This window comes from Impatiens glandulifera, chromosome 6 (genome assembly GCF_907164915.1).
Source record: "Impatiens glandulifera chromosome 6, dImpGla2.1, whole genome shotgun sequence".
Taxonomy (NCBI): Eukaryota; Viridiplantae; Streptophyta; class Magnoliopsida; order Ericales; family Balsaminaceae; genus Impatiens; species Impatiens glandulifera.
Window position 1 is genome coordinate 30923205 of NC_061867.1, and position 72089 is coordinate 30995293.

Below are 72089 nucleotides of genomic sequence, written 5' to 3' on the forward strand. Positions count from 1 at the left end.
AAGTTAAATTTATATGGTTAAAATCTTATGCGTTCATTAAATTTTTCATTAAATTTGATGTTAAATTAAAAATATATAATTTTATTAGCCTAATTGGTTAAAGGACGGTACTTATTTTGTTATTTTGTAAGTTCGAAACATACCTATAACCTTACACCTTTTTCTTTAAAATAAATTTTGATAGCAATATGAGAAGATTATGAAACATAACCTTACATCTTTTTATTTTTATTTATAAAAGATTTATTTTATTTTATTATAAAAAATGTACAATTATGAGTGAGTATTATGCAAACATAATTAATAAATTTCAAGCAAACATTCATTCGATTTTATAAAAAAAAACATTATAAAGCAAAAATATATATTTTTTCAAACTCAAAGATGATTGTATATATTTTGTAACAATATTTATAACAACTTGTTTTCTACTTTTTTTTTTTCAATTATTAAAAGAAATTTGATAGTCATTTTGACTAACTGAGTTTCAAAGAGATACAAGCGGGTAGTGCATGGATCGAGAGTAAAAATAATTGAGTTTTTGTTAGTGAGGTTCTTTTGCGTGTATGATATTTAGTTTAATCTTCGTGACAAGAGTTGTGATCCAAGTTTTCGATTTCATCTCTAGAGGAAGGTTAAGGGTTGATCGATGTTTTTTGTTTAGCTATTTTTGTTTTTTCTTTATTTTTGTGAAAATTGAATTTTTTTAAACTTGTTTAGAATTAAATTATTAAAATATTTTTTATTTTAAATTTTAACGTTATAAAACTAAATAAAAGATATTATAATATTTTGTAATTAATAAATTAACTAATGGTTGAAACATAGATGATGTGATGATATTTTTATAAAAAAATCTTAAAATATTATAAATAATTAATATATAATTAACCCATATATAAATTCAGTCAATATTCATCCTAAGAATTTACACAAAAAAAAAAAACCTCTAACAACTCAAGGAAAAAAAATGAGCATCAATGACAATTCTCCCGCCGGAATCAGGGCATGCGGAGCCTACAAATTCTTGCGGAAGAAATGCCTTGAGGACTACATATTTGCACCTTACTTTAATTTCGGTTAAGGAACCGTCAATTTTGCGGTTGTTCATAAGATTTTCGGAGCGAGCAACGTTACAAAGCTTTTAACAATTATTCCAATCCACAAACGACTCGACACCGTTTCTACTTTAAACTACGAGGCTCATGCTCGTCTCCGAGATCATATTTATGGTGGCGTATCTCAGATCCGTGATCTCCAAAATCAGGTACTTATGGATTTAGATATCAATCCTAACATGATTTAACATGAATTAATTAATCATGTCAATTAGAACAATAATTAGTTCAAATAATAAATTATGGTGTAATTATATAGTGATGTTATATGTATATTTAGTCTCGTGAAATAATACATTTCCTTAATGATTTTAAAAAAATTAATTTAAATCACTTAACTTCTTATCATCGTCAAAATTAATATTATAACATTTTGATTTTATTTGATTATTTTATCTTATAGACGTCACTTTCATAAATACATTATTAATTAAATTAATAATGAACAACTTTTTATATTAAAATACACATTACACGACAAAATAAAAATATATATATTATATTTAGATTATGGTAATATTTAAATTCAAAAATGAAGTCATCTACTTTTAAAATATATTTACTTCTCTCACAAATATTTTATTTTAATTTTAAAATTATAATTTATTTTTTGAAATAAACTAATACAGTATTATTGTTATTTAGACATTAACAAAATGTTTTTAACTTTCACTTATATGTATATATTTTAGTACTATTAGCTTGCCTCTTCTCTTAATTAACCAGCAATGATATTTGTATAAATTCTTGTTAATTAGTATGCTTTTTATTTGATTTTAATTTTAAAATTTTTAATACATTTTGGTGGACATGAATTCTATATATAGGTGATCAATCTACAATGGGAGATTTCGTGCTTGCAAGCCCATGTATCCAGCCAGCCGCCACCTCAGCAACAACCGCCATCTTCTCTGTCCATGTCGGACTTCCCTTTTGCTGAAGCTGGCACCAATGACATGTCTGTACCTCTCTATGAGTTTGATCCAAATATTGGATCATCTCATCAGCAGGCCAATTCATGGGCAGAAAATCTGCAGCAATTCGATGAGTTGGGGAAGAGTTTGCCAGGGAATTATTGCTGGTCAGCCCGAAGCATGCCACCTGACCCCAATTCGTAATATTAAGCAAACTCATTGATTTATATTATAATATTTTTTTAAGCATATATTATAATATTAAGCATGCCACCTGCCCGAAGCATGCCCGAAGCATACTTGAATGATAATATTTTTTTTTCGGACTTTTAGTACTTTCTTCATTAAATAAGCAAACTCAGTACTTTATTTATTTATTTTATTTTAAAATTTTCATATATTCTGTTTGTTACATGTCATTCTACATTTGGGTTTTAAAAATATGTATATATATGTTTGTATATTAGGGAACATATAGGGAACGTATTGTTCGATATGAAAACTCATTCATTAGGAATATGGGTTATAAATTAAAATTTAGTGGTTTGAAAAGTTGTATATGTATTTTTTGAAGCAATGTAACTTCCTTTGGAATTGAGAAATTATTATTTTTCTATTTAAAAATTTAAATTTATAAAATAAAATATAAGATATAATTATATTCTTTTAATTAATAAATTATTTAATTGTTAAAATATAGATGATTTGATAATATATTTTAATGAATCACTCCAAAGAAAAATATAAATAATATTATTTTATTTCCTATTACTCCACTTTACAAAAATAAGAACTTTACCCACCCTCGTCAATCTAAATAAAACACACTTATAAATTCAATTATTGTTATCTGAAGTTTTTACCAAAAAATACCTCGTCTCAAAGAAAAAAAATCAATAATGAGCATCAATGTCATTTCTTGTGACGAAATCATTATCGGCCTGAAAAAAATCATTAATGAGCATCAAGGCCAATTCCTTGCAAAAACAGATGACTAGATGACTACATATTCACATATTCACACTGTACTTTGATTCCGATCAAATAATCTCAATTTCGCGTCTGTTTATAAGATTTTTGGAGCGAGTAATATTTCAGAGCTTCTAACTAATATCTTGATAAAGAACGAATTGATACCATTTTCACTTTATACTTGAAGGCTCATATCTTTCATATCCTATATATGGTTGTACTCCAAAATGGTATGTATATAATTTATTATGAATTAATTAATCACTAAAACTAGGAAAAAAATCAAAAATATAATTATATAAAATCTTCTAAAAATATATTTTGGTGTAATTAAGGAGTATAAAATTAAGGAGGAACTATTAAAAAAAAGAATTTGTGGCCACAAAATTAAAATATATTAATACTAATCATAATTTTAACAAAATATAAAATAAATTTATAATTAAGATATCTACTTATAAAAAATTCATAATATACATAAAAATATTAATATAATTATGATAAAAATATATTAATTGATTTATAATATATATATTTATTATTTAATTAAATGTTTTTGATGAATTTAAAAATTTAGATTCTTTATAAGTGGGGTTATGAAATGCCTTACCTTTGTATTGATTACATATTGATATTCTTTATATGTATGTTTGGTGTAGGAAAAATGGTTTTAAAATTTGTATGAATTCATGTTGGTTTGGTTTATTTTGTGAAATAATGTTTTGTCTGCTTAGATTATTGGTTATCTTCGTTTCTTGATAATAATGTAGTGTACAAATGTCGTATATAAATATCTTGATATTATCTTTAACGTTAATATTTTTCTTTAACTTAACTTTTAGTTAATATAATAATATTTTGATTTTATTTATTTTTTTATTTATGATGAGATAATCATATTATTAATTAAAGAATATTTTTTATAAGAAAATAGTTTAAAATTTAAAATTCAGATGAAGACAAAATAAAAAATATTATATTAAATTATGGTAATATTTGAATTAAAAAAAAATGAAGTCATCCCACTTTAAGAAAGCTTCTCTATTGTATATTTTATATTTTATTTTAAAATTATAATTAATTTTTTTTTAAAATAAACTAACACAATATTGATATTATTCAACATTAATAAACCCTTTTTATCTTTCATATATTTATATTATTATATATAAACAAGCAATTATATTATTAAAACTTTTGGTTAAATAGTATGATTTTGAGTTGATTTAAATTTTTAATACATTTTTATGGACATGATATTTTTTCTCTTCCACTCAAGACATGTCACCTCTTAGAGTTTGATCGATCATATGTGGAATTTGGTAGAAAAAAAACAATTTCATGACTATGCTAATTTGTTTTCTTTTCCCTAATTTGTTTATTGAATAAAGTTGTTAAGCAAATTCAATACTTCATTTGAATAAAGCTGTTAATTAAGCTGTTTATCTTAGTTTGAAAATTTCATTTATTTTGATTGTATTGTGCCATTATACTTGTAGTGTATCACTCTAATAAAATTAGTTAGGGTTTTGAAAAGTAATATCGACATGTTTAGAAGTTTTGTGCCTTGTTCTTGCAATGGCAGTTCTAATCATTTCCTTATAAATTCTAATTTATTGGTAATATCAGCCTATTTTGAATGATCTCGTGTTTTCTGAATTAGTGTCTTTAGTACAGGATGAGTTTAAGAGTGAAATTTTGAATTAATTCGAACAATAAAACATTTATATAGACCATTATGAATTAAAAAAAAAACATTTGATCTATGTTAGAGGTATGATATAAGATATATATTCAAATAATTAAATTAATATGATTTATATTCGAAATATATTAATTAATCTTATGATTAATATATGTTTTTTCAAATTTATCAACTTAATTTTTACATTTATTATTTAATAAAAATATTAGTTTGGAATTGGTATTATATTTCTATTATTTTATTTGATTTTGTTTAATTAATTATTTTAAAATTAATTTAAAAAATGTTAGAATATGAATTATTAGATATATAAAATTATGCACCGATCTAAGGTTTAAAGGTTTAAAATAAAATAAATTCCTAACAATAATTCCTATTATTTCTTTCTTCTTTTCCTATGCACCTTAATCCATTTATAAAATATTATAATCAATTATAAGTATTTAGTTGCATATAAATGTAGGATTTCTTCTCTTTTTCACTATTACTAAATTCTTAAATTTAATTTTATAATAAAAGGATAATAACTTTATTTTGAAGATGACTATTTAACTAAAAATCATTTTATAAACATAAATTATATTACTATAAAAATTATTAAAATTTTACGATTTTATAAGTATTTTCTGATTTAAACAAACTCTTAAACTAGTCACATTCTTATGATTTTAAATTAAAAAAAAATATTTATTGAAATAAATGAATTAATCTAATTAATTTTATAAATATAATTTCTTTATAATTTCATTACTTATTATTATTTTAATTAATTTTACTTAATTATGTAAAATTTTAAATTATCAAGGTATAAAACTTATTAATTATATAATAATAATATATAACTAATATTTGTTTTAAAGTAAACTTTCACAATTTGAAGTAACTTTCAATTTTACTAATTTATCATTTATCAACTATTTTAAAATTTTACGATTTTACGAGTTTATAAATAATTTCGATTTAACGATTTTATATAATTTTACGTTTAAAAAAAATTATATTTAATAATTAAAAAAAAATTTATTATTTATTCAAATAAATAAATGAATATAATTAATTTTGTAAGTATAAATTTTTATAATGTTATTTATTTTTTATTATTTTTTAATTTGTTTTATATTTAAATATATAATTTTTTTAAGTTGGTTAAGTATAAAATACTTTATTATATATATAAATAATAATAATATATAACATTAGTTTATATCCTCTCAATTTAATTTAATTGTAACAACTTAACATTAGTTTATTACCTCTCAATTTAATTTAATTTAGTGTGATAGTAAATTATAAGAGTAATGCCTTGTTTCATTTTAAGTTTAGTTCTAAACAAAATCATATTTCTATTATCATTTTATTTGTTTATTTTTTGTTAATATATTAGTATTGAAATTATTTACAATAGTTATTAAATTTTACATAACGATTAGAGAAATTTTTGAGCTAATTAATTATAATTTTTTATTTTTTTTTATTTTGAATCATGTTTTCATGTTATTTTTTGTCGTTATGTTATGGTTATACGGTTTTATATTTTAAATTGTATATAATACTCAATTTTTACCCTGATTTATAATTTTAAAATAATCTTGAGTCAATATAATTTTTAATTTTAAAACATCTCATTGCACGCGATTAAAATTAAATAATTAATTCGAAAATGATTTGGTATCGGTCGAATTATAAAATAATTAAAATTCAAAAATATTTTCAAATAAAACAAAAACTTCACAATAAATCAATATATACATAAATAGGTTAAATTAAATATATGATTATTAGGATTGTTTTGCATGTTGACTGAACCATGACTGGCGACCATTGTATCTGGAGAACGGTCGCGTTCCACCCAAACCTGGGTCCAACCTCCATACGGAAAGCCACGCCACAAGCCAATACTCATGAATTAGACCCAAGCACGTTGTGTGTGAAGGGTCAACAGGCATAGAGAAAACCAATCATCACTCATCGTCGTCGCACATTTGCATTGGAGGAAGGCCTAAAAAGACAAAATTAGCGTCATTTTAGCCCTAGTTGCATGGACTCATTTGAAAATCTACATAAATAATATCTCAATGGTTAGTGAACCAAATGAGTTTATTCAAATGGGGAAATGACCCATGATCATGATTTTTTCCCTACGATGAATGCCATCTACTAAAAATTGAAACCGACACTCGACGTGTTCGAGGTCGTGCTGCCTATAAAAGCTTCATATGACTTTTATAAAGGGGAGGAAAACAGAGAAGAAAGACAACTCAAAAAAAAATTGGCAATTAAAGCACCTCGAAAGCTCTATTCGATAGTAGGGGTCATTGAAGATTATTCCTAAGCCTACTTAGAAACAATGTAAGTAATTGAATCATCTCCAATAAGCTTGTAGCATTCGAATTTTGGAAAAAAACAATTTCAACACAATATGTGATTCTCGTGTTCTAACTTATCATAGTCCGATTATACTTTCTTTAAATTCTACATAACTAATGTAACTTATTTGAGTTGGTTTGATTGATTAAAACAAAATAAAAACGCTCAAATTCTATTTAATTTTTTTTGGAAGTTTCAGTTTCAAGTTGTGTTCTCAACCTCGGTGTAGCTGTGTTCCTTATAAATCTTAATGTTCCTACAATTATTAATTAATCTTATTATTATTTTATGTTTTTATTCAAAATTTTCAACTTTATTTTTAAGGTTTGTAATAAAACGATTTCTTTGAAATTGGCATTATATTGGTGTGTTTGTAATTGATTTTGTATAATTAATTGTTTTAGATTACTTTAAACATTTTGAATATGAATTATTAGATATATAGAATAAGATATCCAAACAATTATTTAACCGACATATTGTATTATACATTCAATCTGTTGGATATAAGGTCAAGTTCAGATTTAGAAATTTGATTAAACAAAGAGAAAGAGAAGTGCTTGTACAAGTATACTCTAGAATAAACCTAACCAATAATATTCTTATAATACTAAATAATATACCCAAAATAATATAAAGTTCATCCCAGTCTCCAATAATCATTTATCATTTTTTTCTTTAACACCTTGATTAGATAAACTCTTAAATTAGTCAAATTCTTAAAATTTTATATTTACGATATTAAAATTTTACGAATAAATTATATTTATAAATTAAATAAATTATTATTTATTAAAATAAATTATTATTTATTTAAATAAATAAATTGATGTAAATTTAAAAAATATAATTTCTTTATAACGTTATTTACTTATTATTATTTTAAATTATTTTATACTTAATTATATATAAATTTTTAAATGATTAACATATAAAATTATTAATTATATACATATAAAAATAATAATAATATATAACTAATTTTTTAAATTAAATTTATAAGATTTGAAGTATCTCTCAATTCTACTAATTTACCATTAACCAACTATTTTAAAAATAAATTCTCAATTCTTAAGTTACTTGAATAGGACAATCCAAAATATAACTTTATTTAAATTATAACTTTTTAATTAGCTAATATCTAGATAATTAGTTCAATTATTTGCTTGGCAGGATTGAGTTTATGCCTTTATAGATTAAATCATCTCATGGGCTTTTAAGAACATAAGGCACATTGTTATTTGAGAAGTTAAATTCTTCATTTTGCCTCCAATTTAACAACTTAGCAATAATTTATTTACCTCTCAATTTTTTTAAATAAATTATCTTTAATTTAGTTAAAAAATTATAATTTTATAAAAAAAAAGAAGTTTTTCCAGTAATGCTGGAACATACAAGAAAAACGATAACGAAAAATAAAATTCTCAACATTGTTTTGCTACTCAATTTTCGGGTTTATCAGCACTGCGACAAATGAACTAAACTTTAAAGTGATGGTGACAAAACATAATTTATTTAATATCTTATATAACAGGTGTGCAGCTCCAATGACTTTTTTTGTACATCAAGAATGAGAGAGACTACATTTTTGGCATTTGAATCGAAAATGACATTGTGCCATTGATTGTCCACAACACACCACATCGCTTGATGAATTTCTATGGCCTCACCACAATAGAATTAAGGCATTTGAAATTATGGCCAACTATGACAAGTTTCCCTATATGCTCCTCAATAATGATTTCGGAAGATGCCTTGGATCTGCCTTCATGTAATAAGCATCAAAGTTGATATTTATCTAGTTAGTGTCCGACAGTATCCAACACACAACAACTTTTGGGAAGTTTCAATTGATAAACACCTTCATCATTTCTGTAATTAAAATAGTCTCAAATATCATTCATAATAGGAGAAACTAAATAGTGACCATGTAGCAAGATTTTCTTAGCACAATAACAATGAGTGTTCAACCGTTTAACAAAATAGAAGAACACCTATGATAATAGGGGATGACGAGATTTATTGTCAAAAATAATTCTCAAGAGTAGGATGAGCATTATAGCAAGTTTTCTGAAATTCCTAATTTTTGGTGGACATTCTAAACTCCAAATAAACTTCCAAAGTCTAGGGTGCACTTGAGATGAGGATGAAGATGGGGTATTGATCTAGAAGATTTATGACTTTGAGTGCAAATCTAAATCCATAACTCACTTAATACATTTAATTGGAATTGTCATTCCATATGTTTGAAGATCCAACACACTAATTTGGAGCTTAAGAATACAATCTATGAGTGTTTTACCAAATATTTCATGTAAAATAATTGTATCCCGATGTTTTGAGTGATTAATAACACGACTAAAAAATAAAGGTTCATATGTTATACTTGGGATAAGGTTCCTAAAACTTTTACAATTAAAACACACTACAATTATCATTCCAAAAAGAAATAGATAATCCATCAATGATTTGTCAATGTTTATTGTCTATGGAAAGTCTCTTCCTAGGAGGATACTAGACAAACACCAAGAGCTACCAATTTTTTTCAATATGTCAATGAACATATTTTTTCCTGGTTAGATTTACACCAAAATGCAGTGATTTGTGAATGAATCAATTGATTAATTGCTTAGGAAGCTTAAAGAAGTGTTCAAAGTCTTAATGAGAATATCTTTCCCAACTTGACTAAGAAGGTAACTTTCTAGACTACTAATTTTGAAATAACCATATTTTAGTTTTCCTAACAATTCATGTTTTAAAACACCCAATACAAATGAATACTAAGATACTGACTGTTAGATAAAATAAGACCGGTTCAAATAAACCTAACTTAAATAAACTTTCCATGCAGGAACAAGGAACCGAACCGGAACCGGCTAAAGAAAACTAACCGGTCAAGCTACCAAACCGATCAAGAATACTTGGAACGTGACCGCACAAAGAAAGGATCGGCCAAAGCTTAAAACCGGAATCATCAAATAGCCGTTCATCCAAAAGACAGAGGAATAACCGGAAGAAGTCCGGTTACATCACTCATACCAAAAGCCTTTCGGCTAAGTCAAGCGGCCGACCAGTACAAGAAGACAATTTGGGTATCTGTTGAGAATGATACCAAAGGAACAGACTGAATACTTCCATATCCATGCAAGTCTGAGGAAAGACTGTAGGCTGCAGAAAAACAGTACTACCGGATCCTTCCACTTCGGGATAAGCCAGAAAGGAAATCTTCCAAGTACAGACAACTGTCCAACAGACAGTGCCTACATCAAGTAAAAGACAAACCCGACAGGTTTGTCTTACTCACCGGAAGAAACAGACCGACAGGTCTGAGACAGAACACCAGGTCTGAGGTTGACCATCAGGTCTGAGGAAGCGACCGCAGGTCTGAACCTCTGAAACACTAAATCACTGCACCTCTGCTCAGCCAATCAGATTCAAGGAAGTGAAATATGACCGTTGGCATATTTCACCTATAAAATGAGGCAGTTGCAGAAGAGTAAATGTGGGACAACAGTGTGATATTGAGATATTAAGAGACACATTATTGAGATAACGAGCGCTAAGAGCATTTACTACAAGTGATAAGAGTGTGCTGTTTTAGAAAGCCTAAGTGTTGAAAGTTAAAGTGTGTTTTACAATTTCGGTGTAAATTGTAAGAGTGTTATCGAGCAGGAAATAAGTCTCGATCGGCTTGTACTTGTATTCCTTAGTGAATATCCTTCTCGCCGTTTCGAGAGGAAGGGGTGACGTAGGAGTTTTATCTCCGAACATCCATAAAATCTGTCTTGTTATTTACTTTCTGCCGGCTTCATTATCTAACCGACTAACTTAACCACACCGCTCTAAACCGACTCTATACTAACCATACCGAATATCCAGATTACCGAAACCGACCCACCATTTCCAAATCTCTATCATCCGAAACCGGCCTTGTCTATCAAACAAGTGTGCTGCTTCAACCTGAAAGCAAACCTCTTCCGCGCTTGAACCTAGTTCAAGGGTTTGTGACAGGTTGTGTAGTATTGAAACCCCGGTGTTAATCTTTAACCATATTAATCACCACCCTACGAGTGAGAACCGCTAACCGGTCCAACCCCCGGTTCACCAGCGGCGATCTAGATCCTAACAATTGGTATCAGAGCAGGTAATTTTAATACTCAAGCAAGCATGTATCAAGATAGGCCTCCAATGCTAGAAGGTGATGACTTTGCCAACTGGAAGGCACGCATGCACCTGCACCTAGTCACCTTGGATGATGAAATGGAATCCATTCTAACCGAAGGACCGATATTCATTGATAAAGATAGAAAGGAATGGACGGCTGAAGATAGGAGAAGAAACAATATGGACAACCATGCAAGAAACCGGATCTCCAACAGCGTGGACAGAAACACATACTGCAAGATCAGAGACTGCAAAACTGCGAAGGAGACATGGAACACGGTTATCCAGATCTTCGAAGGAAATGAAAGAACAAGGGAGAACAAAATAATGATGGCCACACAGAAATTCGAAAGCATCAAAATGAAACCAGGAGAATCTATGAAGGAATACAGTGACCGGTTCACTGGTGTGTTAGATGAACTAGCAACTCTGGGCAAGAAGTATGAGAACAAAGAGGTAGTTATGAAGGCTTTGAGATCTCTTCCAAGTGCCTGGGACATAAAGACAATAGTAATGAGGGAATCAAAGAGCCTACGTAAGATGAAACTATACGATGTATTTGAAGATCTGAAGGCATATGAGTTCGAGATGAGATCTAGGACTGAAGAGGAAGTCTCGGCCTCAACATCAACCAGAGCACTAATCACATCTACAGAACCGGCTGCACCCACTCCTGCACCTGCACCGGCACCGGCCCCTGCACCCGTACCGATCAGAACCGCCGAACAGTTCATTGAAGATGCCATGGCAATGCTTGCACAGAAATTTGGAAGATCATGAAAAGAAGCCAACCGACAAACAACTACTATGGTGACAAATCCAATGTAAGATGCTACAACTGTAACTGTTTGGGACACTTTAAGTGGGAATGCAGGAAACCGAGGAGGGATACCCAGAAACCGGACTATCAAAATGACAGAAACAATTACCAACAAACTGGTGAAGGAAGTGAGGTACCGAAAGCACTGATAGCCGACGATGGAGGAAGTCTATGGGCTCACAGTGACAGTGATGATGAACTCACGTGCCTCATGGCAAATGAAGAACAGGTATTTGACTCTCCTTGTGAGGAATTTACTAAAGATGAGTTATACAATGCATTGAATGACATGGTAGAAGAATATAAGAACCTACTGACCATGCTACCTAAGCACCTCAACATCAGAACCGATCCCACAATACCCATTCCGACAGAACCAGAGGTACTCATCATAACCGAACCGGAGGTCATACAATCTGATGATACCCATACTCTAGAAACCGAGTTAGATCCTAAGACCGAACAATCTAGTGAACCGACTAAAGAACTAACCAAGGAAGAAAATGCCCGACTTCAATATAAGATGGCCGCCTATAAGAGATCTAGCGATATAGTAAAGAACATGAATAAACACTACAAGCATCCTCGTTGTAAGCGTGGCCTGGGATACACAGAGAATAGCTCTAAAGACCGAAAAACCATAGAGAAAACAAGACTTACAAGAGGAAACCTTCCCTTTATAAAATTCCTTAAGAGCTCCTGGACCGCTGAAGAAGAGGAGACCGCATATTATAGGGAAGAAAAGCTAAAATACGACTATGTTGGTCCAACCGATTCATGGCTTGACCCTGTGAAAAGAAAAGCCGAAATCCTCAGACATAAGAAAGCCTTTCCTGAACCGCGTAGGTCAAACCATAGATCACCGAACCAAAGACCACCACTATTTAGGACATTTAAAGGAAAACCGAAATACACGAGATCGAGTGCCAAAAGGACAGTTAAGACCCTAGCAAAGAAGACTGTCCGGTTCATCAAGGTTTGGATACCTAAGGGACTAATCGCATGTGGACCCAAGTGAACGTGGGTACCAAATAGTTGTAAATATGTACATTTTGCAGGATCCAAAGAAACGGCTAGGAAACTCCGAATGGTTCTTGGACAGCGGTTGCTCCAGGCACATGACCGGAAACAGCAATTTGTTAACCAATATCAGAACAGCAACCGGTGCTCTAATCACCTTCGGTGACAACTCAAAAGGTAAAATTGTGGGCAAGGGTAAGATTGTCCATGGTAACCTAACTATTGATAATGTACTTTTAGTTGAAAACCTAAGTTTTAACCTACTTAGCATTAGTCAGATGTGTGATGCTGGATACACGGTAGAATTACTTAAACATGCATGCTTAGTTAAGAACTCTCAAGGTATCGTACTACTAACCGGAAATAGGATAGGTAACATCTACAAGGTAGACTGGAAAACTAAAGTAGAATATCCTATATGCATGATAGCTAAGACTGATCAAACCTGGCTGTGGCACAAGAGATTAAACCATCTAAACATGAAAACCTTAAACTACATTCGCGGTAAAAAGCTAGTTGAAGGTATTCCTGACATAGTATTTAACCAGGATAAGGTTTGTTCAGCATGCCAAATGGGTAAACAAACTAGGTCATCTTTTAAGAGTAAAGGAAACATTCAATCTAGCCGTTGCTTAGACCTCCTTCACATGGATTTATTTGGACCAATTCAGGTCATTAGCCTAGGAGGTATGCTTTACACCATGGTAGTTATTGATGATTACTCTAGATATACATGGGTAATATTTCTACCATTCAAACGTGAAACCGTATCAAACTTGATTACACTTCTTAAGCGCCTGCAAAATGAAAAATCAACTCGCATTAATAGCATTCGAAGTGATCGAGGTACCGAATTTACCAATAGTACATTAACTGCATATCTTGATGAATCCGGTATTAGACACGAGTTGTCTAGTGCTAGGACGCCTCAACCAAATGGCCTGGCCGAGAGAAGAAACTGGACTCTCAAGGAAGTCGCACGGTCCATGATAGCCGATTCCGGCATTGCTCAGAAATTTTGGGCTGAGGCTATCAACACTGCATGCTATACACAAAACCGGTCTTTGATAAACAAATTTCACAACAAAACACCATATGAGGTTTATTTTAACAAAGTTCCCAAACTCAAGTACCTCAAGATTTTCGGTTGTAAATGTTATATACATATAAATGGTAAAACCCAACTCACCGTTTTTGATGCAAAAACCGATACCGGCATCATGCTAGGATATTCAGTAGTAAGTAAAGCATATAGAGTATATAATAATAGAACTGCAACCATGGAGGAAACAATTCACGTTGTTTTCGATGAATCGGTTGAAAGCAACACTGCTTCATGCTTTGATCTACACAACAGATTGGAAAATAACGATATTCATTCTGATAGTGAAGATGAGACTCCGGTCTTCAGGCGGTTTGTCCATGACCAAATGGGTAACATTGAAACCCAGCCGGATCAAGTTGTTCCACAACAGGAAGCTGACACTTCGGTCCAATCCGAGGGAGTCGGTCGGTCTGACAATCTCGTTCAGCCTACCGACATGTCTAGCCTTGATCAAGTTAACGGTAATTTGGTAGACATCCCTGAACTGAATCTCAGAAGAAATAGTAAACATCCTCCTGAGCAAATTATAGGTGACCCTTCAGAACCTGTTCGAACTAGGAGTCAACTTCTGGAAGGATATTTTAACTCAGCCTTTATATCCCAGATTGAACCGAAAAGAATAGATGAAGCATTGTCAGATCCGGATTGGATCTTGGGAATGCAAGAAGAGCTGAACCAGTTCGAGAGTAGTAAAGTCTGGTACCTAGTTCCCAGACCGAAAGATCAATCGGTCATAGGAACAAGATGGGTATTCAGAAACAAACTCAATGAAGACGGTTTGGTCACGAGGAACAAAGCCAGATTAGTGGCACAAGGCTACAAACAGGAAGAAGGCATTGATTTTGAAGAATCATTTGCTCCTGTAGCCAGGATTGAAGCTATTAGGATCTTTCTAGCTTTTGCAGCTTTCAAAAATTTTAAGGTTTTTCAAATGGATGTTAAAAGTGCATTTCTGAACGGTGACCTACGTGAAGAAGTGTATGTTGAACAACCACCCGGTTTCAAAAGCGCTGCATTTCGAAACCATGTATACCGGCTAAATAAAGCTTTATACGGTCTAAAGCAAGCACCTAGAGCCTGGTATGATACACTAACCGCATTTCTATTACAACATGATTTCACCATCGGTTCGGTGGATAAAACACTGTTTAAATTTGAAAAGAAGGAACATATCCTACTTGTTCAAATCTATGTAGATGATATCATTTTTGGATCTACCGATCCTAAGCTATGTGATAAGTTTTCAAAAATGATGACTGACAAGTTTGAAATGAGTATGATGGGAGAATTAAGTTTCTTCCTAGGTCTTCAGGTTAAACAACTCAAAGAAGGAACATTCATCAGTCAACCTAAGTACACCAAGGAGCTACTAAAGAAGTTCGGGATGGACACCTGCTCCTCGGCGGCTACTCCAATGAGCTCATCAATTAAATTGGACAGGGATGATGAAGGCCAATCGGTAGACCAGATTGCATACCGGGGCATGATCGGTTCCCTCCTATACCTGACAGCGAGTAGACTGGACATCCTGTTTGCGGTCGGTGTTTGTGGGAGATTCCAAGCAAATCCAAAACAATCCCACTACACAGCCGCAAAGAGAATACTGAAGTATCTAAAGGGCACACCTGATGTCGGTCTGTGGTATCCAAAGGACTCGTCCTTCAATCTAACAAGTTACTTAGACGCAGATTATGCAGGGTGTAAGATTGACAGAAAAAGCACCAGCGGAACATGTCAGTTCCTTGGTGACCGGCTCGTTTCATGGCATAGCAAGAAGCAGACATATGTGGCCACATCCACTGCAGAAGCTGAATACTTGGCGGTCGGAAGTTGCTGTTCTCAACTCCTCTGGATCCAACAGCAGCTGAAGGACTTCGGTGTCATAGCCGAAGAGTCACCGATATTCTGTGACAACACGAGTGCCATAGCGATCACTTACAATCCGGTTCTCCACTCCAGAACCAAGCATATCGACATCAGGCATCACTTTATCCGGGAACATGTCACATTGAAGCATATCCGGCTAGAATACGTATCGACCGATCAACAAGTAGCCGATATCTTCACAAAGCCTCTACAGGAAGCTAAGTTCTCTCAATTCAGACTCACTCTCGGCTTAACCGACATTAGCCAGATCCTTCCTAAGGACACTTAAAGGAAAATCGGTTCGGACAGATAAAACCGGTAGTTCCTCCTAAGCTGTTGAACTTTGAATTTTCGAGTGACCTATGGAAGAACCGCCCAGTTCATCAGACAGAGTAAACCGACCGGCTACTTGGTGCATGCATCAAATAACCGCATCGGGATGAACAACTGATGACTGACCAGTTCGGAAGCAGGTCATCTTAGATTATTTGAAATTCAAACAGAAGTGGAATAATTATCAGTGTTTAGAGATGTCTGCTCTGAAACATTGCCTTTTCAAAGTAAATTGGTCGCGCCTAAAAAGACGTGAAGATCTTTTGATATCTTTCACAGTCCAGGCCTATGACCGACACCTAGACTGCAAACCTGCCTATTTCATGCAAAATCTCTTATCCTGCAGTTAATACATATCATCTCATTTAATACCTGGACAATAGGATAGTCCCTAAACTAGTATTTAAGTGAAGAAAACATTCACCACAAACATTCACAAGACAAAAGAATACCCTCTCACTAAGGCAAAAATGTCTCAGTTTCCCAACATCCTTCAGGTTGATTTTCAATCCTGCTCAACCACAGATCAATATGAGATATATAAGATGATCAAGTCTCTAGAAGAAACCGGTCTTCAGTGTTTCCTAGACGACAAACATACCATCTATCCGGAATCCGTTTTAGAATTCTTCTACCACGCAAAGGTGTTTAGGGGCACCCCCACTTTAAAACCCACATTCAATCCAAAGTGGGAGGCATTGTCTTTGATTTCACCGAACGGGACTTTGCGCGGTGTCTTAGCCTGCCAAGGCACAGAATAACAGATCTAGACATTCCGGCAGATGTAAAGGCCGAGGTCTCCATCGCCTTTTCCCGGTCTGACGAACCAGTTGAAGATCACGGAGCAAAATCGCGTCTGAGAGCTGAGTATCAGCTTCTAAATGATGTGATCGGTAAGAGCATTTTTGGAAGGGACGTCACAAACACCTACAGTGTTTCGAACTTCAACATGATGGCGGCTATAATCACCGGCACACCGGTAAACTGGTCTAGGGTGCTTTTTGACATCCTTATTTGGATGGTCGGCATCCGCTCAGTTGGCTTCATTCCCCAAATAAGCAGCCTCCTTGTTGAGCTTGGAGTCCCAACCTGTCCCGGCGAAGGTTTGAACCAAGCTCAGGTGCTGACTAAAGAAGTAACTGACCCATTTTATAGGCGGTTCGAGAGGGCCTGGAGGAGAAGAAACCGCCACAACGGTGATGTCAACCCCTATGCACCCTGAGTCACTCCTTCCTGCACCCGGTCGTTTTGCTTCATGCACCGGGTGTATTTTTAACCAACTCAAGTTTGATCGTTTCGGCTTTACCCATGTCTCTTTCGGCTTTATTTATGACTTTCTTGATTTCATGTTTTCTTCATCGTTCTTCATGCCATTTTCGGCATTGTCTCTGTTATTTTCGGCTTCAAATCTAATTAATATCGGTTATGTTTAAGTGCATTCAATGAGATAATCCCAATTAATGAGATAACCCCCAACCACCCGCACATTTAATATCCAACTAACCTGGTTACTTCCCAACTAACACCTACCTCGGACTTTGCAATCTGCCGCTTCCCCATGCGCCTTGAAAAGGTAAAGATTCTTTTCCTTAATAAAACAAAACTGACCATCAATGCTAAGATTTTCCCTCCAAAACCGATCCTATATAAGGAGCCATCCTCTACTCATTTTATCACATCCGAAAGCACAAAATCACTTCTGTTACTCTTGAATCCCGTCTCTCTCAATATCGAAATCATGCCGAACAGAACTCTGGGAAACTTCCTAAGCATTGATTTCAACTCTTGCATGGGCGAGAGGGACTGTACTTCTGAGCAGAAACTCATGTATGACTCTCTCGCTGAAACCGGTCTTCAACCATTTCTTGAAGAGGCCGGTCCTATTCTCCTAGACGATGTCAAGGCCTTCTTTCGAAACGCCTGCATCAGGGGAAAGTATATCGTCTCTACTGTCAGAGACCATACGTTCTGGATCGATGAGGTTGAATTTGCCTCACTATTCGGTCTACCCACTGAAGGTTTCTCTGACTTTCCGACTATTCAGGACCTTGCGGGATTTTAAACTGCGCAATACCTGTCGGCCACCCCTGCTCCGGTAGAACACTTTGGGCTAAAAACCCAGCTTGCCATTCACGGTCAGCTACTGCTCGAAATCGTGACCCGGTCGATTCTGTGTCAATCACCGAATCAACGGTATTCTAGGAATACCTACAACATCATGACCCACATCCTTTGCGAATCGGCCATCAACTGGTCAACAATCATATGGGAAAATCTTAAGAATATGGTGCTGACCAAGAAAGGTCTCGGGTATGCCCCGCATATCAGCAAGCTGATTCTTGGGTACCAACCAGAGTTTGGACCGGGCACACCGGCTTCTTTCTCAAACATCCTCGACAAGGATTCTGTGATAGACCGAATCTGTAGAATGTCTTTTCAATAGGCTGTACTTTACATTATTTCTGTATGCCTATCTCTGTACCGAATCTTATGCCGGTTTCCTTTCTCTACTATTTCTTGAATTTTAATATCATTTCAGTTTAAATGACCGTGTCTTCTTAATTCTTTGATCATTTATCTACGTAACCGGTTAACATCTTCAAACTAACCGCGTTCTAATCCGGTCACATAAAATCTGCTTAATCTGTTAACACTCTAATCACTCAAAATAACCGATTGGACTTAGAAACCGTTCAATCAATCGGTTTCAAAGAAAAGAGTGCGTCATCAATGACATAAGCAAAGGATTTTGGAGGGAAATTTCCCGCCCAAAATTGCCGCCCCCCCTTTTTGTTTTACAGCCCATAGTTTGGCGCCTCTTCCATTTTGGAGGGAAAGTTCCCGCCCATTATTGATGGGACGGTTGGGCTTCCAAACCGCATCTATAAAAGGAACCTTCGGTCATTTTGTTTCATTCTCACGCGAATCTACTTTCTCTCTCTAAGCTCTCTAACTCTTTGAAGCGGTTCTCTCACATTCTCAAACTCTATAAAATGGGGCGTGATTCGGCTTTATTCAAACTCTATTCTCAGGTGGATTTCGAGGAAATCCGGTTGAATGGTACGACCGAGGCGAAGGAAGTTATTGACCGGGTAATCAAAACCGGTCTGGAATATTTCCTCGGCGGTCCTCAGGTTATTTACAAAGATGCGGTCGAAGAGTTTTTCAAAACCGCAACCGTCGCCTACGACAAGATCACCGCGACTGTATGCGGTTCCCAAATAGAGCTCACCAAAGCATTGGTGGCCGAGAGCCTGCATCTTCCAACAACCGTCCAGGATGCAACGGCAGAAATAGAGCAGGACACCTTTGAGGCGGCTTGCCACATTCTATCGGCAACTAATGAGCCGATCAAAACATCCGGGAGCAAACAAATGTTGAAGCCGGAGTTAATCCCGGTGTGTGACATCTTCGCACGGGCGATTCTTGCGAGGGGAGGAAACCTCAGCAACCTCACAAGAGATAAAATCAAGATGCTAATCGGTTTGATGGAGGGAAGAGAGGTCAACTGGGCAAGAGCGGTGTTCAGCAACCTTATGGATATGGTGAAACCGGACTCAAACCGGTCGTGGGGATACGCCGTGCCTCTCGGTAAGATCTTCCTCCACCTAAATCTCGACATCGGTCCCGGCGTCGCTGTCGCAAAACGATGCCTCATTAGATCAAGGCAATTCCTTGAAAGAACGCAGCCGGCCCCCAGTTCCACAGGTGGCCGAAAGAAGAAATCCGCCAAGAAAGTTGGCCAAGCCAAAGCAAAGGCCGAAATCAAAGGCAAAGAAAAGATATCCTCCTCAGAACCACCACAGCAAACAGAAGATGAGTGGGCATCTGAGCACACCGATCCGGAGAAGACCGAGGATGACAGAACGGTCAATAAAGACGACTATTCTGCCCAGAGTCCGACTAATGCCGGGTCAAACATCAACCCTGAGACCGCCGAGGACAGAGAAGAGGGTGGTGAAGAAGAGGTTGACAAAGAAGCCGATGACGAAGGCGCCGACAAAACGAGGGAGGAGGCCGAAGAAGCAGAGGCCGATAGATTAGCCCGGAAACTCCTTCAAGGCGTCAAAAGGCGAGCCGAGACGATTGAAGAGCTATACTTGGAGTGGCATGAGCACCGGTTCGGTACGCCTTATAGAGAAATCCTACCGGGCCACACGGAAAAGCAATGCATCGACAGATTGGAGGAAGTGGAGGACCTGATGATGGACATTACAAACTCCAACACACTCCAAGAGGTACAATACCGAACATGTCTCTTATTAACGAAGGTCCAACTTCGGAAACTAAACGGAGGAGATCAACAAGATGGAATCGATGGACACCGTAGAGCCGCGGGTGATAGCAAGGCTTTAAAAAGCCAAAGGGGAACTAATTCAAGAAATCGAGCGGCTGGAAGCCATATGTAGCCGAATGCAAGTACCGGTCTATACTGCTCCCGAGATCGAAAGGTTTCCGGTCAACTATCCAACTCCTCCAAGGGAGAATACGGCACCGATAGAATCCAGTGACAGGGCCGATCCAAATCTCACCGAGCAATCACCTCCCCCACAGCCGGAAGCCCCCGTTTCAGACTTTACTAAAGAATGGGTTGAGGACCGACTTCAAAAGCTTGAAGCATCCACATCGGTACGGATTGATGACCGTATTCAAGAGTTCGAAGGTACAGTGGTTCAACCATTCAAGGATAGATTCCAAAGAATCACTGGCTCGGCACTCAATTTCGCCGATGCCACATGGTTTCTTTTGAATTCCAATCGGGACCGAATCTCAGAAATCGGCGATGATATGCGGGAAGAGGCGGTTCAGCGCGATAAATATGTTCAGCGAACTGCAATTCTGGAGGATGTGACCTCCGATTTAAAGGATGACCTCAACCGACTTGAGAGAGATACCGATCAACGGCTGACTGAGATGAGTGAGGATCTGATCGACACGACACTTAACCGGGTCTCCGAACTCGAGAAGATAAATGGGAATCTCGTGGCCGAAGTGAAGGCGCTTTCCGAACAAATGGCAGAAATTCTAAGGGCTAAGGTGAACGCGGACGCCGCGGCTGTAGCGGCTGATGCTCAAGTAGCTAAGAGGGTCCAGGATGCGCTGGATGCCGAAGCAGGAAAAGATAAAGAGGCACCGCGCTCATCTCAGCTGACCGAAGCGGAAGAGGAAGCCGCGCGAATTAAAAAGGCGGAGGCCATATTCCCAGGGTTTGCTGAAAAAGTAGCCACTCAAGATGCGGAGGATGCCGCACGGTTGGAAAGGGAGGCACGGAGGCTGGAAGGCTACGCAAAGGAAAACAAGAAGAAAAAGGCAGCCGCCTCCGCCTCAGCGCCGAAAAAGCGGAAGAGGGAGGCTCCTAAGAAGGAGGTCCCTAAGAAAGTTCAGATAGCCGAGCTGCTCAATACGGTCACTGACACGGTCGTAACGGGTACATCGCAGCAGGACGACCAAGTCGAAGAGGAAGTCGAAGAACAACTGCAGTCCCGGTCCACAAAACGCCGAACTTCCGAACCGACCGGTCGACAGCAAACGAAGAAGAAGAGCATATATGACTTCACGGACTCTGAATAGGGACTACCTTTCTTCTTATTGCCTTAGTACTTTTATATATATTTTGTCTCTTTCGGTTACCTATATATATATAAAGTTACTTTTTGAAACCGGCCATCTTTTGCATTTCTACTTAGTTTTAATAATTTTAAATAAAATAATCAAAAAGGGAGAAATTGATAAGATAAAAAGATAAAGACTCTTATAAAGACTCTTCCAAAAATTTTCTCAAACATTCTTCGAAAAATTATCCCAAGTCAGTTTCAAAAATCCGGCCAAACAAAACAACCGGCCTACGGTTGCAAACTTACATGATTTTGATAATTTTAAATAAAATAATCAAAAAGGGAGAAATTGTTAGATAAAATAAGACCGGTTCAAATAAACCTAACTTAAATAAACTTTCCATGCAGGAACAAGGAACCGAACCGGAACCGGCTAAAGAAAACTAACCGGTCAAGCTACCAAACCGATCAAGAATACTTGGAACGTGACCGTACAAAGAAAGGATCGGCCAAAGCTTAAAACCGGAATCATCAAATAGCCGTTCATCCAAAAGACAGAGGAATAACCGGAAGAAGTCCGGTTACATCACTCATACCAAAAGCCTTTCGGCTAAGTCAAGCGGCCGACCAGTACAAGAAGACAATTTGGGTATCTGTTGAGAATGATACCAAAGGAACAGACTGAATACTTCCATATCCATGCAAGTCTGAGGAAAGACTGTAGGCTGCAGAAAAACAGTACTACCGGATCCTTCCACTTCGGGATAAGCCAGAAAGGAAATCTTCCAAGTACAGACAACTGTCCAACAGACAGTGCCTACATCAAGTAAAAGACAAACCCGGCAGGTTTGTCTTACTCACCGGAAGAAACAGACCGACAAGTCTGAGACAGAACACCAGGTCTGAGGTTGACCATCAGGTCTGAGGAAGCGACCGCAGGTCTGAACCTCTGAAACACTAAATCACTGCACCTCTGCTCAACCAATCAGATTCAAGGAAGTGAAATATGACCGTTGGCATATTTCACCTATAAAAGGAGGCATTTGTAGAAGAGTAAATGTGGGACAACAGTGTGATATTGAGATATTAAGAGACACATTATTGAGATAACGAGCGCTAAGAGCATTTACTACAAGTGATAAGAGTGTGCTGTTTTAGAAAGCCTAAGTGTTGAAAGTTAAAGTGTGTTTTACAATTTCGGTGTAAATTGTAAGAGTGTTATCGAGCAGGAAATAAGTCTCGATCGGCTTGTACTTGTATTCCTTAGTGAATATCCTTCTCGCGGTTTCGAGAGGAAGGGGTGACGTAGGAGTTTTATCTCCGAACATCCATAAAATCTGTCTTGTTATTTACTTTCTGCCGGCTTCATTATCTAACCGACTAACTTAACCACACCGCTCTAAACCGACTCTATACTAACCATACCGAATATCCAGATTACCGAAACCGACCCACCATTTCCAAATCTCTATCATCCAAAACCGGCCTTGTCTATCAAACAAGTGTGCTACTTCAACCTGAAAGCAAACCTCTTCCGCGCTTGAACCTAGTTCAAGGGTTTGTGACAGGTTGTGTAGTATTGAAACCCCGGTGTTAATCTCTAACCAGATTAATCACCACCCTACGAGTGAGAACCGCTAACCGGTCCAACCCCCGGTTCACCAACGGCGATCTAGATCCTAACACTGACCTTGATAATGTGCAATTCTAATAAGAAGAACTAAGGGAGTTTTAATTATGGATAAGAATATTACTTGAGAAGGACATTGAAGATTTATGCATATTAATTTTTTGATTTGATGCAAATGAAAATTTATAAAGTAGGCCTGAAATACACAAAATATTATTTTGAGAAACTTTTATAAAAATAAGAATATCATCTTCAAACATGATTAAACCAATATATGAACAATTATGAATAAGTTTAACTCTCTCAAACAAGTTTTTGTGCTCCACATCCTAGAAAATATTAGAAATACAGTTAGTCAAAAGATTAAAAAGATATGGTGAAAGCGGGTATCATTGTCGCATTCCTCTTGCATAACAAAATATGGACAAACATTGTATGATACAATCTTAACACATGACATTATGTTGTCAACCATTTTTAGGTGAAAACCTAATTTAGTTAACATAGCTCTTAGAAAAGCCCATTCTACCCTATCATATGCTTTTTCCATATCAATTTTTATAGTATAATTAAATTTTCTCCCTTTTTCTATTTTCTTAAAGTTATGGAACATTTATTGGGAGGTGAAAATATTATCTTGGATTTGTCGGTTTTAATTAATGCTCCTTGTTCTCTACTTCCAATCATTCTTAAGAGATATTATAATCTATTCATCAAAATCTTTGAGATCGTCTTATATGCAAAGTTACATAACCTAATGGGTCTAAATTAATTCACACACTCAGGAATTGGAATTATGTGAATCATTACGAGGTTAGTTTCATTTAACGAGGCTAGTAGAATACCATGAGTAAAGAAATTAAAGTGAACTTTGAAAAGGTTATTTTAATGATTTCCCAAAATGATTGAAAAAATAAACCCGAATACCCATCGCTCATGAACTTTTTTACTCTATATGAAATGTGGTAACACAAACCTCCTCCATTGTGGATGTTAATCTCATTATTTAGGTTAGACAAGTTCAATAGTTGGATTAAAATTTGAGAGTTTTAGTTCTCCACCTCACTCCCCAAAGTTTTTCCTCATTCTTCTTGAGTTGTTTAATCTTTTCTTTCCAAGACATACAAACCAATCATAATTAATTAAGTTAGTGAGTTTATTGGTAAGATCATAAATATGTTTAGAAAATTTCCAAACATAGTGTTATCCCAATTATTTAAGGTTTCGTCAATTCGATGTAACTTAGTGCAAAAAGGGAGACCCTCATTATCTAGGTCTTGCCAATGTACTTTCACCATCTTAATAAATTCTTTATTGTATAGCCACCAAAACTCTTTGTGAAGAGTTATAATTTTGAACATAAGATATAAGATGAGGGTTTGAAGAGAAAGAAATTATGGATGAGAGTGAAAGTAAACCATGTATTAATATAGGAATATCCACCAGACTTGAATCACATATAGTCTATTTTCTTGACGTTCGTTTGCTATGGCTAATAAATCTCCTAGTTTGGTATCGACGAACCAACGTCTTACTTGTTTCTTCCACGAAATCCTAATTTGATTTTGAAACTCTTTAAGTTTTTCTTTTTCTCTTAAAGCATTTACCTAGGTAATTGTCTTCGTGAATCAATGCACGCTCTCTTGTCCATTTTAGAGATATACATTCATTAAAATTAGAGATGAAGGATGATACAGAAATTGTGGTCCATGAGTATCCTCAATTGGACACTTCAATGCTATATAGTAGTTTTGTTGTATCAATGATAACTCTACATTTGATGAAATTATCCAAATATTATATGAAATTTTATTCATAAAATTGAGGTTCAATCTACTTAGAATTGTGGTTATGATGTGATGATTTTTTAGAGGAGTATGCAAAGTAGGGATATGAATGGTTATTGGGGTAAATGTGAAGTCGTGTTTATCGGCAAGTAAGTCATTTGGACATTCTTTAATGAACATGTGAGATTTTCTTCGACTGTCCTTGGAGAGTTCTTAAGGAATATATCATGATCAACTAAGTTTGTAAATCTCATTTTAAATAGATCATTCGAGAGTTTTATCATAATGAATGATTAGAAGTTAGAACAAGTATGAAAAACGTAAATTAAATTAGAAATTGGAGCAATAGAAGAAAGTGAACAAGAAAAACATGGGAACTATAGAAGAATGAATAATCACCAAGAGAATATTTGAGTAATAGAAAGCTAAAGAGTAGGATTACTTACCCGTCATAAAGATCCAATATTTCCAAATCTTTAGATATCATGTCCTGAGAATGTAAGTTGTCTAAGAATATGATATAAGTGATGATAATGGAGTAGTAGTGATGAATTATTAGTATAGAAAAAACTTGTAACTTAAATACGGGAAAATAGACTCAATGAGAACACTACTAATTCTAAAGAGAGAATGAACATAAATTATTAAATTCTTTTTCAAAAAATAATATTTAAATTTCACCTCTTAATTTAGTTTGGTGTAATCAATCACAAATGAACCTAAAATAATTATATAATCTAGGCCTTGTTTGATTTTGAGTTTTGTTCTAAACAAAATCATATTTTTTTTATCATTTTTATTTATTTATTTTTTTGCTAAAATATTAATATTGAAATTACTCTACAATAATTATAAAAATTTACATAAATAACTACTATAGGACTTTTTAGCTATTTAATTGTATTTTTTACGAATTTATATATTTTGAATCATGTTTTAATGTTATGTTTTTGTCGTTTCATGTTTAAATAATTTTATATTTTTAATTGGGTAGACACCCAATTTTTGAATTTTATAATTTTAAAATAATTTTGAACCAATAATTTTGTTTTAATTCTAAAACAACTCATTACATGATATTAAAATAAATAATTAGTTTAAGAATCGATCTAATTCTAAAATAATTAAAATCTAGGTTATCTTCAAATAAAATCAAAAACATACAAAGAAATTAATAAATACATAATAGGTTCAATGAAATATATGCTTATTAATTAATATAAATTATGTTTATTTTGCAGGTTGGAATAAAATTTAAAAACATGTTGACTGAAGGCGACCGGCGTGTACAGCCATGGGACAACCGTAGCTAGCGAACTACCGAGACCCAACCCAAATAGGAAAAAACCAAGGGTCCAACTCACACATAGAAGGTCAAGCCACAAGTCAATGCGCGCAGAAACAAGATCCAAGCGCGTTGCGCGTGAAAGGGTCAACGCACATATAGGAGATCAACCATCACCAATCACGAGGATACAAAATCGGTGTCATTTTAGCCCTAGATGCATGGGCTCATTTGAAAATTGTTGAAATCATATATCATTGGTTACCAAATTAGTTAATTTTAAAGGGGAAAATACCTCATGACGCTTAGATCATTTTCCTTACGCTCTCATAGACTCTAGTGTCCATAAGCAACTGATTGTGACTAAGAAGTGAAATATCATTAATGGATTTTGTCTACGCTTGGCGTCTCGAGTCTTTGGCGTTAACCTTCCGTCTAGGTTCCGTTTGGCCTTGCTCATTGTGCACCTGAGCTATGCATGGTCTAGAGACAGTTTTATTTGGACCAAACGACTTTGGTCATGTTTGACATTCTTCTCGTCATTTAATATATATAAGTATATATATTTATTTATTTTTATCTACAAAATAAATTAATAAACCTAACATTTATTTTTACCTATTATGTTCTATTTATTGATTTATTTGTGTATTTTAGAGTTTTATTTTTATTTTAGAATTTAAATGGCTATAACATTTTTTCTCAAATAATTATTTAATTTATGTATGCTCTTAATTTAATTATTTTGTGAAAAATTAATACAACATTTTCCTCAATAATTATTAAATTTATTTGTATCGTTTTAAATTAATTATTTTGGGATAATAGAATACAACATTTTTTTAAAATAATTATTTAATTTTTCTTTGGCCGCTAAATTAATTATTTTGAGATAAATGAATACAACAATTTTCCTTAATAATTATTTAATTTATTTTTGGCCATTAAATTAATTATTTGAAATAATTGAATACAACATGTTTTCTAAATAATTATTGAATTTATTTTTTTGGCCTTTGAATTAATTACATTGAAATACTGAATATAACATTTTTGCTAAATATAATATTATTTAATTTAGAGGCCTTTTGAATTAATTATTTTGGAATAAATGAATACAACATATTTCATAAATAATTATTTAATTTATTTTAAACCCCTTTTCGAGTATTATAATATTTGGAAAATTATTTAAGGACTCAGAATTATTTGAGAATTTTTTATAAATTTTGTAAATTAATTTTCTTTTAAAACGCTGGGTTCCACAACTCTTTTGGAATCTCCACGAGTTACTTATCTTCTCGTCTCACGAGTTCGAACTCAGGACCTCATTGAGACTGAATAATTAAATTTTAGTGTATACCTGGTCTAAAGCGACAAGATATAAATGATTAGTGCTTAGATAAAGAGTAAAAATAATTTGATTTTTTGTTAGTGAGGTTCGTTTTGTGTATGATCTTTAGTTTAATCTCCGTGATAACCACCAAGTTGTGGTTAGAGTTTTTTATTTCATCTGTAGAAAAGTTTTTTGTTTGCCATTTTTGTTGTTATTTTTGTTATTTTTTTATTTTGTTGACGAAACTTTTTGAAATAATTATTTGAAATAAATATTAAAATATATATATTTTTTAAAATCTACTTTATAAAAATAAAATAAAAGATATTAGAATACTAATTTTGAAATATACATGATGTGATAATAATATTTTATGAAAAAAATTCTAAAATATCAAAGATAAATAGTATTTAATTACAACCAATGACACAATTTTCTTTTCCTATCCCTTCACTTTACAAGAAAAAGAACTCTACCAACTCTCAACAATCTAAAAAAACACACAAGATAATCATTATTCATCCTAAGTTTTTACCTAAAAAAACTCCAACTTCTCTTAGGAAACAATAAACAACGTGCGCACCGAGACCAATTCCAGCGCTAAAATCATTATTAGACCATGCGGAGCATGTAGATACTTACGAAAGAAATGCCTCGATAATTGTATATTCGCACCTTACTTTGATTCCGATCAAGGAACCGCCAATTTCACGTTGATTCATAAGATATTCGGAGCAAACAACGTTACAAAACTTCTAGCGAATATTCCGATCGACAAACGGCCAGAGGCAATTAGGACTTTAAATTATGAAGCTCATGCTCGTCTCCAAGATCCTATCTATGGTTGCGTATCTCAAATCTTTGGTCTCCAAAATCAGGTACTTATGTATTTAAATATCAATAGTAACATGATTTAACATAAGTTAATTAATCGCATCAATTTGGAAACAATTTAGAGCAATAGTTAGGTCAAATCTTTTAAAAACAATTGGATGTAATTATATGGTGATCTTATATGTATGTTTGGTCTTATGAAATAATTGGTTTGTTTAATAATTTTGTAAAGATTAATTTAGATTACTTATTTTCTTATCAACGTCGTAACGCTGTTAAGGATAACTATCTTATTTGTCATTTTGACTTAACTTTTAACTAATATTATAATATTTTGATTCAATTTGATTTGTTTATCTTATAGACGTCACTTTCATAACCACATTATTAATTAAAGAAAAACTATTCACAAAATGAACGTTTCAAAAATAAAATTTGATGTCACGACAAATTATCAAATATTATATTAGATTATGGTAATATTCAAATTTAAAATGAAGTCATCTTGTTTTAATATAATTTATCTCATTCATATATATATATATATATATATATATATATATATATATATATATATATATATATATATATATATTAAAATTAAAATTTATATTTAAAATATATCAACACAATATTTATGTTATTAGATATTAACCAAACTTTTTTTACCTTGCTTTTATATATATATATATATATATATATATATATATATATATATATATATATATATTTTGTTATGTACTACTATATATGTTGTATGTTCTCTTAATTCATTTTATTTGAAATTTTAATTTTAACAAGCAAAGATGTTAGATAGAAATTCTGGTTAAGTGGTATGCTTTTTATTTTATTTAAAATTTTAATTTTTTAATACCTTTTTGTGGACATAAATTATATATATATATAGGTGATCAATCTTCAACGAGAGAATGCGTGGTTGCAAGCCCAGGCAGCCACCACCTCAGCCGCCACCTCAGCAACAGCCACAGTATTCTCTGTCCATGTCGGACTACCCTTTGGTTGGCGGTGCCACCTATGACATGGCACCTCTTTTGAGTTTGATCCAAATATTGGATCATCTCAACAACAGGATTCATGGGCAGTCAATCAACACTTTCGCCGGAGCTCCGAGGGGGCGGCGGTGGGGAAGAATTTGCTGGGGAGTTACTGATGAGGAATTAACGTGGAAGGAAAAGATCTGCCCCCAAGCATGCCACCTGGCACTAATTGAATCACTTTTTATTTTTAATAATATATTTGACATTTAGCAAATAATTGTTATTGTTAATGACTATGGTAATTTGTTTTCTTTTCCGCACTTTGTTTATTGAATAACCCTATTAAGAAAATTCAATCCTTTATTTATTATTTATCTAAGTTTGAAAATTTCATATATTTTGATTCTTCCATGACATTTATAAATTAAAATTTAGTGTTGAAAAATTGTATATATATATATATATATATTTTGAAGCTTTGTTCCTTACTTTTAGAGAGCCCTCGCTTCATTAGGAAGTCTTTGGAATTGGTGACCTATAAGCATTCAAATGAATTCAAACAATACAAATGTATTATCCACCCAATTAGAACTTGAAAACATATAATTTGTTATAAAAGAATTTTTTTTTTAAATATACCAACCGGTCTTTTTCACGATTTTTGTTTACTAAGAAGGTTTGTTTGAAATTGGTACTATATTAGTAATTTTTTACTTGATTTTGTTTAATTAATTGATCGAAATTTGTTTTAAATATGTTAAATATTAATTATTAGATATTGTAAACACTAAAAATCAACGCTTCAATTTATAATATTAAAATAATTATTTTGAATTATTTTTAAATAAATAAGATCAAAATAATTAACCTCATCGCCAAAAACCAATTTAAAACAATTAATTATGATTCTGTTAATTAATCAAATTAATTAGGGGTTAAGGACAAAATAAAAAATAAAATAATTTGAAATAAATGTTATACCCATATTATTTCAAAATAAGTTTAAAATAATTAAAGAACAAAAATAAATAATTTGAGTGAATTTTGTATCAAATTCATCTAAAGAATTATTTATTTAAATCCTAAAAATATAAAAAAAATAAGTAAAATAAATTGGTAAAATATTTTCCATGTTTATTTTAATATTTTGTGTATTTCAAAATATCAAAACTAAAGCTAAAAGGGTGAAAATAATTAATTTGAAACAAACACTTAAGGTTTTAAAATAAAAATAAATGTGTGATCCTATTTGGCCGAAACTAAGAAAAAATTCAAATTTCAATTACAAATCAAAATACAGTGAATCTGGATGTTTAGCAACAACTAAAGAACACTCTTAGGATGTGTCTTTCCTGAAACCTAGATCAAAGCTTTGATCGTCGGAGAGAATTTTACAAAAATACAGTTCTTGCCTGAATTTTGTATATGTATATGTATATATATATATATATATATATATATAATATATATATATATATATAATATATAATATATATATATATATAAATATATATATATATTATATATCTATCTGTGTATTCTTCATGTAAAATATCCATTGGTGTTGGTTTATTATAGTAAAATTTACTCTGTATAGGCTTATCAACCCATTTATCTATTTTATTAATCTGATCTCTGTTTTCCTTGTCTAAGGTTTTAATACTTAACTTGCTAAATTTTTCTTCAAGAATTTTCTCAAATTCTTGCATTGGTCTTAGTTTGAAATCAGATATGATTGGAGGTGGTTAGAAAGTTGGTAAAGCTTCTTTTTCCTTTGGGGTTATTTTTAACGTACCTGGTTTGATTTCATTTATCAATTTTATTAATTTTTCAATTTTATTTTCCATGGATTGTAATTGTTCTCCTAGAATATTTAGTAATAGACTTGTGTAATTTTGTTGTTCAAACATATTATTGATATGCTTGCATGTTATTGGGAGTGTATCATTTTCAATTAAATTTTTGTATGGCGTGAAATTTATTATTTTCTCTCCCTTTTCAATATGGAAAGGTTGTTGAGGTGGATATGTCCATAAATAGGTTTTCCCTGATTCTAATTTAAAAATTCTTTCAATTACTGAAATATAATTTTTTACATAGGTGCTTATGAACCAAGTGGTAAAAGGAATTAAAGCATTTTTAGCAGTACAGAACTAATAAAATTCTTTTTCGAATTGTTTTATTTCTGAAATGTGAAAACTTTCAAAAAACCATTTTCTAAATTGGGTATAACCCGGATTTTTAAATTCTTTGGAAATTATTTTTCTGGATGGAGAACCAGTATTGAAATCTATTTTGGGTATACTAATCATCTAAATAGAAAAATTCATTTCCGACATTGTCGGTTCTGGTTCATTTAGGGTTTGTGTATTATTTTCCCTAACAATATTTTGTCTGTTGATATATAATTTTTCTGTAATTGGAGTTGAATCTTCTGAAAACGTTGTTTCCCTTATTTGAGAGGTGGATGCCCTAAAAGGATATTCAACCTTGTAATCTAATGGTGAGATATATGATTTGATAGAGCTATGTCTTTGTATTGGACATAACTTTAGGTTTGTGTCAAATCTTACTTTGACACTTCCTTCCTCACTTTGACATATATCTAATATATTATTATGATTCTAGACCTGTAGTTTTACAGGCACAGCTTGTTCTATTTTCCAGTTATCTGGGAACGATATTTTTTCCAATTTAACTGGTCTTCTACTAGTTATGTTTGATTTATCACAATCTGTTTGTATCAAAATTGTTTCATTATTGGGTTTGTCCATTCTTCTACATAGTGGATTTAAAGTGAATAAGGGTTTATATTATATTCTATAACAAACACACATTACTTCCGATCCGGGAGCATAATTATATCAATGTGTTTTAACATTTAATGTTAAGGAGTTAGTTATATTTGCATCTGATAAGGATAATTGTAAGTTTGGAAAAACGTTAAAATAAATTGGTCCCGACCTAAACTGGATTGTATTATTCTCATTAGGGATTGTTTCCAATTTAGGTTTCTTCCATCTCTTAGGGCTGCCATAAATCTCTCTGGTAAACCCTCTAAGGTTAAAGGTTTAAATGCAACCTGCACTAGTTCTATATGTAGAAATTTATAGGTTCGTTTATATATATATATATTATATATATATATTATATATATATATATGTGGATTGTATTTCTTTTATTGGATCTGCAATATGTATTCACAAAATCAAAGACTATTATGCTCTTTTCCTTTCTATCAATTGAGTGATTCACACATTAATAACTGTCAATTGAAGAAGAAGAAGTTGAATGAATTTGGATAAGCCTTGACAACTATTATAGGAGTAATATGTATTGGGAAGAATGTCAATTTTATTTACAAAGTTGGAGCGAGGTGTCAAATTTATTTATAAACTTACAAAATTCTATTTTTGTTTATAAAGTTGTCAAAATGTGTCAAAAATGAATAAGATAACGGAAGTCATTTAACAGAGTTAGATTTGTATCACGTGGCATCCACATATATATTTTTTAAGTTATTTGTTCTTTCATTTCAAACAAACCTAGACTTATTAAATAAGTAAATAAAATTATCTCAGTCTTTTTTACTGATCTAAATTACCTCGCCCACATCTTCACCGGTAACCACCGTCGCCACCCTCTTCACCAGCCTTTGTTGCCGTCGCCGCCCTCTTCACCGGCCGTTGTCGTCGCCGCCCTCTTCACCGGCCGTTGTCGTCGCCGCCCTCTTCACCCGCTGTTGCGTCGCCGCCCTCTTCGTCCACAGCCGTAACCACCAATAAATATCATTAAGCATGTAAATATAATTCCATATCAAATACAAAAAAATAACATCCAGTAAAAGACATACTCTTTCAGATTCAGATAAGTTACATAATTATATTTTGTTTACAACCATATTGTTGTTGCACATTATAATCAAGAAATAAGTAAGAGTTTAAATCATCTTCTACAGAAAATAAAAGAAAATTATAAACTACTTCAAACTAACTGTCACAATCAATAATCATCAGACACAGTTCCTTCCGACGATATCTCCGACGCCTTCCTCTCTACATGGTTAAATTCCACCGGAGACTGCCTCCTCTCTCCTCTTCAACCACCGCCTGTTCCCCAAATTCATCTTTAGGCACGGACGAACTTCTTTTTCTTCCTCCCTGTTCTTCTACAACATTTAAACTTGGAGAGGCAATGTCAATGTTCACAATTGCCGCTCTAAGATCCTTTGGCTCAACAGGAGGTGGGCCCGTTACTAAGAACAGTGGAATAGTAGTCGAGTGATTCTTCGGTCCATATAATAAACGAACTGTTTTAGATATTTCCGATACAATTGGTGGCAGTTGCGGTTCTAGATATTTTGGCTGAACCTTTCCGAAGCCAATGAAGAACTTACCGCCCCTTGATTTTCATTGTCACAGGAAGCAACATTCTTCCCTTTTCGCATATCGGGTCAAAACAGAATGAGGATGCTCCTTTTGTAATTGTACTAAATCGTCACGACCAAGCCCTAATGTGATGTTCGTGAGGTGACTTTGGAAGCGAGAGGGCCCTAGGGCTTGGCTGGTGAAGAGGGCGGCGACGACAACGGCCGGTGAAGAGGGCGGCGACGGTAACAAAGGCTAGTGAAGAGGGCGGCGACGGTGGTTACCGATGAAGATGTGGGCGAGGTAATTTAGATCAGTAAAAAAGACTAGATAATTTTATTTACTTATTTAATAAGTCTAGGTTTGTTTGAAATGAAAAATCAAATAACTTAAAAAAATATATATGTGGATGCCACATGGATACAAATCTAACTCTTTTAAATGACTTCCATTATCTTATTCATTTTTGACACATTTTGACAACTTTATAAACAAAAATAGAATTTTACAAGTTTATAAATAAATTTGACACCTCGCTCCAACTTTGTAAATAAAATTGACATTCTTCCCAATATGTATTGGGGTGTGGCTTATAAATCTTAAATATTTCCTCACTTGGGAGTTCTCGTTCAAGAAATGCACCAATTATTTCGAGATTGCAGTTGCATTGGAAGTAGCTGCGATCCCGGAATGTTTACCAGCAGTCATAACCACATGTTTGGCCCTTGGGACCTGGAAGATGGCTCAGAAGAATGCACTTGTGCGGAAGTTTCCAAGTGCTAAAACCCTAGGATGTACAACAGTCATCTGCTCGGATAAAACAGGTACTTTAACCACAAACCAGATGTCTGTATCAAAGCTCGTGGCCATAAGTGATAGAGCAAACGATGTTCGGCCTTTTAATGTAGAAGGGACTACATATAGACCTTTTGATGGAAAAATTCAAGGATGACCTATGCGAAGAATAAATCCTAATCTTCAAATGATAGTAAAGATTGTTGCTCTGTGCAATGATGCAGGCATTGAAGAAAGTGGGAATCATTTTGTTGCAAATGGAATGCCTACCGAGGCAGCTCTGAAGGTAATCAGATCAGATAATAAAGAGAAGAATATATGTATATATATTTTAAAATTTGTTCACGATTATGATGTTTTCCTTTTATTACAAGTGATGGTTTAGAAAATGGGACTTCCTGATGGTATGAGTGAACGGTGGTTTACTTTGTAAGTTATTCATACTTGTGGTAATTTTCTCTATCAAACATTTTTACATGAATGTTGAAAAAGTTTTTATCTTTAAAGGTTTCTCCAATTCTTGGAATAAACATGATCCATGGGTCGCTACTCTTGAGTTTGACCGGGATAGAAAATCTATGGGAGTTATTGTCGGTTCTACCTCAGGAGGAAGAAATTCCTTGTTTGTGAATGTATGTGAACTTATCTAACTTTACACAGATGGTACACTAAATCTTTTAAAAATATTTCATTTTCTTCTAATAATAGTTAAGATTTTATATGATAATGTAGGGTGTAGTGAACTTGTTGGAACGAAGTTCCTTCATTCAACTACTAGACGGTTCTATTGTAACACTAGATCAAAGTTCTAGAAACACAATCTTAAAAAGTCTAGATGAAATGTCAACAAGTGCGCTACAATGTTTGGGTTTTGCATACAAGGAGGATCTTCCAGAGTTTTTCACTTACACTGGTGATGAAGATCACTGAGCACACCAACTTTTGTTGAATCCATCCACATATTCTTCAACAGAATTTAACCTCATGTTTGTTGGTTTTGCTGGTCTGAGAGTAAGTTTGTAATTTTTTTGCCTAGGTTCTTTCTTAATATCTCCTCACACGCATGATTGTTTCCCCTTTTTGGTTTAGGATCCCCTGGAAAGAGGTCCGACAAGCAATTGAAGATTGTAGAGTAGTTATGGTTATTATGGGAGACAACAAGAACACAATTGAAGCTATTTTCTGTGAAATAGGTGTATTTGGACAACATGAGGATATAACTTGTAGAAGCATAACAGGGAGGGAGTTTATGTGTCTTGGTGATCCTAAAACTTATTTAATGCCAAGTGGAGGGCTGTTGTTCTCCAGGGCCGAACCAAGGCATAAACAAGACATAGTCAGATTGCTTAAAGAAGATGGTGAAGTTGTTTCCATGACTGAGGATAGGGTGAATGATGCGCCTACCCCGAAATTGGCTGATCCGGAATTGCCATGGGTATTTCTGGGACCGAGGTATTTTTAATTTTGCTGTCATTAACTTATTTGGCTGCATTGATTTTATTTATAATCTTATAATATTTTTAGGTTCCAAAAAGAAACATCATATATGGTTTTAGCTGATGACAATTTTAGTTCTATTGTTGCTGCTGTGGGTGAAGGCAGATCTATTTACAACAACATGAAGGCTTTCATGGTCCACCTTTCTTCTCTCTTCTCTCTTCGAATTTTGAATTATCTTTATTTTTTTAACTCGTAAACCAAAGGATTTAATGGGTTTTCCAGGTACATGATCTCTTCAAATATCGATGAAGTTGCGTGTATATTCTTGACGGATGCTTTAGGAATTCCGGAGGGTCCCATACCAGTTCAACTACTATGGGTTAATCTTGTTACTGATTGACCACCTACTACAACTTTAGGCTTTAATCCACCAGACAAATATGTAACGAAGAAGCCCCCTAGGAGGAGTAACGACTCATTGATCAGTGCCTGGATTCTATTTAGATACCTGGTAGGTTTGTTAAGGATACCTCTTAGTCTTACCTCCTAAGGAAGACAGTGTGAACAGATGAACGTCTTCTTGTTTAATGTAGAATTGACTCAACATAAGGATAAAATCTTAAACAATATGCTTTATTTTCCCCAAATTATGTGTTTGAAATTTGTTCCTCAAAGTGTTAGACTCTAGGATGTTTATATCAAAAATAATGAATGTCTTGTTTTAATGATGGTTTATATTAGATTAGTATTGTTATGAACAAATTGTTGATTTGTGGAGATTTATTAGGGCGGTTGATTACCAATGGTTTGGGAACCCAATAGGTATTAATCTCTCTTCTCTTTTTCATTTCATTGAGCATTTGAATGATGTGGAGTTTGAATTGCCTGTTATTTCGTGTAACAGTAAACATGTTTGAGTGGGATAAAGACAAAGTTATATCTGTTCGATTAAACCCTAGAGATCTAAATGTTTTGGAAACATCAAGAAGGTATGTATTTTTAGATGAATGATTTTAAATGTGTATTGATTGAACCAAATATAGTCTTATAATTTATGTTGGTCAAATAGAATTGTTGGTTCATTAATTTTATTTTATTTTGGGTTTAGTGATAGTAACATTGTATTATATGATTTGCATCACTAGATAGGAAGTTCACCATGATGGTAATTCTAAAAAAGTTTTTTTCCAATAGTTTTTACATTTTTTTGTTAAATCAAAAGGTATGGTTCTTTGTAGCACATATAAATTTTATTATTTATTTTTAGAGAGATAATTCTCCATGGCTATAGATACTAGTTAAGTCATTAAACATGGTTAATTGCATTTGAAATTGCGTAATTCCTACATTCTTTATATCTACCTAACTTATCGTCATGTGTATTTTTTAGACTCTTAAGGTTCTTGTCTTTTAGTCTTTGTCTCAGATATATGACTTCAATATTTTTGTTGCAGATTAGAACAAATTTTATAGCATCAAACCCTTTGTAGCCTATGAACATCACAGTTGTAAGTGCACTATTTAGATAGATTTATTTCAACTTGTTAATATTTGTCGGGTGATTAATGATTCATCTTTGTTTATCATATCACTCCATTAATGTTTAATGGTTTTGTTGGTTAGCAGTTTTCCGACAAGAATAGTGAACGTCACAAACATGTCATTTACCTACATAGCCAGAGTTCACTTGAAGTTGAAAATAAACAGGAATCTAATGTTTTGTTTATTTGAACATTAGAACATTATTAAAATTTTGTAATATATGATAATTAATATTTATTTATTTGATTATGATATTATTTTATAAGAAAATATTATTGAGAAAATTTATGTTTCTTTTTTATTATTTAAATTTTTAATCATGAATAGGAAATGTTATTTTAAATGTTTTTAATGATTATTTAATTTAAAATAAAATTAAAATAAAAACAAAAATTAAAAAGTGAAAAGTGAAATTGTTAAAAATTAAATGTGGTTTTGGCCACGCTTAAATTAATGTTACTGACGCTTATTCAAGGGTTGTTATAACATGCGCCGACCCTGCTTATGGCGACGCAAGAATAAGGGTCGATGATATTTTTGGCGACGCTTTTAAGGGTTGGCAGAAGTCTTTTTAAGGGTCGCCAGAAGTCTTCTTTGTTGTAGTGCTAGCGAACTACCGAGACCCAGCTAGAATAGGGAAAAACCAAGGGTCCAACTCACACATAGAAGGTCAAGCCATAAGCCAATGAACGTAGAAACAAGACCCAAGTGCAACGCGTGAAGGGTCAACACACATAGAGGAGATCAACCATGACCAATCACCAAAACACAACCGTGTTTGGAGGATACAAAATCGGTGTCATTTTAGCTATAGATGCATGGACTTATTTGAAAATTGTTGAAATCATATATCATTGGTTACCAAATGAGTTAATTTAAAAGGGTAAAATACCTCATGACGCTTAGATCATTTTCCTTACGCTATCATAGACTCGTGTGGCCATAAGCAACGAATTGCGACTAAAAAGTGAAATATCATTAATGGATTTCGTCTACGCTTGGCGTCCCGAGTCTTTCACATTAACCTTCCGTCTAGGCTTCCGTTTGGCCTTGCTCATTGCGCGTCTGAGCTATGCGTGGTCTAGAGACGGTTTGATTTGGACCAAACGACTTTGGTCATGTTTGACATTCCCCTCGTCATTTAATATATATATATATATATATATATATATTTATTTTTACCTACAAAATAAATTAATAATCATAACATTTATTTTTGCCTATTCTGTTCTATTTATTGATTTATTTGTGTATTTTAGAGTTTTAATTTTATTTTAGAATTTAAATGGCTACAACATTTTTTCTCAGATAATTATTTAATTTATGCTCTTCATTTAATTATTTTGTGATAAATTAATACAACATTTTCCTAAATAATTATTAAATTTATTTTTGTCGTTTTAAATTAATTATTTTGGGATAAATGAACAACATTTTCTTAAATAATAATTTAATTTTTCATTGGTCGCTAAATTAATTATTTTGCGATAAATGAATACAACATTTTCCCTTAATAATTATTTAATTTATTTTTGGCCAATAAATTAATTATTTGGGATAATTGGATACAAAATGTTTTCTAAATAATTATTAAATTTATTTTTGGCCTTTGAATTAATAACATTGAAATAAATGAATATAACATTTTTGCTAAATATAATATTATTTAATTTAAAGGCTTTCACTAGTAGAAAAAATGATTTCTGTAACGACTGCTAGTAACGGCGCTCGAACGCCCTTACTAATAATTTATATCAGTAATGGTTATAATAAACCGTTACTGTTAAAAACATATCAGTAATGACTATATAAGACCATTACTGATATAAATTATTAGTAACGGAGATAAATATTCACCGTTACAGATAATAGCGGCTAAAATTTTATATTTCGAGTTAAGGGTATCTGCTCAAAAACCGTTACAGATAAGACTTCAGTTAAAATTTTTGGGAAGGGATATCAGTACCGATTTTCTTACAAATTCGTTACTGATATAGTATCTGTAACGGTTTTCTCAATAACCGTTACAAATAGTAAACCGTCTTTTCATCTTCGCTACAAGTATCTGTAACGATTTTCGCAAAAACCGTTACAAATAAGACTTCAGTTAATGTTTTTGGGAATGGATATCAGTAACGATTTTCTTACAAAGTCGTTACTAATATAGTATCTGTAACAGTTTTTTCCATAACCGTTACAGATAGTCTGTAATTACCCGCACGCCAGTTTCTTTCTTTTTCCCTTCTTCCTTTTTCCCTTCTTCCCTCTTCTCCGAGCACGTTTTCTTCTGCCGCAGTCTGATTTGTTGAAGTCGTCGCCGGTAGAAGACGCCGATCATCCGCCTGCAATCAGGTAAGTTCTCTTCTTATTCCCTCTTCTCTATGTTCCTGCCCGCCTTCCTACCAGTTGGATCCGTTCTCCGTCTGCTCTTCTTCCCGAATCGACGATTGTTCTTGAAATTATTCTTCCAGGTAAATATTAACATCTGTACATATCTTTTGATGTAGATGTTAGAATTGGATGTTTAGAATATAGAATTAACCTTTCATATGTCTTGATTGTTGTGTTGATTGTTGTGGATTTCAACCAAATGTTTATAAGATCTGAATAGGTATGAATAGGTACTGTTAAATCGAAACATTATGATCTGAATAGTTCTTGATAGATATTTTATAATCGGATGTGTAGGATTTGCCTGATTATTTGTTCTTCTTCCTAGAACACGCCTAATTAGAATATACCTAATTAGAAATAAGATGCAATGAAAGTGAAAAGTTAGTATGGACACACTTGTACCCAATATATTTTACTTTTTATTGAGCAATTAGTTACAATATTTAAAATAATAATATACTGTGTAAAGACAATGCTTAGACAATTCTTATTCTTAATTAGAATATTCTTTTCATTTTAGAAATAAGTCTAAAGAAAATGCTTAGACTAGAGAAGCCGATTTACTGTGTTTTGGAGTTGGCAAACGAAAAAAAAACATTATGAAATTTATTTTCTCAATACTCCTCTTTCATTCTATTTTGCAAAAAATTCAATTTTCATCGTTTGAATTTGCCCTTGTATTTCCTGTCGCGGATTAAAGTTTGTGATATGATCGACTTTATCGATAGAGACAGGGGTCTGACTAAGGATGAAAGCTTATGAAAAACGGTTTAAAAGAAATAATGTTAGGGATTTAATTCGCTTTCTATTCTACGCAAACACTTGTAAACACTTGAAACAGATTCAAGGCAGAATTGTTTACTTGGGTTTGAAGCACAAGATGAAATATGAAAAGATGACAGAAATGAAAGAACACATCAGTTTGTTTATGGATGTTCGGAGAAACTCTCCTACGTCACCCCTTCTTCCAACCACCGGAAGGATTCACTATAATATGATTCAAATCAAATACACTTTACACACACTTAGCTCACTATTGAACAGAACACTTTCTGTTCAATTACAAGATGAAGAATATCACTCAACTTTAAGTGATTTGATTCTAGCTCTCTCTTGATTCACACACAGTACAATCAGAAAGCAGCCTCAAAGTATGAGTATTCAAAGGCTTGAATTCAGTAAGCAAGATGACCAAGATCGGCAAATTCGTAAGGCAGATTGTCCGTTGTCCTTTAGATTTGTTAAATACTGAGCAGGAGCTAACGGTCGAATCTTTTAGAATGATACGTGGTACTCTTCATTGGAAAACTGCCATTGTACACAGCAGGTTATGAGCACAAGGATCGTGGCTATACATCACTGGTAGTGCGCTGAATATTCTATCAGGGTTGTACCTACAAAACAAGTAATGTGAGTAAAATTCTCTTACGTTGCATTACTTGGTTGGTTGCATATAGCTGTTGTACTAATCTTAACTAGAAAGTGTAGCAGGAGTAGGGTATAGCTATAGCACATGGGTAGGTGAGATGCTAGCTTTAAGCATACAGCTTAAACTGAGCATTAGACGTATTTCAGTTAGACGAATTGTGAAAATCAGTCTAATGAAATCAAACATCACCTTTTAATAACCGAGTCTATTAGACCGCATGGTCTAATAGAATTAGACTACACGTCTAATTACAATAACCATTAGACCGCACGTCTAACTCCACTGAGTTAGACTACACGTCTAATTCTGGTTCTACCTCACACTAATCTGAAGGAGTTAGACTTACGTCTAACTTTCACTAATTAGACTATACGTTTAATTATCCAATAACTATTAGACTGCACGTCTAATTCCAGTTCTACCTCAGACTAATTTGAAGGAGTTAGACTTACGTCTAACTTTCACTAATTAAACTATACGTCTAATTACCCAATAACCATTAGACTGCACGTCTAACTCCACTGAGTTAGACTACACGTCTAATTCCGGTTCTACCTCAAACTAATCTAAAGGAGTTAGACTCACGTCTAACTTTCACTTTCTATTAGACTGCACGTCTAACTCCACTGAGTTAGACTGCACGTCTAATTCCGCACAAATTAGACTATCCGTCTAACTGCAAATATATTAGACTACACGTCTAACTCCGATGAGTTAGACTGTACGTCTAATTTCGTTCATTCATTAGACTACACGTCTAATTCTGAATATCTATTTGACCATCCGTCTAATTACAAGTCTATTAGACTACACGTCTAACTCCGATGAGTTAGACTGTACGTCTAATTTCGAACACATTAGACTTATGTCTAATTCCGTGTATATTAGACTTACGTCTAATTCTATATATTCATTAGACTACACGTCTAACTCCGATGAGTTAGATTGTACGTCTAATTCTATGCATTCATTAGACTACACGTCTAACTCCGATGAGTTAGACTGTACGTCTAATTCTATGCATTCATTAGACCTCACGTCTAACTCCGATGAGATAGACTGTACGTCTAATTCTATGCATTCATTAGACTACACGTCTAACTACGATGAGTTACACTGTATGTCTAATTCTATGCATCTAATGCCAAAATCGGACTAATGAACCTCATTAGAGCCAAGTCTTATGAAATATTGTTTCAATACACCTGCATCAAAACTCATAAGTCATTTCATCATCAAAATCTCAATGGTTAAATTATTTCAACACTCAGCCAAAATAATTTTACCCAACAGTTTTCCCTTTCAAATCCAGGTTAGTTCTTATTTACAATCAATGTTTGATTGTTAGATTAGTATATTATTGTATTATAGCATTGTTAGATTAGTAGATTATTGATGTTTTGTTAGTGCATAATTTGTATGTTAGGTTAAATAATATTGAATTCTAAGTTAGATTATTTGATGTTAGATTTAGGTAAATTATTTGAATGTTAGATTATTGGATTGGTAGATTAAGTTAGATTATTTGTATGTTGGATTATTGATGGATTGTTGGTTTATTTGAATGTTGAAAAATTGTGACACCAATAAATCATCGTTACTCTAATTAAGTTTGAATTATTTCTATTAAGGGTTACTTGTATATTTTTCTTATAAACATTACATTCAATATTTGCAGCATGGCACCTAAAAGAATACAAGATAAGGGTTTTAGCAGCGCGCTAAACGACCTTGTACAGAGGACCGATGAGCATTCAGAAGATCCTTTGTAATTACTTAACTCTATCGGGAACCTTGATCTTGAGGAGATGTAGAGAATGCGAGAGAAGCGTGAAGCGGAGAAAATTCAGTCACGGAGAGAGCGCGAAGAAGCATTACTTGAGCGTCAAATGGAGCGTGAAGAAGCACAAAGGCAACGTCAAATGGAACGTGAAGAAACACAAAGGGAGAGACAACAATCATTTGAAGAGCGTGATATAATGCGGGATGAGATGCTTGAGATGAGGGAAACGATGAACTTCTTATTATCCATGATTCCCGGTGCTCGCCCTCCACGTCCACCTGCCCCTCCCACTAGAGATGATGCCCCTACGACTAGTGATGATGCCCCTCCCACTTGAATTCTGGCTAGTTGAAGGTTTATATAGTTTTTGAAATGTATGTTATTTGAACTACGTTAATTAATGGTTTTTGTGGATTTATGATATGATTGTAGTTTGTGGATGGATTGTAGTTTGTGGATGAATTGTAGTTTGTGGATGATTGTTGTTTTGAATTAATGATTGTGGTTTTTGGTTTTTGGTTTTTGGTTATTGATGATTGTGGTTTTTGGTTTTTGGTTTTTGGTTATTGATGATTGTGGTTTTTAGTTTTTGATTATTGATGATTGTGGTTTTTGGTTATTGATGATTGTTATATAGGTACAAATATGGGGAAAAAATGATTATTGTTTAGTAACGGTTTTATGAATTAAAAATCGTTACTATAAGTTTATCTATAACGGTTTAACAAATAAGAAACCGTCACTGAAACTTCACAGGCATCGGTAACGGCTTTTGAAAACCGTTACATATGTTGACAGATTTTTAGTGACGGTTTTACGCGGCTAAAATCGTTACTGTTGTCTGATTATTTTCAGTAACAACATTCAAGAACCGTTACTGATGTTGACAGCCTTTCAATAACGGTTTTAAGTCGACTAGAACCGTTACTATTGTCCAATGACTATTAGTAACGGCTTTCGAAAGCCGTTACTGATGCTTGAGAAGTTTCAGTAATGTACGTTTTTGTAACGAATGGTAACGGTTTTATTTGCCGTTACAGATATGTTTTAGTAACGGCCTTTGATACTTTTAGTAACGGTTTTTGCCCTTACTAATACCTATTTTTCCACTAATGCTTTGAATTAATTATTTTGAGATAAATGAATATAACATATTTCATAAATAATTATTTAATTTATTTTAAACCCCTTTTCCAGTCTTATAATATTTGGAAAATTATTTTAAGGACTCGGAATTATTTGAGAATTTTCTAAAAGTTTGATAAATTATTGTTTTTAAACGTTGGGTTCCGCAACTCTTTTGGAATCTCCGCGAGTTAATTATCTTCTCGTCTCACGAGTTCGAACTCATGACCTCATTGAGACTGAGTAAATCAAATTTTAGTGTATACACGTTCTAAAGCGACAAGATATAAGTGGTTAGTGCATAGATCAAGAGTAAAAATAATTTGACTTTTTTTTGTTAGTGAGGCTTATTTTGTGCATGATCTTTAGTTTAATGTCAGTGACAACAACCAAGTTGTGGTTAGAGTTTTTGATTTCATCTATAGAAGAAGTTTTTTGTTTTCCATTTTTGTTGTTATTTTTGTTTTTGTTTTATTTTGTTGAAAACCTTTTTGAAATAATTATTTGAAATAAATATTAAAAAATATATATATTTTTTAAATCTAAAATTTATAAAAATAAAATAAAAGATGTTAGAATACTAATTTTTGAAATATAGAAGATTTGATAATATTTTTTTATGATAATATTCTAAAATATCATAGATAAATAGTATTTAATTACAACCAATGACTCAATTTTATTTTTCTATCCCTTCACTTTACAAGAAAAAGAAATATACCAACCCTCAACCATATAAAAATATACACACATATAAGATAATCATTATTCATCCTAAGTTTTTACCCCAAAAAAACTCCAACTTCTCTTAGGAAAAAATAAACAATGAGCACCGAGACCAATTCCAGCGCCAGAATCATTATCAGACCATGCGGAGCCTATAGATACTTACGAAAGAAATGTCTCAACAATTGCATATTCGCACCTTACATTGATTCTGATCAAGGAACCGCCAATTTCGCGTCGATTCATAAGAAATTTGGAGCAAGCAACGTTACACAACTTCTAACGAATATTCCGATCGACAGACGACCCGAGGCAGTTAGCACTTTAAATTATGAAGCTAATTCTCGTTTCCAAGATGCTATTTATGGTTGTGTATCTCAAATCTTTGGTCTCCAAAATCAGGTACTTATGTATTTAAATATCAATAGTAACATTATTTAACATGAGTTAATTAATCGCATCAATTTATAAACAAATCAGAACAATAGTTAGATCAAATCTTCTAAAAATAATTGGGTGTAATTATATGGTGACCTTATATGTATGTTTGGTCTTATGAAATAATTGATTTGCTTAATAACTTTGTAAAAATTAATTTAGATTACTTATTTTCTTATCAACGTCATTAACGCTGTGAAGGGTATATATCTACCTTATTTGTGATTTTGACTTAACTTTTAGTTAATATTATAAGAAATTGATTTTATATGATTTGTTTATCTCATAGACGTAACTACATAAATACATTATTAATAAAAGAAAAGTTTTCACAAAATAAACGTTTCAAAAATAAAAATTGACGTCAGGACAAATAATCAAATATTATATTAGATTAAGGTAATATCCAAATTTAGCAATGATAATATAACTTATCTTATATATTATTATTATTATTATTATTATTATTATTATTATTATTATTATATATCTTGTTTGTTCTCTTAATTCATTTTATTGGAAATTTTAATTTTAACAAGCAATGATATTAGGTAGAAATTCTTGTTAATTGGTATGCTTTTTATTTTATTTAAAATTTTAATTTTTTAATCATGTTAATGATCTTATATGTATATAGGTGATCAATCTTCAACGAGAGAATGCGTGGTTGCAAGCCCAAGTAGCCAGGCAACCGCCACCTCAGCAGCCACCTCAGCAACCGCCACAGTCTTCTCTGTCCATGCCAGACTACCCATTGGTTGGCGGCGCCACCTATGACATGGCACCTCTCTTTGAGTTTGATCCTAATATTGTATCATGTCATCAGCAGGATTCATGGGCAGCCAATCAGCAGCAGTTCCATGATCAGAACCCATTCACCGGAGCTCTGGTGGAGGGCAGCGGTGGGGAAGAGTTTGCTGGGAGTCACTGATGAGGAATCAACGTGGAAGGAAAAGATCTGCCCCAAGCATGCCACCTGGCATTAATTGAATCACTTTTTACTTTTTCGTACTTTGTTTATTGAATAACCCTACTAAGAAAATTCTATCCTTTATTTATTATTTATCTAAATTTGGAAATTTAATATATTTTAATTCTTCTATGCCATTTATAAATTAAAACTTGGTGTTTTTAAAAATTGTATCTATATATTTTGAAGCTTTGTTCCTTCCTTTGGCAATGGTAGATTCCATCCTTACCTTTGGAGAGCCCTAGGTTCATCAATGCTCATTCATTGGTAATTTAGAACAATGACTTTTGAATAGTTCGTGTGTCTTTGGAATTGGTGACCTATAAGCATTCAAATGAATTCAAACAATCCAAATGTGTTATACACCCAATTAGAACTTGAAAACATATAAATTGATTTTTTATTCAACTATACCAACCAGTCTTTTTCACGATTTTTGTTTACTAAGAAGGTTTGTTTAAAATTGGTACTATGCTAGTATATTTTTTATTTTTATTTTTTTTAGTTGTTAAAAAAAATCGTTTAAAACATGTTAAAATATGATAAGGTAGAATATCCAAACTTTTTTTCAAATATACTTGTTTCTTTTATTTTTTGTTTAGTAAGGTTTGTTTGAAATTAGTTTTAAATATGTTAAATATTAATTATTAGATATAGTAAGCAATAAAAATCAACACTCCAATTTATAATATTAAAATAATTATTTTGAATTATTTTAAAATAAAAAATTAAAATAATTAACCTCATAACCAAAAACTAATTTAAAATAGTTAATTATAATTAATTAATGTGTTAATTAATTAAATTAATTCATGGTTAAGGACAAAATAAAAAAAAATCAAATTATTTGAGATAGATGTTATACTCATATTATATCAAAATAATTTAAAAAAAATTAAAGGACAAAAATAAATAATTTAGATGGAATTTCGTATCCAATTCACCTAAAAGAATTATTTATTTAAATCCTAAAAATATTAAAAATAAATAAAATAAATTGATAATTAAAATATTTTCTATATTTATTTTAATATTTTGTGTATTTGAAAATATTAAAATTAAAGTCAAAAGGGTGAAAGAAAACACAATTTCAAACAAACCTTTAAGGTTTTAAAATAAAAATAAATGTGTGATCTTATGTGGCCGAAACCAAGAAAAATGGTTGCAGCGCATTAGTACCATCGGATCAGCGTTGAATTTTCGTTCAGCGCCCAGGAATGCTTCGACTAGCCGGTTTTATCCGAGGAGAAGCGCACACGCGAAGCAATGTAATAACTAAGATGTTAGCATTGTTATCTCAAACGCTAACGGAACGCTCAAACGCTAATGTACCTCCAACAAAATGTCAGGACACGCATGGAACAACGTCGTTTTGGCATCTGATCTTCTTCATCATCACGACGCTGCGAATATAAGCTTCAAGATCCGTGTTGATCTTGGATTTTTGGAACTCAGCCATTGGTCCACAAAATGAGGTGATTCAAATCTCGGAATGATCACCCTACGATGGTGATCATTCTCCCTACAAGAATAGGCTTTGTCACAGCCTATTCCAGTGACTACAAACCAAGAATAGTCAAACGTCATTAATGGCTTTTGGAGAATTTAGGCCACTATGCTTCCCCAACTAACCTGGGATGAATATAAATATCCTCCTAAATTCATTCAAAAGTTAACCTACCAACACAACCCTTAAATCGCAAAAAACATCAAAATCTTCCATTAAAGCTTCAAAGTGTCGGATTTTTCGAATTTTTTGTTTAAGGCCTTAAATTTTGAATATGTTTATCCAAAAAGCTTTTATAAGGATCAATGAGTGTTCTTCAATCCTTGGTAAGCTTCCAATCACCATTTAATTCATATTTACAGTTTGAATTTGAAATTTTTATATTTCAAATTAGAGAAGTTTGCATGCTTGTTGTTCATGTGATTTTATGTTTGAATATTGATCCTATGATCATTTAGAAATTATCTGGTTAGAATAGAATCGATCAAAATCAAAAAAACCGAATTTGAATTTACAAAATCAAAAAACGGGTCTACTGTTCTTGGATTATTTCTGTTAAATTACAGCTTATAAAACTTCCCAACATTATTGTAAACATGTTGGGCAACTATTTGGATCATGTTGGATCCATCCCAATCATGTTTGATTAAAACCAAAAATTTAAAATAAAATGAAATTTTTTATGTTCTTGAATTAGTCAAAACGAACATACAGTGTTCTTGTTTTAGTACCAATTAAGTATATGTGATATAGGAAAGCTATTGTATAGTTCATTTCACTTCTAAACAATTTTAAAATTAAAAACCCAAATTTGATCACAAATTGTTTTGAACAAATTGATCATTATCTAGGTCGATTGATACCTTAAGATGATAATCAATGTGTTCATGAGAGCTTTGTGAAGCTACCCAACCTCTTGGATCAAAGAATCAGATCTAAAAAAACTAATTTAAAAAATGAGTTCTTGTGTTTTTGAGGAACGAGGCCCGTGAGCCTAGGACCGAGAGAACTAAGCGAGAATCTTCGGTCCGAACCTAGACCAAGGACCGAGAAAATTGACCTAGGACCGATGTTCTTGATTTAGGACCAAAACATATGATTGATGTTCTTGAGTTAGGACCGAGACATATGACCGATGTTCTCGAGTTATGACCGAGACCTGGATCCGAGAGTTCAAACCTTAAGACAGAGCATCCTAAACCCTATGACTGAGTTTCCTAGACCTAGGACTGAGAGTTCTAACATTGGGACCGACACTCCCAAACTTTAGGACCGAGCATTCTAAACCCTAGGACTGAGTTTCCTACACATAGGACCGAGAGTTATAACCCTAGGATTGAGTGTTCTAACCCTAGGAAACGAGCCTCCTAGACCTAGGACCGAGAGTTCTAACCTTGGGACCAAGACTCCTAAACCCTAGGACCGAGTTTCCTAAACCCTGGGATTGAGTTTCTTAGATATAGGACCAAGACTTCTAGACCTTAGGACTGAGTATCCCTACACTCCGACCGAGAAACATATCCCTAGGCTAGTCCAAGACTAATATGTTTTTACTTCTACACCGATAAATCCCAGTCAAGGATCGAGTCCTTAGTACTTTGACCGAGGGACTCCGATACTCAAACTGTGAGCTCCTAAGCCCAAATCGAGGGTCTCTAGACCCTGACCGATAAAATCGAAACCCTAGGATTATTGTCCTAAGGCCTGTTTGGTTATACTTTACAAAATCCAAAATAATTTTTTGTAATTTTGGGACCAAAATACATTTTCCAATAATTCTTAGAGATCGGAAAATGATTTCAAAATATTTTCGGTATGTCTCTTAAACAAATATTTTAACCAAGTCTTCGTTTTGTGTTTATTTCTAAACCCTAACATCCTTTAAAATGATTGATATTCTTCAAGCCTCTTTAGAGATCATCCGCAACATGTACCAACATTTTAATATTATTGTTTCAAAATTTCAAATTATACTAAAACTTATAAGAATGAGTAGAACCGGAAGAATAATCAGTTAACAACTCAACGTTATACAACCGACTTTCAAAAAGTCAAGTTTATGAAGAAGAGACCGTCCTTTAACGGGTACGCAAGACATAATGCGAAAGCTTTTTCCTATGTATCACCAAATTTCGAACCAAATGAAAATCTGGTGCAAAATACGTTTTTACACGTACACCATTTTTATAAAATCAATTGGCGACTCTGTTTTTAAATAAATAATATTTTTTAAAATTAATTATTTTTAATTGATTTAAACCGGATTTCATAAAAATAAAATCTTAATTTGATTTATAAAAAATCCCTATATTATTAAAATTTGAATAAAATTAATTATTTTTATAATTAATTTTAAGTTGCCAAGTGCTATTTTAAAACGATGTCTGACACGCAAATCAAGGTTGTAATCGTCGAACCTCTCGTCACTCCGGGCTTGCATGTGCAATGTTGCGCTCACGCACGCGTCAATGCCTGTTCCGGGATAATTCCGGGGTTACAAATATATAAGATAGATATCCAAACAATTATCAATCTCACAAATAATTCATCAAATAAGTTAGATATATGGTTGAATGTAGAATTTGGATTGAGTATAATTCTAGATGGATTATGTATCATTATGGAACCAATTAAAGAGGGTTGTCTATATCGGATTGTTACGAGGAGGATTATTCCATAGTGACGACGTGGATGACTCAAAGTTATTAGAAATCAATAATGATCCATAATTTCGATGCGGAAATATCAATTAAAAGGTGAAACCGATTTTAATGACTTGGACAAAACTTATCCCTAAAACACACCAAATTTTAGGCCCAAAACAAAAATAAAGTACAACCCATTCTCAAACTATAATTTTTTATAAAATAAAATAATAATTTATAAGTATTTAATTGCATATACTCAAGTCATGTGAATTTTCTTCTATTATTACCAATTTAGACGAAAAGTATATTTTATAAAATAAAAAATTATATTAAGACAGTCCGAAATTACGGGCCCAGACACTATTAAGATAATCCTCAATCAAGTCATATCAAAGACTAAAATGAAAATTTTATCAGGTTTCTTTTTTCTTTTGAAATTATAAAAATAAAATTAACCGTTTACTAGATTCTTAGATCAATTATTTGCTTGGCAGGTTTGAGTTTATGGATTAGATCATCTCATGAGATTTTAAAAAACATAAGGCCCATTGTTGCTTAAGAAGCTTAATTCATCATTTTGCCACAAATCCTAACAACTTAGGATTAGTTTATTTAACTCTCAATTTATTAGGGTGTTATAGTAATTTTATAAGTCTAAGGCCTTGTTTGATTTTGAGTATAGTTCTAAACAAAAATCATCTTTCTCTTATCATTTTTGTAAACACTAAAAATCAATATTTCAATTTATAATATTAAAATAATTGTTTTGAATTATTTTTAAATAAATAAGATCAAAATAATTAATCCAATGAAAAAAACATATTTAAAACAATTATTTAGGATTAATTATTGTGTTAATTAATCAAATTAATTAAGAGTTAAGACCAAAATTAAAAAATAAAATTATTTGAGGTAAATATTGTACTCATATTATCTCAAAATAATTTTAGAAAAATTAAATAACAAAATTAAATATTTTTGATGAATTGTTGTATCCCTTTATCTAAAAGAATTATTTATTTAAATCCTTAAATATATATATATATATAATAAATTGGTAAAATATTTGTCATATTTATTTTAATATTTTGTGAATTTAAAAAAATCAAAATTAAAGCTAAAATGGTGAAAGAAAAATCAACTCCATATAAACCTTTAAGGATTTAATAAAAAAAAATATGTGATCTTGTGTGGTGAAACTACAAATATAGTTGAAACGCACGCTAGGACCATCAAATCAGCGCTGGATTTTTATCCAGCGCCCAGGAACGCTCCGCATAGCCGGTTGTGACTGAGGAGAAGCGTGCACATACAGTAGAGGATTGGCTAATGTCCGTTAGCTAAAGCGCTAACGGAACACCATATGCCGACGAAACGCCAATAGACCGCTGACGGAATGCGCCCTAGCCTCGAAACTACGTTGTTTCCTCTCGCGACCATCTTCTCCAACGCGAAGCCAGAGTGGATAAGAACACTCCCCTTTGATCTTCAAGTCAAAGTGGAACTCCTTCGTTAGTTTACCAAATTGATTGATTCAGAGCTTGAAATGATCACCCTATGATGGTGATCATTTCCCCTACAAGAGTAGGCTTTGTCACTGCCTATTCCGACGACTAAAGGCCAAGACCAATCAAAAGCCATAACTTTTGGTTTATTCAGCCCACTTGGCTTCTCCAACCAACCTTGGGCAGCTATAAATAACTCTCATGGATCATTCTGAAGTTAAGGAACCAACACACAACCCTCATATTGAAAAAAAATCAAAATCCGCCATTAAAACTTGAGGCTTTCGATTTTTTTGAATTTTCTATTTGAGACCTCAAATCTTAGATCTGAGCATCCCAAAAGCTTCCTTAAGGGTCAAGGAGTGTTCTCCAATCTTTGGTAAGGTTCCAATTACCTTCTAATTCATATTTACAGTTTGAATTTAATTTTTTAGTATTTCAAATTACAGAATCTTGTATGTTTGTTGTTAATTTGATTTTATGGTTGAATATTGATCATAGGATCATTTAGAAACTATCTGCATGTGATATAATCGATCAATCGATCTAAATAACAAAAACAAAATTTTGAATTTAAAAAAAACGGGTTTGTTTTTCTTGGATTAATTCTGTTGAATCACTGCCCAGAAAGCTTCACAACATGATTGTAAACATGTTGGGAAACTAATAAGATCATGTTTAATCGATCTCGATAATGTTTGATCAAAATGAAAATTTTCAAACAAAAATGAAAATTTTGAATTCTTGAATTAGTCAAAACGAACAAGTAGTGTTCTTGTTTTGGTACCAATCAAGTATATGTGATATAATAAAACTATTGGATAACTCATTTCACTTTAAAACAACTTTAAAATCAAAAACATAAATTTTGATCACAAACTGTTTTGAACAAATTGATCATCATCCAGGTCGATTGATATCTTAAGAATTAAGATGATGATCAACATATTCCTAGGAGCTTTGTGAAGTTACATAATCTCTTGGATCAAAGAATCAGAGCTAAAAAATGAATTTTAAAAATCGGATATTTGTGTTCTTGAGGATCGAGGCTTATTAGCCTAGGACCAAGAATCCTCAGTCCGGACCGAGACCAAGGACCGATATAATTGACCTAGTACCAAGACTTATGACTGACTTCTTTAGTTAGGACCGAGACCTAGGACTGATGGTCTTCAGTTATGACCGAGACCTAGAGCCAATGTTATTGAATTATGACCGAGAGTTCTAACATTGAGACTGAGACTCCCAAACCCTAGGACCGAGAGTTCTAACCCTATGATCGAGACTCATAGATTTAGGACCAAAATATCTAACATTGGGATCGATACTCCCACCCCTAGATAAATTCACAATAGTAGGGCAAATTGGATATAATTTTAATTCATATATAACTAAGAACAAATCTCATCTATATTCTATATTATCTTTCATTTTCGAAAACTTAGACTTGTATCATAACACAAATATCTATTTAGTCGAATATGGTATAAGATGTGTCTTTCGCTGAGCATAAGTTATAAAACTTTTCGACATGTAAAAAATTATATATGGATAGATGCATTCTAGCTATTTGAAAAGAAAATAGAACAGGATCCATGGATGTCTGAAATGTATTAAGGCAGCTTGGAAGAACATGGATTTCTTGAAATTTTGAATCTCGAATGGTATTTTCCTGAAAATATATGTTCAACCGACTAATCTATCGAATCCTTTTTGCGGAGTTGATAAATTATACGCCCTCGAGTTGAATCATAATGACTGACTTCAATTTTGACTCTATCTCCCGGTAGTATCCAGATAAAACTATGTTGGATCTTTCCTAAAACATAACCTAGAATTAAATCTTCATTATCTAAGCGAACCCGGAACAACATTTTGTTCGTTTGGGTTTATATCTAACATAGATTGTGTACTTTTTATGTAAAGAAACCTAAAATATCACAAATAATTAATGTTTAATTAGAACTTTAATCTCATTTTTCCTTTTTATATCCATCCACTTTACAAGGAAAGGAACTCGACCACCCTCACCAATCTAACAAAACCAATAAATTGAATCATTTTTTATCCTAAATTTTCAACCACAAAAAATTCCTTCGCAAGAAAAAAAATAAAAAAAATGAGCATCAAGGTCAATTCCTGTGCCCGAATCATTATTGGGCCATGCGGGCCTGCATATTCTTGCGAAATAGGTTCCTAATTGACAACATATTTGCTCCTTACTTCGATTCTGATAAAGGAACCGCCAATTTCGCGTTTGTTCATAATATTTTTCGGAGCGAGCAACATTCCAAGTTTCTAATGCATATCCATATCTAAAAACGAAGCGATGTTGTTTTCACTTTGTTGCTCGTCTCCGAGATCCTACCCAGGGGCGGAGCCACACATGGGCTAGGGTGGGCTCCAGCCCCACCTAAATTAAAATCTTAAAACAAAATATTTTATATATGTATTTGAAAAATGACTCTTAGCCCAGTTGGCTATTGAACTAAACTCTAAACATGAGGTCCAGGGATCAAACCCGGCCTCACCTTTAATTTTAAAATATTATTTTTATCTAAAAATTAATTCATAATTATTTTATTTTATACCAACAATATTTTCTAATATACAAATATTTATAATAATACATAAAATTTAATTAATATATAAATAAGATTTATTTATATAAATAACTTTAATTTATTATATTTTAAAATTATATTTATATAATAATTATACATTATTTTTTTATTTATTTTAATATAATTAATAATACAAATTATTTATAAGGGTAAAATATAAAAATTAAAATAATAATAGTGTTTTATATTTCTTAATTTTAAACTATTTAAAAATTTTATAAGAAAATATAAATTAATATTAATAAACAAATTAAAATAATTACATTGGTTTGATTCGATATTTAAATAAAGAATTTGATATCCCTGCTCAAAAACCTAACAAATCTCTTAGAATTGATGTTGATGTAAGTTCTCTTAAACTTGATCCAGCATTACGTATTCCGATATGAAAATATTCTTTTAATAAAATGGATGAAATTAGACGAGCTTATATAAGATGGGGTCATATCAACCTATTAATGATGAGTACCCGCCGACCAAATTTGGAAATCAAAATCGACGGTTCCAAAGTCATTGGTTTAAGAAATTTACTTGGTTAGAATACTCTCATTTGAAAGATGTTTCTTTTTGTTTTCCATGTTTCTTGTTTGAACATAAGCAACCCCAAAAACCTACATTTACAATAGATGAATTCAAATATTGAAAGCGAGTTAATGATGGGGATAAATGCTCTTTTGTTATGCATATAGGATGTAATATTTCACCACATAATATGACAGTTGAATATCTTGATAATCTAATGAATATCCTTGTCATATTGACAAAGTACTGAATGTATAGTATTCAGATAAAAAACAAAATAACAGATTACGGCTTACAACAACTATTGAAAACATTCGGTGGCTCACTTTGCAAACGTGTGCATTAAGAGGGCATGACGAGTCTCCATCTTTGAATAATCGTGAAAATTTTATTGAAAAAAAGCGAAATATAGAAAGTTAAATCTAAGATGCAAGTTGGAGCAGCCCCAGGTAATTTTTTATCCTGGCTCCGCCCCTAATCCTACCTATTGTTGCATATCTCATATCTATGATCTATAATATCTATCTACAAGACATAACATGATTTATCATGGAATAATTAATCATAAAAATTATAAACAAATCAAAACAATAATTATGTTAAATCTTCTAAGAATATATTTTGGTGTTGTTACATAGTGTGTTATATATGTTTGGTGGTAGAGAAAAATGGTTTTAAAATTGGTATGAAATGTTGATTTTTTTATATTTGTGAAATAGTTGTTTGCTTAATAATTTTTTAAAAATTAATTAATTAGATTACTTATTATATTATCATCTTCATTTCTTGATAGTAACGTTGCAAATGTATGCCTACAATATTAGTTTGATATTATCTTTAGGATAGGATCTTCTCTAATTAATTCTTTAAAAGAGAAAAAATAATTATTTAAAAAAGATATTAATTAATTACTGTTGTTCTCCTTCGGGTAAAAGAAGGAACATGGAATAATTAATTGGGAGAAAGCAGCCCAAATGTTATCTTTAACATTTATATGTTTATTTGACTTAACTTTTTTATTAATATTATAATATTTTGATTTTATTTGATTATTTAATCTTATAAACGTTATTTTTAATATATTATTAATTTAAAAAAACTTTTTTACAAAAGAACATTTCAATAATAAAATTAACGTTACATGACAAAATAATTATATTATATTAGATTATGGTAATATAAAAAAGTGATTATATTAGATTATGGTAATATAATAATTCAAATTGAAATCCTTCTCCATTAATATAGCTTCTCTCTTATGTATATATATATAAACATAATATTATTTTTATTTAAACATTAACAAAACATTATATGAATATATTTTATGTACTATTATCTTGTCCATTCTCTTAATTCATTTTATTGGAAAATTTAATTTTAACAACTAATAATTTTAGTAAAAATTCTTGTTAATTAGTATGCTTTTGATTTGATTATATAGGTCATAACTCTTCAATCTAAGCTTTCGACCTTGCAAGCCCATGTAGCCAGTCAGCCGCCACCTCAGCAACAGCCGCCGTCTTCTCTGTCCATGTCGGACTTCCCTTTTGTTGGCGCTGCCACCTATGACATGTCACGTCTTCTCATCATCAGAATTCATGGGCAGCCAATCAGCAGCAGTTCCATGATCAGAACCCTTTCGCCGGAGCTCCGGTGGCCGGCGGCGGTGGGGAAGAGTTTGCTGGGAGTTATTGATGAGGAATCAACGTGGAAGGAAAAGATCTGCTCCAAGCATGCCACCTGGCACTAATTGAATCACTTTTTATTTTTAATAATATACATGACATTTAGAAAACAATTATTATCATGACTATGTAATTTCTTTTCTTTTTTTCCGTATTTTGTTTATCGAATAAGGCTATTAAGCAAATTCAATACTTTATTTATTTATTTATGTTTCTAAATTTTAAAATTTTATATATTTTGATTGTCCATGCTATTGTTATGAATCTATATTAACAGTCAAAACTTTTATACCATCTGAATTGAAAAATATATGGTATATGTAGGGTATAATATATAATTTATTCAAATAATTCAAAATGTATTATTTAATGGATAATCAATTCTTATGATTAATGTATATTTTTTTCAAATTTACCAACTTGATTTTTTACAATTTTTTTATAAAATGATTTGTTTGAAATTAGTATTATATTAGTGTTTTTTTACTTAATTTTGTTTAATTAATATTTTAAAATTACTTTGAAACATTTTAAATATGAATTATTAGATATATGAAATAAGATATTAAGATAATTATGAAATACATCCAATATATAGGATAAGGAGTTGGATTTTAAAATTTTGAATTAGTTATAAGAGAACCATTAAGTTGACTTTTGAGAACCCAACAAATAATTGGGCTAACGGGACACTCATTCTTACAAAACCCCAAATTCTAGGCCCAAAATAAAGTAAAGTCCAGAAATCAATTTTATTCTTTGTTTCGTCTTTTTCTATGGACCTTAATCCATTTAATAATATATAATAATAATTTATAAGTATTTAGTTGTATATAACTTAGACTACGTGAGATTTCTTCTCTTTTTCACTATTATTATCAACTAGCATATAGTTGGAGCATTTACACGAGTAATATATAAAAAATCGTGAAAAAAAAATTACGGTTATATTATTTTTAATTTTATTTTTAACTGTATTAAATTTATGAGTGGGTCAACTCACAATCCGACCCAAATATTCATTTATTCTCACATATATATTTAAATTAATCCTAACTCTCGACTCAACAATTTGAATATTTTAAAAATTATATATATATATATATATATATATATATATATATATATATATATATATAGTTACAAAGTTAAACTTATATTGTTAAAATTATTAGCCTAATTGATTAAAGAATTATACTTATTTTGTTATGTTGCAAGTTAAAATATATATATAACATTTTTTAATTTAATTTTCAAACGTTTTAAGTTTATAAGCGAATCAACCCACAATTCGACTCAAATATATACCGGGACGGACATCCCTATGGTTAGGGTAGGCTTAAGCTCATCCTAGAATTTTTTGATTTTTTTATATATATAACCTTTTGAGAATTTCTTTAATATATATAGGTTTTAGTGAGATTACAGTTGTGATTTGAGGGGAGAGGGAGTGATTGATAATATTAGAGTTTGCTTGATTTTTTTATTTTATTTGAGATTTTTGATAAAATATTTATTTGATTTAGTTTTTACATCCATTAAAATTTTAAAATTATTTAATTATTTTATCTATTAAATAAATGAGAGAGAAAATTTAGAGAATATATTAAATAATATTTTATTATTTCATAAATAAAATAAATGATAAGATAAATAAAGTGAAATATAATAAAATATTAAGTTTTGAATAAAATTATAAAATACCTAATATCAAATAGCTTTAGATGTATTCATTATTATTATTTTCCTAAGAGTTTGTTTGATTATGATTATTTGAATGATATTATTTTCCTAAGCTTTATATGATTATGAGTATTTTTATAAATTGTTGATATTTTTATCTCTCAAATTATGTTTATTTATTTTATGTACAATAATAGTTTATAATAAATAATTAATTTATTAAAATAATTAACATAGATGTATCAAGTTACAAACATATTCCATTTTAAAAATAATAAAAGTAATATTATTTTTGTATGATAATTTTAAAATCACACTAGGGTAAATATTATTATTTTTTTCTTAGTCTTACGAAATAATTAAATTTTCTTAAGCTCACCCTAACAATAATTTCTGGGTTCGTCCATATATATATTCAAATTAACCACAAATTTTAACTCGGTAATTCAACACTTTTAAAATTAAGCATCATATAGTCAAGTTTACAATTTGATTCTTCATCTCATTTTACAATATTCGAGAAAATAGTAAATTATGTGACTCTATCGAGCTTACTAAACACGTTTTCAAAGAAGAAACGAACATGTTGGGTGTTACAAATTCTATGACCATTTAAAAAATATATATAATTTAAGTTGTGACATGTCAGTACCTCTCTATGAGTTTGATCCAAATATTGGATCATCTCATCAGCAGGCCAATTCATGGGCAGCAAATCTGCAGCAATTCCATGAACAGAACACTTTCGCCGGAGCTCCGGTGGGCGGCGGGATTGGGGAAGAGTTTGCTAGGGAGTTACTGCTGAGGTATCAAAGATCTGCCCCAAGCATGCCACCATGGCCCTAATTCATAATTACTTTTGATAATCCCTAACTATTAATTATGGTAATTTGGCAAATATTTATTACCGTTCTTGAATGGTATTTTTTTTTCTTATCCGGATTTTCAGTTTTTTCTTCATTGAATAAGCAAACTCTGTAATCTATTTATTTATCTAAGTTTAAAAATTTTATATGTTCTAATTGTTACATGTCATTCTACATTTGGGATTTGAAAATTTGTATCTATAAGTTTCATGTTTGGTTCCTTTTCCTCCTTATATTGTTTTATATGAATACTCATTAATTAGGAATATGAGTTATAAATTAAAATTTAGTGGTTTAAAAAGTTGTATGTATATTTTGAAGCAACAACCTTCCTTTGGCATTGGCAGATATTATTATTTTTTTATTTAAAAATTTAACTTTATAAAAGTAAAATAAAATAAAAAATATAATTAGAATTTTTTAATTAATAAATTAACTTAGGGTTGAAATATAGATGATTTGATTATATTTTTTAATGAAAAACTCCCCCAAAAAAATTATAAATAATTAATGTTTACTACAACATTAATTTTAATTTTTTTTCCTATTACTCCACTCTACAAAAATAAGAACTCTACCAATCCACATCGATCTAAAAAAACACACTTAAAATTCAATTATTGTTATCCTAAGTTTCCAAAAAAAACTATCGTCTCAAAAAAAAAAATCAATAATGTGCATAAATGTCAATTCTTGTGACAGAATCATTACCGGGCCTGAAAAAAAAAATCAATAATGAGCATCAAGACCAATTCATTGCAAAACAGATGACTAGATGACTACATATTCACACCTTACTTCGATTCCGATCAAGTAATAGTCAATTTCGCGTCCGTTCACAAGATTTTCGAAGCGAACACTATTTATGAGTATTCTAACTAATATCCTGATCCAAAAAGGAATAGATACCATTTTCACTTTATGCTTGAAGGCTCATGTTTGTCTTTGAGATCTTATATATGGTTGCACTCTAAAATGGTATGTATATAATTTATCATAAATTAATTAATACCTAAAACTAGAAACAAATCAAAACCATAATTATGTGAAATCTTCTAAAAATATATTTTGGTGTAATTACATTGGTTGTCCCAAGTATTTGAGGAACTATTCAAAAAAAGAATTTGTGGTCACAAAATTAAAATATATTAATACTAATCATAATTTTAACAAAATGTAAAATAAATATATAACTAAGATATCTACTTATAAAAAATTCATAATATATATAAAAATATTAATATAATTGTGATAAAAATATATTAATTAATTTATAATATATATTTATTAATTAAATGATTTTTGATAAATTTGATAAATTTGGAGTTTTTATAAGTGGGGCTATGTAATGCTTTATCCTTTGTACAGCCTGATTACATCGTGATATTATTTATATGTATGTTTGGTGTAGGAAAAAATGGTTTTGAAATTTGTATGAATTTGTGTTGGTTTGGTTTATTTTTGTGAAATAATTGTTTTGTTTGTTTAAATTATTATTTATCTTTATTTCTTGATAATAATATATTATACAAATGTCTATATTATCTTGAACATAGTATGTTTCTTTAACTTAATTTTTAGTTAATATAATAATATTTTGATTTTATTAATTCTTTTATCTACGATGATATAATCATATTATTAATTAAAGGATTTTTTTAAAAAATAGTTTAAATAAAATCACATTAAGACAAAATAAAAAATATTATATTATATTATGGTAATATTCGAATACAAAAAGTAAAGTCATCTAACTTTAAGACTATTCACAGCATGGTGTCAAATAAGGTATCAAATGGGTGTTAAAATAATATCAAATGGTGCAGCAGAGTATCAAAATTAAGTGTTAAAATATGGGTATCAAATTTTGATACGGGACCAAATTTGATGTGGCCCAATCACAGCGTGCCAAGTGGCAGCGCTGGTGGTTACTTTTTTGTTTTTGTTTTCTTTTTTAAATACACTTTTGCAAAATAATTGATCAAAATATATATATATATATATCATTATTTTTTATTTTTCGAGATCTATAAATAGAGACTTGGTTTGTGTCATTTGGACACTAAAAAATTTCTGAAATTTTCCACCATATTATCATCCTTGTTTATGGTTAAAAAAATAAAATTATATATAAATGATGTGAAAGTGAAAAAGTAATTTTGATACCTTGAATAACACTCTACTGTAGGATATGCTAAAAAGTGGGTGTTAAAATAGGTGTTAAGCTGATGTGGCATGGTATTAAATGAAAAAATTTGATACCGTGTTGTGGATAGTCTAAGATAGCTTCTCTCTTATATATTTTATTTTTTATTTTAAAATTATAATTAATTTTTTAAATAAACTAACACAATATTGATATTATTCAACATTAATAAACCCTTTTTTACCATTCATATATTTATACTATTATATATAAACAAGAAACTATATTAGTAGAAATTCTTGTAAAATAGTATGGTTTTGATTTGATTTAAACTTTTAATACATTTTTGTGGACATAATATTTTTGGCGCGGTCACCCATGACACGTCGCTTCTTGGAGTTTGATTGATCATATGTGACATTTATCCGAAAAATTATTACTAATATCGTGACTATGCTAATTTGTTTTTTTCTATTTTGTTTATTGAATAAAGTTGTTAAGCAAATTCAATACTTATATGAAAACACATTTGAATAAAGTTGTTTATCTAAGTTTGAAATTTTCATTTAATTTGAATGTATTGTGCCATTGTATCTATAGTGTGTCACTCCAATAAAATTAATACTATAATTGAATTATTGGTAACAGAAGTGGAAAGAAATTAAAAAAATAGTTAAGGTTTTGAAAAGTAATATTGATATGTTTAGAAGTTTTGTGTCTTCTTCTTGCAATGGTAGCTAGTTCTGATAATTTCCTTTAAATTCTAATTTATTGGTAATATGAGCCCACTTTTGAATGATCGAGTGTTTTTTCTGAATTATGTATTTAGTACACAATGAGTTTAGAGGTGAACTTTTGAATTAATTTGAACAATAAAACTTTTATATAGACCATTATAAATTAAAAAAATATTTAATCTATGTTAGAGGTATGATATAAGATATATATTCAAAAAATTAAATAAATATGATTTATGTTCTAAATATATTAATTAATCTTATGATTAATATATGTTTTTACAAATTTATCAACTTAATTCTTACGTTTATTGTTTAATAAAAATATTAGTTTGAAATTGGTATTGTATTTGTGTTATTTGATTTGATTTTGTTTAATTAATTTTTGTAAAGTTAGTTTAAAACATATTAGAATATGAATTATTAGATATATGGAATTATGGGCCAATTTATTTAGGTTTAAAATAAGATAAATTATCAACGATCATTCCTATTCTTTCTTTTTTTCTTTAGGAAGTATGCACCCGAACGGTTATTGCACCATGTGTATCTGCACCTACTGGAGCCAATATCTAGAAAATGACAATGATTAATAATTTGAAAAACAGATCTCCCAAATTTATTACACTCAGTTCTACTATCTTTCTCCAAGTTATATAGATGGTCATTAAAATTTTACACATATAGCCAGGGTGAATAGTATTTGGTGGAAGTTTTTGAAATTGTTTCTCAAAGAACGTCTCTATCAAGTGCATCCATATACAAAAGAGAGTCTCCATGGATAAGGGATATGATTAAAAGACACATATGTGTTTATATGTGTTTATCTATTATTGTGTAGTTAAACAGAAAGATATGTTGACATATCATTCCAAAATAATGCAATACCTCTATATTGGTCAACCAGATATCGATGTGACAGTGATGTGTAAATCATAAGTTATGACTTAAAAATTTGAAAATAATGACAAATGTACGAATTTCTATAATACTAATTGATCTGGTTTATGTACTCAAACAAGACGTTTTAACAAATAGATTGTTAAAAAAGTCCTCAAACCATGATAGTTTCTTAACAAGATACTCATTAAGGAACTTGTGGCTAATTAGGATCAGCCTTCAGAACCCTTTGTGAAATGTTAGAATTTTGTGAGGAAGTAGTAGACATAAGATGAGAGTTTGAAAAGAAATAAATTGTGGATGAGATTGAAAGTAAGTCATGTCTTAAGATAAGAATATCCACCATACTTGAATCACATTATAGTCGATTTTCTCAACTCGGATGATGTTGACGTTCGTTTGTTGCGGCTAATAAATCTCCTAGTTTTGTATCGACGAATCAACATCGATCTTAATTGTTTCTTCTACGAAGGCCTAATTTGATTTTGAAACTCTTTGAGTTTCTCTTTCTCTCTTAAAGCATTTGCCTAGGTAATTGTCTTTGTCATTCAATGCACACTCTCTTGTCCATTTTAGAGATATATATTCATCAAAATTACAGATGAGTGATGATATAGGAATGATACCTCGTAATTGTGTTCCATGAGTATCCTCAATTGGACACTACAATGCTCTATATGTGAGACTCTTAGGTTCCTCCACAATTTAAGAGATGGTATTAAGTATGGGTTCAGGGTGAAGACAATTACAAGGTAAGTGGGCTATAGTTATTACCTCACTAGAGTAGTTAGTATTGTCGAAGTGGAGGGGATTATTTTAGGGGTCTTGACATATGAGTGTGGCATTTGATGTTAGTAGGGTTATGGAAGAATTAGTGGTAAGTTGGGTTGGTGAAGGTAGTGGAATGAGAAAATGATCTAAGGTAAGCTGGGTTGGATTAGGCTGTGTAAATAGTGTATCGTGGGAGGTCTTAGAGGATGACAACAGACTCATCGAGAGGAGATCCATTAGGAGGAAGTCCCAAGTTTAGGTGATCCCTTGTTGTTGGAGAAATCGAATAATAACACCTGTTTAGCAATCCAGAAATAGACAAGCTACAACAAAGGCCTAACAATTTTTTCCCCTTTCTATATAATCAAATAGGCAGCCAATTCAATTGAGCATCAAATAATTAAACAATCAAAGAAACAGAGAGCAAAATACCAAGATTTTAAGTAGAAAACCCAAATTAGGTAAAACCACGGGACACTTCGTCCACTTAAATCATCCACTATATCAAATGGGTATAGAATGTTGTTCAATACAAGCCTAGAGATAATCTAATAAAATTATCAATTAACCTCATCCCAACTTGTCATTCACATACATTATCATCATCACTAAAGATGGCTAATCAAATGGAGAAGAGATAAAAGAAATTAGAAGAACAAACTACTACTTCAATGGAGAAATTATCTTTTTAATGGACGAAATGTTGTTTCAATGGAGGAAGAGGGAGAGAGAACCAATCAACTGCTGTGTTTTTTTTCTTTAATTAAATATGCCCTAATGGCCTTTAATAATTTGTCAGGCCCAACTGCCAAATGAACTGACCCAATAAATCTCCACCGTCAGCGCAACTTTGCGGGCTCCAATAAACCCGATCTCTCCCGACAATCTTTAAACTTGTCCGTAGGCAAGATTTTGTAAGCATATCGGCACCATTCTCACTTGTATGAATCTTCTCCAAGTTCAGCTCTTTTGCCTTAAGCACATCAAGTATCCAATGATATCTCACGTCGATGTGTTTGGATCTCGAATGAAAAGCTGAATTCTTTGAGAGATCAATGACACTTTGACTGTCGCAAAACAAAGTGAACTTCTCTTGCTATTGACCCAACTCTTGTAGAACTTCTTCAACCATAACACTTCTTTACATGCCTCAATACTCGTAAAATACTCAGCTTCTGTAGTAGACAAAGCAACGAACTTTTATAACCTTGACTACCACGAAAAAACACCGCCTGCAAAGGTAACCAAAAAACTTGATACGAATTTTCTTGACTCAACATCACCCGCCATATCAGAATCTGTAAAGCTTTCCAAAGTAGGAGTATCACTTCCGAAGCATAAAAGTGCTTTCGAAGAGCCTCGAAGATATCTGAGAATCCACTTAATAACCAACCAACTTGACTACCAATTGAGGAGTCATAATGTACATTCTTCATTTCATCTTTCTATTTCTCACTTATAGGACATTGTTTAGAACTCAACTTGAAATGACCTACAAGTGGAACTGAAATCGGTTTTCAATTTTTCATTATAAACCTCTCAAGTACCTTCTCAATATACTTCTCCTGTGATAGCCAGAGTGTTATGTTCTTTCTGTCTTTTGTGATTTACATGCCTATGATCTGCTTCATTGAACCCAAATCCTTTATCGCAAAAGACTTGTTTAAATCCCTTTTGAGTTTCTCAATTTTCACAATATCTTGTCCAACAATCAGCATAACATCAACATGGAGCACAAGAATAACATAATCATCAATACCGCATCTCTTGATGAAAACACAATGATCAGAAGTAGTCTTACTGTACCCATTTGCTTCCATGAAGGAGTCAAATTTATGTACTATTGTCTAGGCGCTTGTTTGAGCCCATACAAGCTTTTCCTCAACCTGCAGACAAGATCTTCTTTACCTTTAACTTTGAAACCCTCGGGTTGTTCTATATAGATCTTTTCCTTCAAGTCACCATGGAGAAATGCAGTCTTCACATCTAGTTGTTCAATTTTCAAATCTTGACTAGCAGCCAATGCTAACACAACTCTAATGGATAACCTCTTCACAACTGGTGAGAAACTCTCTTCAAAATCAATCCATTTTTTCTGTCCAAAGCCCTTCACAACCAATCTTGCTTTGTATCGAGGTTGTGAGCTATTTTCTTGATGATTCAACTTGAATATTCACTTGTTTTTCAAAGTCTTTTTTCCTTTCGAAAGTTTCACCAAGTCATAAGTCTCGTTCTCTAGTAAGGAATGTATATTTTCTTGCATTGTCACCGACCACTTGTTCTTGTTTAATGAGACAATACTTCTGGATAGGTTTCTGGTTCTCCCTCGTCATTCAACATCACATACTCATTGGGAGGATACCTACTAGAAGGTTGTTGCTTCCTACTAGATCTTCTAATATGCTGATCATCGGATGGCTCTAGAGAACTATCATCACCTTGTTCAACTTCCTCTATTGGCTCAACATCAACTAGAGGAGTCTCATCAACCTCAACTTGGGCATTTTCCACATTATTGGGCTGTGATTGTGGTGTACGAATCCTACCATTATCGGTAGCCGGTTAATCGGTTAACCGGTTAAACGTTTCCAGTTAAGACCGGTTTTGCCTATTATTTTACAAACCAGTTAACCGATCGTTAATGTTATCGGTTTTACCGGTTCTGGTTCTACCGGTTTTGGTCGGTTTCGGTCGGTTAACCGGGTTTAACCAGGAACCGGTAATTTAATTTTTTTAATTAAGTAATAAATTTATGAAATAATTTTATTTTCCTAATTATTGTTTGAACTTTCTTGTTATACTATTCTCCATCCTTTCTTGTCTCTATTATAATATAATATATTATTATTATATTATTATATATTATATTATTATAATATATTTTATTGATATATTTATGAATATGTTATAATATGTAATATAATATATTTTATTGATATATTTAGGAATATGTTATAATATATAATATAATATATTTTATATCTATTTTTTTGTCAACTTTTTATATATTTCTTGAAAAATTCAAATTCAAATTAATTATGTGAATTAGTTTTTGACCAACCAAGTATATGCAAATATGATTGAATCTCCTTCTCAACTGATAAAACGAGTAGTTAAATCGGTAAGTTATAATAAAATAATTGTTATCTGAATAAATTATTTCAGTTTGTTTATAATTTATTTTTGTAAAATTTTATATAAATTATAATGTTTTTTTAAAATAATTCTATAAAATTATAATTTAAAATTTAAAAATAATTTTTTATATAGATTATTAAATATTATTTATAAAATAACTAATATAAATTATAAAATATAAATTATATAATTAAATTATTATCGGTTTACCAGTTAAACCGTTAGAAAAATAAGTAAACCGAAAACCGAACCGTTTAACCCGTAAAAAACCGGTTGACCGGAACCGCTAAAACCGGTTAACGAATAAACCGTTAAAATGGAACCGGTTAACTATCGGTTCGGATGGGTTACCAATTTTCCGGTTTTTTTGCACAGCCCTAATTATCGGGTAATTCTTTCTCCCTAGACTTCGACTTTTCTTTTTTCTGAAAGTCTTCAATGGTTTGATCTTCAAAGAATACCACATCTCTCCTTCTAATGAGTTTCTTGTTAACCGGATCCCAACATCGGTACCCAAATTCTTCGTGGCCATACCCAACAAAAGATACATTGTCTTGTCTTCCTATCAATCTTAGCTCTCTCATCTCGAGGAACATGAACAACAACTTTACAACCAAAAACTCTCAAGTGATCATAAGAGACGTCTTTACCTCTCCAAACTCTTTCTGGAACGTCGTTATCTAAAGAACTTGAGGGTGAAAGATTTATCAGATCAACCGATGTCTTCATTGCCTCTCCCCAAAAGGATTTTGGCAACTTAGCATGTGACAACATACACAAAATTCTCTCATTGATAGATCTGTTCATCCTCTCCACGACTCCATTCTGTTAAGGTGTTTTTGGCACAGTCTTCAAAAGCTTGATCCCATGACTTTTACAGTATTCCACAAATAGTCCTTTGTATTCGCCACCATTGTCCGAACGAACACATTTCAATTTCTTCCCAGTTTCTCTCTCCACTTCAGCTTGAAACAACTTGAAGTAATCTAATGATTGATCCTTAGTCTTCAAGTAATAGGCCCACACCTTCCTTGAGCAATCATCGATAAAAGTGATGTAATAATGAGAACCACTTAAAGTCAAATTATCCATAGAACATATGTCTGTGTGAACCATATCTAGGATATTGAGCTTCCTAGATGGAGAGAAACTTTTGAAGGAAACTCTATGCTGCTTACCAACTAAGCAATTTGTGCATGTCTTCAAATATGTGGACTTTAAGCCCTGAAGATCGATTGTCTTGGAGAGAACTCGCATGCCATTCTGACTTAAGTGACCAAGTCTCTTATACCAAAGTTGTGATGAATAATCATTAACTGCATTTGCTTCTTCCCCGTAAGACATAGTCTCTGTTACATAAAGAGAACCGACTTTCTTTCCTTTAATATGATGATCATCAAAAATACCAGTAGAGATCAAATTCATCCAAATATCGGGAACATGTCGAACATTCTTCAAAAGTAGCTTGCACGAAATGTTAATATCCAAACAGACATCTTCTTTTCTAATAATCTTACACATAACATGGTTTCCCAACGTCACTGAACCAAACTGACCACTAGTGTAAGAAGCAAATATATCACAATGAATGGTGACATGATAAGAAGCACCCGAGTTTACCACCCATTATGTATCTTGAGAAACAAGGTTGATACTAGCATTGTCGTAAACAATATCGATGTCGTTACCTCCCACATCTGTAACCTTACTACATCCATCTTGCTTATACTCCTTTTGTTCCGCTTTAAAGATCTGCACTGTCAGCACTAATACTTCTTGTGTCTTGGCTTGCCACAATGATAACATGTAATCTCTTTTCTCGAGCTAGAACTTCCCCGTTACATGTCTGAACTGCCACTGTGATTATTTGGAGTTTTACTTTTACTACTACCCCTTCTCTCGGTCACGAACACCTGACTTGGAGTCGAGAAGCCCTGTTCATTTTTTCTAGTCTCTTCATTCAACACGCTCTCTTTCATCATTTTCAAAGTGAGCTCATCATCATCAAATTAATCAAACACATAGCATGAAGCTCATCATCAAATTTCATTTCTATCGCAGCCAACTCATTTAGAATCCCCTGAAAATCATTTAGATGCTCAGACATAGAAGACCCATCTTGATATTTCGATGAGCAAAGCTTTTTAAATAGAAATGCTCTGTTTTGAGTGTTGTTCTTCTCATACAGCTCACTCAAAATAGTCCACACTTTATGAGCATTAACCTCAGTAGCCACACGCTGATACACACTATTGTCAACCCATTGTCTGATTTTACCAACTACCTTTCTGTTCAGCTTCTTCTAATCTGCATCTGTCATAGTCTCTGGTTTGCCTTTATCACCTAAAATAGTGTCTTCATAATCATAATTACACAATAATTCCTCCATCCGTGACTTCCAGATTGTGTAATTAGTAGCTATTAGTTTGATCATCGTGCCATTACTACTCAAAGATTCTTCCATTTGAATTATATAAGAATCACCACCAAACGAACTCAGCTCTGATACCACTTGTTGGAGAAATTGAATAATAACACCTGTTTAGCAATCCGGAAATAGACAAGCTACAACAAAGGCCTAACAATTCTTTTTCCCATTCTGTATAATCAAATAGGCAGCCAATTCAATTGAGCATCAAACAATCAAACAATCAAAGAAATAGATAACAAGACACCAAGATTTTACGTGGAAAACCCAAATCAGGTAAAAACCAATGGACACTTTGGCCACTTAAATCATCCATTATTTCAAATGGGTATACAATGTTGTTCAATACAAGCCTAGAGGTAATATAACAAAATTATCAATTAATCTCATCTTAACTTGTCATACACATACATTATCATCATCACTAAATATGGCTAACCAAATGGAGAAGAGATGAAGGAAATTAAAAGAACAACTTTCTGTATCAATGGAGAAATTACTGTCTCAATGGAGTAAGAGTTGCTTTAATGGAGGAAGAGGGAGAGAGAACTAATTAACTGCTGTGTTTTTTTTTCTTTAATTAAATATGCCCTAATGGGCTTTATTAATATGTCAGTCCCAACTGCCACCCAACACTTGTGTGATAATATTTGATATCCCATTAATTTGATTGTGTGTTTCATTTGATTGAGGCGTAATTTTTGGGTATTTATTTCCCTCAAACAACCATATCAGAAGTGCAGAAAATGAGTTCTTTTATACTTACATTTTCAAAAAGGATGACAATAGGCTTATCGAGAGGCTCATCGAGATAGGCTGTCGAAAGATTTCTAGACCACTATGAACGCATTCATGGACCATACCAATTATTTTTCATATCTTTTTTAAAACTTTCACAATTGATCACATCATGGTTTAAACATCCACACACAAAACAAGTCACCCAAATGCTCATAGGAGAATTAAAACCAACTATTGGGAATGTTGTTTCATATTTTTCATATTTTTCTTATCATTTCTATTTTATTTTATTTTTGCTAAAATATTAGTATTAAAAATACTCTACAATAATTATTAAATTTTACATAAATAACTACTAGAGGACTTTTGAGCTAATTAATTGTATTTTTTATTTTTTTTACTTATTTATTTATTTTGAATAATGTTTAATGTTATGTTTTTGTCGTTAATTTTAAAATAATTTCGAGCCAATAATTTTACACAGGAATAAAATAAATAATTAGCTTAGGAATCGATTGAATTCAAAAATAATTAAAATCTAGGTTATATTCAAATAAAAGAAAAAACATTAAAACAAATCAATAAATACATAAATAGGTTAAATGAAATAAATGCTTTTTAATTAATATAATTTATGTTTATTTTGCAGGTTGGAAAAAAATTTAAAAAAAATATTGATCGAAATTGACCGGGGACGGCCATGTACGGCCACCGGATCAACCTAGCTAGCGAACGACCGGACCCAGCCAGAATAGGGGAAATTCAAGGGTCCAACTCACACACAGACAGCCAATCCATAAGCCAAAGCACATAGAAACAAGACCCAAGCACGTTGCGTCGTGAGTGAGGACCAACGCGCATAGATGAGATCAAGCATCACCTCTCACCCATCACCTCGCACGCTGCGTTTGGAGGAACTCCCAAGAATACAAAATAATGTCATTTTAGCCCTGGATATTACATGGGCTCATTTGAAAAATGGTTGAAATCATATATCATTGGCTACCAAATCATTTAATTTAAGAGGAGAAATGACCCCATGACGCTCAAATCATTTCCTTATGATTAATGTATATTTTTTCAAATTTACCAACTTAATTTTGTATGATTTTTTTATAAAATGATTTGTTTGAAATTAGTATTATATTTATTAGTGTTTTTTACTTAATTTTGTTTAATTAATATTTTAAAATTACTTTAAAACATTTTAAATATGAATTATTAGATATATGAAATAAGATATTAAGATAATTAAGAAATACATCCAATATATAGGATAAGGAGTTGGATTTTAAAATTTTGAATTAGTTATAAGAGAACCATTAAGTTGACTTTTGAGAACCCAACAAATAATTGGGCTACGGGA

General features: G+C 32.0%; 1 protein-coding gene and 1 pseudogene across 1 annotated transcript; both read left to right on the forward strand.

Moving 5' to 3' along the window:
* The first annotated feature begins 20797 nt into the window (after positions 1-20797).
* LOC124943484 lies at positions 20798-43549 on the forward strand (annotated as a pseudogene).
* Positions 43550-45510: 1961 nt separating this feature from the next.
* On the forward strand, positions 45511-46780 carry LOC124943485 (LOB domain-containing protein 30-like). The gene is made up of 2 exons (XM_047483983.1): positions 45511-45813; positions 46487-46780. The coding sequence occupies exons 1-2, from the start codon at positions 45511-45513 to the stop codon at positions 46778-46780; spliced, it is 597 nt and encodes a 198-aa protein (XP_047339939.1).
* Positions 46781-72089: the final 25309 nt, after the last annotated feature.

What these genes read in the sequence shown, in the direction of transcription:
- LOC124943485 (XM_047483983.1), top strand. Translation starts at nt 45,511, where the DNA reads ATGAGCACCGAGACCAATTCCAGCGCCAGAATCATTATCAGACCATGC. An exon ending in TCTTTGGTCTCCAAAATCAG is followed by an intron (nt 45,814 to 46,486) that starts GTACTTATGTAT and finishes ATATGTATATAG; the next exon opens with GTGATCAATCTTCAACGAGA.